The 71,696-nt window shown below is 32.9% G+C and overlaps 7 protein-coding genes, 2 non-coding genes and 1 pseudogene across 9 annotated transcripts in view; 5 read left to right on the forward strand and 5 right to left on the reverse strand.

The window, feature by feature from the left end:
• Positions 1-2,810: 2,810 nt before the first annotated feature.
• LOC114195662 (rRNA 2'-O-methyltransferase fibrillarin 2-like) lies at positions 2,811-5,946 on the reverse strand. The gene is made up of 7 exons (XM_028086209.2): positions 5,798-5,946; positions 5,023-5,336; positions 4,845-4,940; positions 4,669-4,746; positions 4,416-4,592; positions 3,436-3,504; positions 2,811-3,142 (listed from the first exon to the last, which is right to left on the reverse strand). Exons 1-7 carry the CDS (start codon positions 5,811-5,813, stop codon positions 2,963-2,965), a joined length of 930 nt encoding a protein of 309 aa, XP_027942010.1. The 5' UTR covers positions 5,814-5,946; the 3' UTR covers positions 2,811-2,962.
• On the reverse strand, positions 3,773-3,843 carry LOC114195735 (small nucleolar RNA snoR60). The gene has a single exon (XR_003606568.1). It is a non-coding gene; the product is annotated as a small nucleolar RNA snoR60 (small nucleolar RNA).
• Positions 4,061-4,131, reverse strand: LOC114195736 (small nucleolar RNA snoR60). Its single transcript, XR_003606569.2, has one exon. It is a non-coding gene; the product is annotated as a small nucleolar RNA snoR60 (small nucleolar RNA).
• A 2,915-nt stretch (positions 5,947-8,861) lies between the features above and the next one.
• LOC146884096 (uncharacterized) lies at positions 8,862-11,505 on the forward strand. The gene has a single exon (XM_085665852.1). The coding sequence runs from the start codon at positions 10,039-10,041 to the stop codon at positions 11,503-11,505; it is 1,467 nt and encodes a 488-aa protein (XP_085521978.1). The 5' UTR covers positions 8,862-10,038.
• Positions 11,506-12,839: 1,334 nt separating this feature from the next.
• Positions 12,840-13,558, forward strand: LOC146884097 (uncharacterized; annotated as a pseudogene).
• A 9,549-nt stretch (positions 13,559-23,107) lies between these two features.
• LOC114195686 (keratin-associated protein (DUF1218)) lies at positions 23,108-25,944 on the forward strand. The gene is made up of 4 exons (XM_028086231.2): positions 23,108-23,380; positions 23,473-23,569; positions 24,898-25,118; positions 25,410-25,944. The coding sequence occupies exons 2-4, from the start codon at positions 23,480-23,482 to the stop codon at positions 25,714-25,716; spliced, it is 618 nt and encodes a 205-aa protein (XP_027942032.1). The 5' UTR covers positions 23,108-23,380; positions 23,473-23,479; the 3' UTR covers positions 25,717-25,944.
• A 7,347-nt stretch (positions 25,945-33,291) lies between these two features.
• LOC114193589 (transcription factor) lies at positions 33,292-36,617 on the forward strand. The gene is made up of 4 exons (XM_028083453.2): positions 33,292-33,459; positions 35,632-35,704; positions 35,787-35,842; positions 36,232-36,617. Exons 1-4 carry the CDS (start codon positions 33,413-33,415, stop codon positions 36,344-36,346), a joined length of 291 nt encoding a protein of 96 aa, XP_027939254.1. The 5' UTR covers positions 33,292-33,412; the 3' UTR covers positions 36,347-36,617.
• A 4,733-nt stretch (positions 36,618-41,350) lies between these two features.
• Positions 41,351-45,392, reverse strand: LOC114193266 (mraW methylase family protein). Its single transcript, XM_028082994.2, has 5 exons — positions 44,923-45,392; positions 44,073-44,297; positions 43,097-43,165; positions 42,204-42,396; positions 41,351-41,949 (listed from the first exon to the last, which is right to left on the reverse strand). The coding sequence occupies exons 1-5, from the start codon at positions 45,277-45,279 to the stop codon at positions 41,537-41,539; spliced, it is 1,257 nt and encodes a 418-aa protein (XP_027938795.1). The 5' UTR covers positions 45,280-45,392; the 3' UTR covers positions 41,351-41,536.
• A 5,708-nt stretch (positions 45,393-51,100) lies between these two features.
• Positions 51,101-52,480, forward strand: LOC114193814 (guanine nucleotide-binding protein subunit gamma 1-like). The gene is made up of 4 exons (XM_028083757.2): positions 51,101-51,415; positions 51,559-51,611; positions 51,734-51,778; positions 52,265-52,480. The coding sequence occupies exons 1-4, from the start codon at positions 51,224-51,226 to the stop codon at positions 52,344-52,346; spliced, it is 372 nt and encodes a 123-aa protein (XP_027939558.1). The 5' UTR covers positions 51,101-51,223; the 3' UTR covers positions 52,347-52,480.
• Positions 52,481-63,939: 11,459 nt separating this feature from the next.
• LOC114195600 (ubiquitin carboxyl-terminal hydrolase 26-like) overlaps positions 63,940-71,696 on the reverse strand; it is a 9,210-nt gene continuing 1,453 nt past the window's right edge. Inside the window, exons 4-15 of the mRNA XM_085666026.1 lie at positions 71,408-71,696; positions 70,426-70,681; positions 69,263-69,993; positions 68,976-69,084; positions 68,223-68,401; positions 67,712-67,996; positions 67,433-67,631; positions 67,089-67,160; positions 66,633-66,872; positions 64,798-65,061; positions 64,386-64,533; positions 63,940-64,222 (exon numbers count right to left, since the gene is read on the reverse strand). The exon at positions 71,408-71,696 is cut by the window's right edge and continues 308 nt beyond it. Coding sequence (XP_085522152.1) covers positions 64,128-64,222; positions 64,386-64,533; positions 64,798-65,061; positions 66,633-66,872; positions 67,089-67,160; positions 67,433-67,631; positions 67,712-67,996; positions 68,223-68,401; positions 68,976-69,084; positions 69,263-69,993; positions 70,426-70,681; positions 71,408-71,696 — 2,867 coding nt within the window. The 3' untranslated portion in view covers positions 63,940-64,127. The remainder of the gene's footprint in view (positions 64,223-64,385; positions 64,534-64,797; positions 65,062-66,632; positions 66,873-67,088; positions 67,161-67,432; positions 67,632-67,711; positions 67,997-68,222; positions 68,402-68,975; positions 69,085-69,262; positions 69,994-70,425; positions 70,682-71,407) is intronic.

Below are 71,696 nucleotides of genomic sequence, written 5' to 3' on the forward strand. Positions count from 1 at the left end.
AAGTTTATATAGTTGGATATGGTTTTAAAATAAATATTTTTTTAAAATAAGTGATTATTTTAAAAGTGACTTATTTCATAAACATTTTTTTATTAGTTTAACCAAACTGTTCCTTTATCTTTCATTTTTTAGTTGAAGTCTAAATAGTTTTTAGATGTTACTTTGTTGTATAATAAACCACTAAGGTCTAAAAATTAAGATACTAATAAAATAGGTGGTTTATGATTTTATGGGTGGTAAAATGCTTGTGGTCCATCTTTTCGGCTTCTGCTCATAGTTTATATTATCCATTCCTTTGTTTTCTTCTAATGTCACAATCCCTTGCCACTTTTTCTGATCTTAAATAAATGAATGTTTGTTTATTTGTTTGAGAGTGTGATTTAATTGTGAAGTTATATAATTCCAATTATGTTCCCATTGATGAGGAGTAGGAGTATGGTTAGAGATTTATTTGGACTTAGATTATGAATATATGTAAACATTTGGTAAGGATAATTCATTTATTATGTGGGAGATTAGTTTTGGTCGAAAAAATTAACTGATTATATTTTAGTTGATTTAATAATATTTTTGTTGTTGTTATATTTATAATAATGATTTAACATTTTTTTCTATTTATATTTGATTTAATGTGATTTTTATATTTCTTTAAAAAAGGTCTCTTTTGTTATATTTGAGTTTTTTTTCATTTTGTTTTAGAAATTTGACAATAAACACGGAAAAAAAAAGTGGGTGATGTCGACTCATCTCCTGAAGTAACATCAAATATTGATTTAACATAGGGAACACATTAAATTTTTTAAAAATATAGATATAGAAAACACTGAATCGTTATTATAAATATAAGGACTAAAAATACTATTAATTTTTTTTAATTTTATTCAATCAATTTTTTTTTTCTTCACCCTAAAACCTTGTTTAAGAAAGCTAAGTTCACTACAACTCATACCATGTTGGAAGAATGTGAATTTTTCTTGTACTTTTTTAGTAACTTATGTGTTGTATAGTTATATTAAAATGAAAAATTGTTGGTCTAAGTGTGTAAAGCAATGTCTTTATGAAGTGAGAGGTGTGGGTAGCAACATCTATAGTTGGAATCATGATTTGGATTTTTTGAGTATATTATAAGAATGAGGGTATCATATATTATAAGGGTGCATTTAGTGCACATCAATTTTTTTAGTTGCTTTTCAAATCCTAATATATGTAGCTTGCAAGATCAAGTTTTAGGTATAGGGTGTACTATTCTAATATATGTGAAACAATGTACTTATGTTAATTTCTTTGCTTTCAATTATGAGTGTAGCTTGAAGAGTAAGTAGTTTCTTCATTTAATGATTTTTCAACATCTTATAGTTGGTCCATTCAATAAACGACCTTACTTTATTTTGATTACGTAAACTTTATTAAAATGACAATTCTAACTTATTTGACCAATGTTCTACTTTAATTTCAGAAGCTAAAAGTTAGGCTTGGAAAAATAAAGTTTTCACTAAAGAAATAAGAGATGGTTGTTTTCATTATCCACCATTTTAGTTGTAGATCGATTTCAAACAAATTACAGTTCATACGTGCAATAATAACCATTTAAATAAGAGAATTGCATTATTCTTTACCTATAAATTATATGCTTCATGTTCCCTCACAATGTTTTTTTTCTTTCAAATTTTCAAAATAAGTTTTTTTCATAATGAAATTTCTGAAATGCATGAAATACATTTTGAAACAAGCTTTTTGAAATAACATTTCGAAAATGAACTATAGAATGTATATAACAACTTCCAACGCAAAAAAACTTTCCGAAACATGAAACAGAAAAAAAGTTCTCCCTCTCTACCTCCTCTGCAGAAACAATGATAATGGAAGTGACTAGGGTGATGAAGTGCAATAGTAAAAAGTGAGTATTATGATGTGAGTACAGTTAGTAATTGTGAAGGTGCATGAAACAATAGCCTAAATTATACAGTTGATTGACTTTGCCCAAGTTGAAACTGCCACAGAATTCATAGTTAACAAGTTCTAATGCAAACTATTATGGGCATTTCTTCCTGCACCCATTTAGTCTTAGCGAAATGACCGAGATACCCTTTATTAAAAAATTATTTAAAACCATAAAATCACTACATCTTTACAACCTCATATTCATACCGCACTGCACATCTCCTTCACGCCTGCACTTTACATTGCCTCCATAGCGTGTGAGAAGCATTTGAAGAAGCATTTTTTTTCCGATTTGGGGTCAAGGATAGTGGAGACGAAATTGGTATATTTTAATATAATTTCTAAAATGTCAAAACAGTACAAACTAAAATGCATTTCCAAATCCAACTATATTTTGGATTTTCCAATCCGAAATAAATATTGTTCTACAACACATTTTGAACTATACAATCTAAAATATAATTTCAAATCCGAAATCATATGTATATTATATAATCTCGAAAGCATTTTATTTTGAAACAATATTTTCAACGGTAAAGTAGTTTTTCTTTGACTAAATAAATTCAAAAGTAACTTAATTTTATTAATTAAAATATATATATAACAACTCAGCAACTACACTCACAACAAAGCACACACCACAAGCATCCCAGCACATTAGAATTCTAGGAAGCATAAAGCCCACATTATGAGGAGTTCTGGCAACATTATTATCAAAAGTGATTCCGCTTGAGTGACATTATAATCACAAACTTTTAGCACTCCTTCATGACCAAGATTCCGCATTGGTTTTCGATGATTTCACACTCATTCCCTTCACAAGTAAATAGTTGAACACGTTATGCGATTATACTATAGCACACTAAATATTGACGGCAGAGAACTTGAATACTAATTAACTACTAAAAGTACAAAGTTTTGGTCAAAATAGAGGTGTTTGAAGACAGATTTGTAAGACAATTAACAAAAAAGTCTCATGAAATGAGATTGGTACACGCCTAGTGGCTAATGACTAAGCAATCTACGCTGCTGTGTCCTTTTTCTTCTTAGGCATTCTGTATCCACCAACAACACAAGCATGGTCCCTCTCGAATGGTTCAAGGGTCACTTGCTCGAATGGCTTGAATTGATCAGCCTTCAACTTGTTCACTTCGCTTTCAAACACTGCCTCCGCAGGAACTGTTGAGTCTATGCAGTTAGCCTAACATACAAATGAAGATGACTTTAGACACAGAAAATAACATTCAACAGTCATTTAACTACCACCGATAAAAAATTGTCCCAAGAACATTGATTAAACCTAATCATGAAAATTTATCTCGTTCCAGTATTCTAATTACAGGATGAGCCCCTTTACGCATCCTCAAGTTACTTGTGTTATGTCATATGAAAGACCCAAGTTAAAGAAACAGCATCATTAAGTGGGAACCAGAATCACCCTTTTCGACAGGTTCTACATAGACCAGGCAACACAATATAGTCAAAGAACCATACCTTGATTGAAATAACAAAATGACCTCCAGATTTGAGATAATACGAAGCATTGAGTCCCAAAATCCTTGCCTACAATGGTAAAAAGAAAATCCATAACAAGGCTGATAAAAGTCTCGTAATATAAAGTGAACTTTAATCTTCCATTTCTAGCAATGGTTAAAAATGTAAAGAATCCAGAAATTAAAATCAATGCACAAAACAGAAGAGTAAACTAAAAAATGGACACGCTGTAACACATTCATCAAAATTTTAAAATATAAAAAATAATACAACAAAATAACAGTCGAAAGTTGTTGATTAAAAAAGAAATAAAGCATATTTAAAAGACAAACTAAAGTGCATCAGAAACTCGGGTATGCATCATTCATGATGTCTTGAAGGGGAATCCGAGTAACTCGTCATGTGCACATTAATTCTTATGGACAAATGACATGACAATTGAGTAATACACAACATCAAACTCACAAAAATTAAAACTAAAATAAAAAATAAAACAAAACAAAAATCAGTACCTAATGATTAAAAACTGGTACACAAACAAGCATAATAAAATTAAAACCCATGAGACAGTAATTATGAAAAACAAAATTCTTCATACAAGAATATTAAAACACTAAAATTAATGTGCATCAGAAACCGGTATCTGCATCAACAACGATGTCTTGAAGGGGAATCCAGGTAACTTGTCATATGCACTGATAGTTCCTATTGGAAAGACTATTCAAATAAAATTTTAATACAGCAAAAAAAATAGGAAGATAAAAATTTAATATAACTTTTAACAAATGTAAAGGTGTAGAAACAAGAAAAATATATAAACTCAATACAAGTGTTTGCAAACCAAACAGAAAAGTAAATTTTGAGAGAAACAAACAATAATCACATGTCATAAGGATTGAAGTAAATCACAGTTATGCAAAACTAGTAAGGTGAAGCTGAAGCCACTATCAAGAGGTTTGATTGATATTTTTAATCCACACCTGATCAGGCTGGGCAACATCAGAAAATATGACATCAACCATACCAACTAACATCCTGTACTTAGCGGGATGTCTAGCATCTTCAATAATGGGTATAACATTAGTACGCTTCTTTGCCATATTGACCAAATCACGTCCACTTCTATGGGAAAATTCAACTGCATACACGACTCCTGTCTGTATACAAAGAATAGAATCAAACTTTATATTTTTTGCCACAAATCTAACATTGTCCAATTCAGAATATACTTACGGGGCCAACAATGTCAGAAACATGAGAAACAGTTGTGCCAGAAGCAGCTCCTAAGTAAAGGACTCTGGCACCAGGTTTCTTTACAGGGTAAAAGACAAAATATAAGAAAATTGTTAGGATAGTGAACAGAAGCAAAATAATCAAATCAGAGCAAAGGTAACTAGTAAAAATCTTACAATCCATATGTTATCAACTCCACCAAGGATGGCAGCAGCCAACTTCGAGCGGAAAGGATTCCAAATTCTGTATTCTTCTTTGGAACCATCTTCGTTCTGCAAAATCAAAATTACGTTGTAAACGTCATCTACTAGTTCAAAAAAGACAGGGTGCGGCAGATTGAGAAAGAAAATTAACCTGAACAGTAATCCTTTTCTCATTATAAACAGCTTCACCAGGAACCAGATTCTTAGTGACAAGGGCGTCTTCTTTACCCTTGGCAATAAAAATACCCTCGTGTCTATGTGGTTGAACAACGACCTTACTCCCTCCCTTCATTCCACCACGGCCACCACCTCTACCTCCTCCACGGCCACCTCCTCTGCCTCCTCCTCTCCCGCCACCTCTGGCTTTAAAGGGTGTACCCCTGTCTCCTCCTCTTCCACCACCGCCCCTTCCTCTACCTCTGTCTCCCCTACCACCCCTGAAACCTCCACCACCACCACCACGACCTGCACAGATTCAAACAAAAAGAAAGCTGTTACTACTACTACATTCTTCTATCAACAAAAGAAATCCCTAAAAACTACAAACAAAGTCAAAAGCATGCAGAGGAGTGGATGAAAATTAATCTGTCACCAAAGAACATTTCATAAAATTCTAATGTCAAGTGCCTAAACAATAATTATAATTTTCTTACCAACAACAGAAAAATTATCGCAAGCAGAAAACATTCATTGAAGAGGTAGAAAGCAGGGGAGAAAATATATCATTCAGGTAGACCGTGAAATAAAGTTCAAATGTAAAATAAATGAACAACAACCATATTTTCTCTATCAACAAATGAAAAATTATCAAACACCGAAAAAATCATCAAAGTTCCAATGTCAAGTGTATAAACTACAACGTTTGAATGCCCAGAAGAAAAAACCCCATATTGTTTGTAACAGATGCATAAAAGGTGTATTATCACCTCTGGGAGGAGCCATCTTCCACAGCAGAGGTTGCAAACGGCGACAAGACGCAACAGGTGGAAATGGAATAGGTGAAGGTTGATAATTAGGGTTTAAGAAATAGGGTTTTGAATTTATAGAGCACAAATAGGAGAGCACCACTTTAACCCTAACGGGTCACAATCACACCCAAATGATCCGGCCCATTTTCTATACGTTCCGCACATAAACCCAATCTTCTTCTATGTGATCTTTCATTTTTAGTCTGAAAATATATATTTTATATGATTTGATTTTATAATTTTTTTAGTTCATATTCTCAAATATCACCGTGACACAAATTACTAATATTTAATGATAGTGTTGATAAATGATCTAGATAAATTGTTATTTTAATATTTCTAATATGTACTTTTAAATATTTAAGAATTTTTCAAAATAGAGGACCATATTTAGGAATTTTTCAAAATAACTAAAATTCTTATAAAATTACAAAAAATCTAAGCACTAATTCATAGTTTCATTGCTTTCCACTAGAGGAGTATCATTACATGTGCTCTTCTATGTTCATTAAGTTAAGTGGTCCTTGCAAAAGAGACAAATAAAACACAAGTTAGACAATTATCTGGATACATACATTTAACATCAGATCCACTAGCGGTGTGTACCTGTGGTAATTCCCAAACCAAACTATGCAGAGGACTAAATAAGGTAAATCCCCTTCGCGCATAGGACTAAATAAGTCAGTGACTACGATCTCCTACAACTCTTAACACATAACCTATTATACTCTACTAAATTGTGAATAATTATTAGAGTACATGATACCTCCATATTGAATCCATATGTCAATGCATACATTAAAATAATCACCACACATAATTTCTCCTTAAAATTCCTTTAACAATGTCATACATGTTCATCATAGTATATTCAATTCAATTTATAATAATGAAACCATAAATTATGTCTCATATCAGTCACAGAACGTCCAAAAATAGTCAAACAGGCAAAACACACAAAACAACCCAATTTGGCAATCAACATCATTTGCCTCACAAAAGTTGGCACTTAGTGGCAAGGTTTGGCGCTTAGTTCCCTAGAGTCTTATTACTCCCCAAACCTACAGAGGAGATGACGCTCAACATCGCTTGGATGATAAGTTAGATGCACCACAACATATTGAATCACGTCCCTTTTCATCTCAGACCACCAAAATGACTCATTAAGATCTTGGTACATCTTAGTCATGCTAAAATGCATGCTAGTATTACTTTTATGGCCTTCATATAACACCAAACCACTAGTGCAGAAATATCATATTACAACAAGATATTACAACATTTACACGAAAACCGATGTAGCAGAGTGCGCGGTGGCATTTTTGAAATTTCTGCGAACTGTATTACATCGGTTGCCTCTTAAAATCGATGGAATACCCATTTTTCAAAAAAAAAAGAGAAAAAAGCTACCTATTCTGCATAGAACTCAAATACTACATCGGTTGCTCTAGAAAACCGATGTAGTACAACCCTTTTTTCCAGCTGGGGTTTCCCCTCATTTTCTCAATTTTTCTTCGCGCTTCTTTCTTCTTTCTCTCTTCTCAGCGTTTTCTTCTTCGCACTGCGTTCCAACCCACTCCACCGTCGTCCACTGCGCTCTTCCGCACGGCCACCGCAACTACTCGCCGTTCTCCGCGCAGCCGCACCTCTGCGCAGTCGTTCGCCATTCTTTGCTCCTCCGCGCAGCCGTTCGCCGTTCACCTTTCTCCGCTCCGTTCGAACTGCCACGCCGTTGTTGGGCCACCTCTTGCGAGCTTCGTCCGCCGGTAGTGGCCTCCCAAAGCCCTAGCAGTTGCGCGGGGGAGCATTAGCGTGGTGGCTTGGTGAGAGCGTCCCTTCCTCCCGTCGCTTGCCATCGCACTGCCTTCCTTCCACCGCACCGCCGCTTTTCCTTCCACTGCACTGCCGCGTTGTCGAGGGTTCTCCGACGTTGGTGGTTCCCGTTTATTGTTGGTGCCGCTGCTGCCACCGCTTCCCCCTACTGCCACCACTTCCTCCTGCTGCCACCGCTTCCCGTTGCTGCCGTCGCTGGTCCCCTCATCTCGTTTGTTGTTGCTGCCCTCTATTGGGTTATTTAGGGATCCTCTAACTGTTGCATTGTTGGTCTGAAGGTTCAAACACAGTACGCAAAAATTTTCAGCTTCTAATGGTTAGTTTTTTAAAATTTGATATAATTTTAATTTCTTATATTTATTAGAATTAAAATTAAATTTAAATTTGAATTGAATACTTAATTAATATGTATTTGTTGTTGTATGTTTACGATTATTATTGAACGTGTTGGTTGAGTTCGAAGGTGTCCGACCCTCGACAATGTTTTTAGAAATTAGTTTTAGTGGTTTCAATCAATGATTTAAAGAATCAAATGATTTAAAGATGTTTTCAATCATCAAGAAAATCATTCTTATAAACTTCAACTGTTCATTTGGACAGTTGGAAAATATTGAATGCAAGTATAAACGAGCTTTTTATGTTGTGTAGAATGGATCGGAGTTGGGTGCATGCTAGTCGAATCACTGATGTGTATGAGAATGGTGTTGAAGAGTTTCTTCAATTTGCTCAATGAAATGCAACACTCGTGAATGGAAAATATTATTGCCCTTGTGTTAATTGTTTGAATGTGAGACGACAATCAATTGAGTTGATACGAGAACATCTCCTTTGTGACGGTTTCTTAAAGAGTTATAGAACGTGGACCTGGCATGGTGAAGTTGTAAACCTCTCAAGCATACCTCAATCTCAAGAGTCGAATGTATATCATGAAGATCGCATGGAGGATATGATTGATGATATTGAAGAAGACAATTTTAAAAGCACACAAGTGTATGATTCATTGAAAGATGATTCAGAAAAATCTTTATATCCCGGTTGTACAAGATTCACGCGTTTGTCAACAATACTAAAATTATTTAACATCAAGGCAAGAAATGGGTGGACCGATAGAAGTTTCACTGAATTGCTTGAATTATTGCATGAAATGCTCCTATAGGGGAATATGTTGCCGACCCGGCACTATGAGGCAAAGAAGATACTATGTCCGATGGGTATGGAGTACCAGAAAATACATGCTTGTCCAAATGATTGTATATTATATAGAAAGGAGTTTGAAACATTGACTAAGTGTCCAAGATGCGGGGTATCACGATTCAAAGTGAAGGATGATGACATGGATGAAGATAACATGAAGAAGGGTCCTCCTGCAAAAGTGTTATGGTATCTTCCAATCATACCACGATTTAAACGTTTATTTGCCAATGTTAATGATGCAAAAAACCTTGTTTGGCATGCAAATGGAAGAAAGAGTGATGGATTGTTACGACATGCAGCTGACTCACCTCAATGGAAGAAAATTGATACTCTTTATCCACAGTTTGGGAGTGATCCAAGAAATTTGAGGCTTGGTCTTGCAACAGATGGGATGAATCCTTACGGTAATTTAAGTAGTAAGCATAGTTCGTGGCCTGTTTTGTTGATCATTTACAACTTACCTTATTGGTTGTCTATGAAGAGAAAATACATGATGTTATCAATGATGATATCAGGACCAAAGCAACCAGAAAATGATATTGATGTTTACCTATCTCCATTGATAGAAGATTTGAGATTGTTATGGGATGAAGGAGTGAAGGTGTTTGATGCACATGGAAATGACAATTTCAATCTGCGAGCTTTGTTATTTTGCACAATTAATGACTTTCCGGCATATGGAAACTTAAGCGGTTATAGTGTGAAGGGACATTATGCTTGTCCGATATGTGAAGAAAACACAAGTTATCATCAACTAAAACATGGCAGGAAGACATGTTACATTGGTCATCGAAAATTTCTAAGACGTAATCACTCATATCGTAGGTTGAAAAAGGCTTTCAATGGATGCCAAGAGGATAAAATTGCACATCCACCTTTAACTGGAGAAGAAGTTTATGAGCGAGTGTGTCAAGTCAATGTCACATTTGGAAAAATACTCAAGAAACCTATCATGAAAAACATATGGAAGAAAAACTCAATATTCTTTCAACTTCCATATTGGGCCAAATTAGATGTCAGGCATTGTATTGATGTAATGCATGTGGAAAAGAATGTTTGTGATAGTATAATTGGGACATTGCTTAACATTAAAGGGAAAACAAAGGATGATGTAAATTCTCATAAAGATCTAGTTGAGATGGGTCTTCGCTTGGAGTTACAACCACAAGCTTATGGTAAAAGGACTTATTTGCCTCCAGCATGTCATACTTTGTCAAAAGTCGAGAAGTTTTTGTGCATGCCTCCGCAAAATGAAAGTACCACAAGGATACTCTTCAAATATTAAGAGTCTTGTCTCAATGAAAGATTTGAAACTTGTTGCCTTGAAATCTCATGATTGCCATGTTCTCATGCAACAGCTTCTCCCAGTGGCTATTCGTGGCATCTTACCTAAGAATGTAAGACAAGTCATCACTCGTCTTTGCATATTTTTTAATAGTATTTGTCAGAAAGTAATTGAGCCAAACACATTAAATGATTTGGAAAATGAAGCTGTCATTATCTTATGTCAACTAGAAATGTATTTTCCTCCTTCATTTTTTGACATCATAGTCCACTTAATAGTCCATCTAGTAAGGGAGATTAAAATATGTGGCCCTGTGTTTTTAAGATGGATGTACCCAGTTGAGCGATATATGAAGATATTGAAAGGGTATGTGAAGAATCCTTATCGACCAGAAGCATCTATTATTGAGAGATATATTGCCGAGGAAGCAATTGAGTTTTGTACAGAATATTTGTCAGATGTCGAAGTCATTGGCATTCCTAAGTCAAGACATGAAGGAAGAAATGAAGGTAAAGGCACACAGGGTGTAAAGGTTGTTCGAAAAGATCAACATGAAGTCCTCCAGGCACATTTCTATATATTGAATAATATTGATGATGTTATCCCTTACATTGACTCACATAAAAGCTTGTTGAAGTCAACAAATCCTCGGGCAAATGAAAAGTGGTTGTTGATTGAACATAAAAAGACTTTTATGAAATGGTTTAAAGAAAAAATTAGTCAAGAAGATTGTGATGTTGAGCATTTAAAATGGTTAGCTAGAGGACCGAACTTTGATGTTATAACATGGACCGGATATGACATTAATATGTTGTCTTTTTATACAAAGGTGGAAGATGACAAAAGTACTATGCAAAATAGTGGTGTGACCCTTGAAGCAAAATCAATGCACTTTTCTAGTTCAAAAGACAATAATCCTATTATGGCTTCTATAAGTTACTATGGTGTCATTGAAGAAATCTGGGAAGTGGATTATATCAAATTTAGAGTACCTGTATTTAAGTGCAAATGGGTTGACATCAATACAAGAGTACATGTTGATGAGTTGGGATTTACTCTAGTTGATCTTAAGAAGGTTTCTTATAAGGAAGATCCTTTTATTATGGCATACCAAGCAAAACAAGTTTTTTACGTTAATGATCCTTCAAATAAGAGATGGTCAATTGTTCTTCAAGGAAAAGTTAAGCATGATGGTCATGATCATGATGAGTCAACACTGAATCTCATAGATACTCCTTCATTGTTAAGGCGAATACCTCCAACGAATGATGAAGTTGATAATGATGAAGTTCATGCTACACGTAATGATCATAATGAAGGAATATGGGAGAACATTCTAACTCTTCCACAATAGAAATAGGTTAGGTTTTGAGGTTTATATATTAAAGTTTGTTGTATTTTTTATAGTTAACAATTTTTTTTAATACAATGTTTAAAATTAATAGTTCCATTTTGCAGTTGACATGGCTGAGTCATCCAAGAAGAGTCGAGAAGCTACACGTATGAAACATCTAGCTCTTAAACGATTGACTAAGGGTAAAGTTCATGTTGAAATAGACCCTCGCACAGGAAGAGCTAAAGGACCCAATCGAAATGATTTTGTTAGTTATTTGGGTGTCTTAGCTCGATCAAAGGTGTCCATTTTAGAACGTAGCTGGGATCATGTGACAGAAGCAGATAAAACATGATTTGGCAGGATATTTGTGTAAGTTACTTGTTCAACTTATATATATATATATATATATATATATATATATATATATATATTAACTCATTAATTATGATTTTGAATATTAATTACTTATGACCAATCTCTTATTTTGTAGTCAAACTTTGAGTTTGAAACTTCTAATTCCATAAGGAGTAATATAATGTCATCAGTAGCCTCAAAATGGAGACAATTCAAGACTAATTTGACTAGCTTTTACGTCTTTGGAAAATATAAAGACAAAAGCCCTTGTGAAATGTATGGCATAGATGAGGAAACATGGCAATTGTTTGTTCGGACTCGATTGGATTCTTCTTGGCAGGTATATTTTTTGTTGATGTTACACTTTGATAAAGTCATAGTGCCATCCACTATCTATGAATATTGTCTATTTAACAGGAAAAGAGAAAGAAAGCTCAAGCTATCCAAAAAAAAAAATGTTACTCCTCACATACTTTCTCGAGGAGGATATGACTTATTAGAAAAGAGAATGATGGAAGAGAAGTTAAAGAAACAAATGGACATAGTTGTTGCTGAAGAAGTTCCTTCTCCTCCATCTCCTCCTAGCCGACATGAGAAATGGAAGATGGCTCGTACAAAAGCATGAGGACAAATAACATTTGAGAAATCAATGATGATTGTTAAAAGAATTGTAAGTTACAATGATGATGTAGCAATTATTTATTGTAATTTGTATTATAAGTGACAATGTATTCTTTTTTACAGGATGAACTTGTACAACAAAGTTCACAAGGTAATTTTGTCTCTCAGGATCGTCGTGACATATTGACCACTGCTATTGGCATTGAAGAACACCTTGGTCGTGTGCGTACTACTGGTTTTGGTGTGGGTGTGAGACAATATTTTGGATCATGTCCTTGACCCAACACTTTTGCGACAACTAAGACTCAAGAGATGATGAAGCAATTTTCTCAGCAAATAAGGAGACAAGTTACTGAAGATTTAAGGTGTGAGTGGGAGCAACGATGGGAGTCCATGTCCACCAACCATAATGTGATGAATCCAAATGAAGATGAGGACATAGAGACTGATATCTCCTATCGTTGTAAGTTGTTTGTTGAAGGTGTCCCTCATTTTGTGGCCATTGGGAGAGTCTATCCAGGTGGGTCCACCATGCACACTGTGCCAATGCTAGATGATTTGGTTAGAGTGGTGGTTGAAGACATTAGAGATGCCACTGCTCCAGTACCAGTGCCCACATGAGAGGTGCAAGTAGTAGGAGACGCAATTGGAACATTTATCTCATGGCCAAAAGAATTAATCAAGTCAATTTCAACAAAAAAGGTATGTGTTTCTACATTGGTACATAACTTTTAACACACCTCATATTTAAGTTTGTTAGTATGTTTTACAGGACCCTAGGATTAGACAAAAGTCCCCAATTGTATCTCATGCAAGTCTTGAGCCCGATTTTGAGCCCGAGGATGAGCCTAAGCCCGAGGATGAGCCTGAGCTCGAGCCCAGGCCCCTATCTCACCACAATGGTAATCCAATTCAGGGGTTGATTGTGGCTTCTTCTGATTTGTATCAAGAACCTTTTCCCATTCCTTGGGATGCAACAATATTTGGCGTTGACAATGGCAATATACCTTTGTATGTGAACATGTCAGATTTGTGGGAAATAATACAGGGTAATCAGATGTTGAACATTGCAATCATTCAACTTTGGATTATGTGAGTGCACTCTAAATTTAGATTTTGCATTTATCTTTTGTTTTTTGTGAAATCAACCTTAGCCTTCTGAATTTGTATGAATGTAGGTATCTAAATGAATTAATTGTCAATGCGGGGCATAATGATATTTATGGTTTCCTTGAGCCTCAAATTATACAAAAGTCTGGGAATAGATCAATGCACACTCAAAGATATATTCAACAATGGATTCATGAATCCAAGAAAAGAATTTACATCGCACCTTATATTAAAGGGTAAGTTGGACTCTTACTTTAGTTATTATCTAACTAATTTCATATCACTAACTAAAATTCTTATTTACCAAATGTTATTGGCAATTGATTATTATTTGCCCCATAGACCGTATTGTCGTATGGTTTTGTTCATTGCACAAGAAGCCAAGCAAAGAAATGAAAACTTTAATACAAAGGTATGTGTTCATTACAAATGTAATGTGTTTTATCATGATTATATTGTAAATTACTAATGCCTTTAATTTTAGTGCTATTAATGTAAGTGGTGTCTTGGATGGTAAATCCACTACATCTTCATCTCATCTTGATTGGATTTATCCTAAGGTATGTACTTTGCATTGAATTTATATATTATCAACTAAAATGTCTTAGTTCTTCATATATTAATTGCATAAATTTCATATATTAGTGCAATAGGCAACGTGGAAGCTTTGAGTGTGGATACTACGTTATGCATTGGATGTGGACTATAGTTCGTGCTACCATTGTTGATTCATGGGCCGATGTAAGAGTTAATTCAATTATTGATGTTTAACTTTGCTTCCTATGATACACCATAATTAATATATTCCATATTTTAGGTTTTTGATGGAGTCGAGCCACTGGGTAAAGATAAAGTTGAAGAAATTCGCAAGGAATGGGCAAGTTATTTTTTGAGGCTAAAACATTAGTTTTGATAGCCATTATAAATGTTTTATTTTGGATATTTTAGGTATTTTGTGGCCTTAACATTTAGCCTAAAGTTTTGATAGGCTTTAGTAAATGATTGTATCTTAGGTATTTTGTGGCCTTCACATTTAGCCTAATAGTTTTGATAAGCTTTAGTAAATGGTTGTATCTTAGGAAACTAAAATTTGAATTTTCTGGAATCTGGATATTTTGTCGCTTTTGCAGGTTATTGGATAGTTCCCAAAACAGACCAACTTTTCAAAAAAAAAAAACACGTACATATTACATCGGTTGTGACCTTAACCGATGTAATAGGACCCATATTACAACGGTTTTTGCAATAACCGATGTAATAGCTATTCAGACTCTGTTTTCTTTTTTTTCAAGGCTTACAACGGTTACTGTGACCGAGGTTGTATGTTGTAGATATTACATCGGGTCCTTGGACCGATGTAATATCTGAAACACTTATTACATCGGGTACTACTACATCGGTCATTAGACCGATGTAATAAGCCCAAAATAACCGATGTAATAGGTCTTTTTTGCACTAGTGACCTCTTTAACTCCCTATCATCAGGTATACACATTATGCCTTTGAATCTCATAACATTGTCTAATCCATCACAAAGTCTCTCGTTCGCTCGGCCCCTATTAAAGTCATTGTTCGCTTCAAACTCGAATCCAACAATTGTCTTTTTTGGACACGCTTAAGAAAATCACAAGATATAGTTAAACGACTAGAACTAATGTTGATCACCACAAACTCCATATTTAAGCTTAAGTCCCTGAATTGTTCCACCAACTCCAACTCCTTGATCATGATTGAGAACATTTGCACTATTTTTTTGCTTAAACCATCTGCAACCACATTTGCTTTTCCTGGGTGGTATAACAGCTTAAAGTCATAATCCTTTAAAAACTCTATACATCGCCTCTATCTCATAGTTATGTCCTTCTGATCAAACGAGTATTTTAAACTTTTATTATCATTGAACACTTGGAATAGTGTACCATACTTATAATGCTTCCATGTCTTCAAGGTAAACACCATTGCAATTGATACGTATCTAGTATTAGTTAAATTACACATCATTTAGACACTTATATTGCATTAAATCAATGTAAAAATCATTAGAATTGTCCTAATTGCATATAAATAAAGAAAGTGGTGATGAGAAATCATAAAAAGTGGAATTTAATATAATTGTGTTATTTTTACAAGTAAAATGAAGAAAATTACGAACTTAGTGCTAAGTCCCAAAAGTTACAGCTCAAGCAAAAAAGATTAAATCAGAAAAGTAAAATTGAATCCTACAAGTGAGCAACAATATTGGCACTAAGCCACATTTTAAGAAACATTCACTGCAAGGAAACATCAAGTTCCATATTTGAAGCTGAGTATCAAGAGAAAACCTCCATGGTATGGAAACCTCCATTGTTGAACACGAAGGTGGTTGCCCAAGCTTGGAAGAAAACTCACTCATGAAGGAAACCTCCATGGCTAATCTTCAATAATAGAAGCTATAACAACACTTGATTTTCTATTAATACAGGGCATGTTCTTGGGACTCATACGTTTATTTTGTATGTTAGTTTTAAATAGAGAAACTCCCTAATTAGTTTTAGTTCTTATTGTACATCTCTTTGTAAAGTTATGGAAGGAGGAAAGCTACTCCAAGTTCTTATTGTATTCATCATCATGAGCAGCTAAATCCTTCCTTGTTTAGATTGAATGTAACTTCTAAACTTTGTATTGCACTTGATTATATATTTGTTGTGTTCTTCTTTTACATGTTGGTTACTTGATTTGTGTTGAACTCTTTGGTGACTTGGCCAATCATTATACCTCATCAAAACTAGATGCAAAGACATCTGATCTAGTGTTTAGATCCAATCAAGTATCATAATGCTTGACATATAACATACATGGATATGCAACTTTAGTTGGTTTAAAAAATCTTGTTCTCAATGCAAGAGTTCCTCTACCTGGATGGGGACATCCTGCATTTGACACCCTTAGGTTCTAACTCTCATACATGAGGTTAGATCTATAAGTGAAGCGTACTTCCAGGAACACTAAAATAAAGAACATAATTTATAGATAATTAAGAGCAATATAGTGGAGTTAAGAAGCCAAGTTCAATCCCAACACCTTAATCATCATCACCTCTCTCAAACTTAGTTTTAATCTATTTTAACAATACCAAACCAAACCATTCGTTCTTGTTTTATTGCCAAACTCAAGTTAGATTATAAATTACTATTTTAGTTACCAAATCCCTATGGATACGATCTTGTTGTTCTACAACTGACCCTATGCACTTGTTAGATATAAGTTATACCCCCAATGGGGTAGCAACAATAACCAACTCCAAGTCATGAATAAGATAATTCGTCTCACTAGTCTTTAGTTTCCTTGAAGCATATGTCATTACTCTCTTTTTTCTTGCATCAACACACAATTCAATCCCAATGAGAAGCGTGACAATAAACTTTAAAAGGTTTACTTGTATCAGGAATTTAAAAAACCAGAGCATTTGTCAACATTTCATTGAATTTTTGGAAACTCTACTCACACCTATTTGTCCATACAAAAGGTTGATCTTTGTAGGTTAATTGTGTTAAAGTTGTTACTATCTTAGAGAATCTTTCTGTGAATCTTCTATAGTAATCAACTAAGCTCACAAAACTTATGATCTCAAACACATTCTTAGGATGCTCCTACTGAAGCATTGACTCCACCTTGACATGATCTATTGATATCTCTTGAGTTGATATTACATGTCCTTATAATTATACTTCCTTCATCCAAAATTGCACTTTAACAGTTTGACATAACTCTGATTCTCGCTTAAAATGTTAAGCGTTGTCTTGATATGTTTAACATGCTTCTTTTGAGTTTTTGAGTATATAAGAATGTCATCTATAAAGACTATGACAAAGTTATCCAAAAAAGGTATAACCTTGTTCATGTAGTCCATAAATAAGGTTAGAGTATTTGTAAGACCCGTGAAAATTAATTAATTAAATAATTAATTAATTAATAAATGCGGGTAGTGAGAGCCTTTATGACATTAAATTCTGATATGTATAATGTGAAAAAGTACTAGCTCAAATGGTTGAGAGTACTTAATTGTGTGAGAGGACTTGGGTTTGAGTCCTATGTATGCCATTGTGTGTTATTTAATTTATTATTATTAATGTTAATAATATGCTAGATTGTGATGAATGATAATTTAATCCTATACTTATAGGAATTATCATGAAACATAAATTGGTTGAGTGGTTGTGCATTGAGTTGTCATTGACATGGTTAAGGGTTTAAACCTTGGTAGAACCAAATTAAGATTTCTTTTTGCCAATTTTACATTTGGCATGAATGTTAAAGGTTAGAGAAAACCCTAGTTGAATGGGCAGCCAAGGGAGGCTGAAAAAACAGCCATAATGGTCCTTGAATGGTAATTACAAGCATCATTAAACCAAATTTGCGTTTTTGGTCATTAACCTAGCATTAGGGCACCATTAAAAGGCCAATTTTAGGTTAGAAGAAAGGTTTGCAGTGTTGTCATTGTTACATAGTAAGAGGAGAGCGAAATTGAGAGTGTGCTAAGAGAATTGAAAGCCTGTTTGGAGCTAAATTGTGGGAGCACTAAGGGAAGCTATTTTTTTGGGCCAAGAAGAACCATCACACATTCAAATTAAGCAAGGAAACCGGGTTAGGGGAACTGGACTATGCTAATTTTACATGTTTTAATTAAATGCATGATGTATGTATTGAATATATGTATGATTCCCCTCTGCCTTGATCAATTTTTGTGTTTCTAGAAAATCCCAAAAACTGCCTGGTGGGCTACTCGTACCCGCCAGGCGATGCATCCCAGTTTCAGTGTTTTCTAATTTCCTTTGAGGAACTGCTTGGCGGTGAAGCCCTGTACCGCCAGGCGACACAAACCTGTAACCCAGTTTCTGGGTTTCTTGATGAACTTCCTGGCGGTGATGAACACTCACTAGGCGACGGGAGTCAAATTGACTCGATTTTGATGTTTTGTGCGTTCTGGGGTGATTTTGATCGGGGGAAAAGGAAGTCCTATGTAATTATTAATGATGTGATGTGTTACATTGTCGAATTACGTATGGTTAGAGGTTCAATTCGATAAAATTGCTATGAACACCCTTTTTAGGGTTGAATATTAGGCGGTTTTGTGATTCAAGAATGAATATTGTAGATTGGTATTGGAACTGTGTTGGATATAGTTAAGTTGGAATATATGGGTCTCATTTACCATGCTTAATTACGAAACAACAAAGATAGGCAAGGAAAAGTATCAGAAAATGGTAGAAAGGGGGTCACAGGTGCAAGAATTCTAGAAAATTGCCAGAAGCGCATGCACCGCCTGGCGGCACGGGGCCTGCCGCCAGGCGCCATCGCAGAAACAACCCTTTTGAGTAGCTGCGAGAAGTTTGGGAAAATTAGGTTATTGCTAATTGTGGAGTCAGAGATAATAATTGAGTAAAAGCCTTGGTGATGTCTTATGCAAGTTAGAAGTAAGAATTACCTCATTCATTCGTGAAGTGGGGATTATTATAATGCAGTGAATGCAGTAGAAGTTGGGGTGATGTTTAGTGCACGAGAAATTGAAGTAATGAGCTACTGGTGATATGATACAAAGGATTCATTGTAATTTGATCGTGATGTGAGAGGTAAAAGTTTGTAGGAATATATATATATATATATATATATATATATATATATATATATATATATATATATATATATATATATATATATATATATATATAACAGATTGAATGGATCCACTTAAAATTGTTAGCCATGGGATAGATCAAAGCCGTAATAAGTCTGATTATATTATGAACTGAGTTGGTACCAGTAGTGTCATGAATTAATTGTGAGGTTGGTGTACATCACTATTATAATGCATGGAATTAATCTAAGTTTATGTGTGGCTAAGGATTTTAATGAGATGAACTTGGTTTGAGAAATTATGGATGTAGTAATTATGATAGTGGTAAGGTAGTGGACATTATTACTAATATAAGATATGTTAATTAGACATGTCAAGTGAATATGTGAGTAAGGGAGTGAAATACAATACCTAAAATTAAAACAAAACCAGTACTGCGCGAGTACTGGTGTGGTGCCTGGCGGCAGTATGAGACCCGCCAGGCGAAATTTACCAAACAGAGGAGAATTGGAACGTGAGGCGCTTGGCGGCAAGCAGTGTTCCGCCAGGCGAAACCTGTAGGCAGAGTGGTACCAGAGGCGTGTGGTGCCTGGCGATACGTGTCCTCCGCCAAGCGGCCTGGAAGTATGATGTGCCTGACACCTCGTGATTTGTGTCATGCTATGGTGTTGCAACAGATGTGTGTTGCGCTTGCTTTGTTGTGCATGGTCTACAAGGCTTCTGTGATACCTTAAAGGTCGGCTTGCTGGTGTTCTTTGAATTGTGGCTCGGAACGTATACCTTGAGTTGTGGCTCGAAACGTATCCCTTGAGTTGTGGCTCGGGATAGGGGTTAAGCACGTGGTATTCCTTGAGTTATGGTTCAAAATAACATCTTTTGAGTTGTGGCTCGGGATGGCGGATGAACACGAGAAACTCTTGAGTTGTGGCTCGGGTTGGCGAGTGTTGCCGGTGTGAGTGTGCTGGTTGTGGCCAATATGGATGGGTCCAGATAGATTACCCTCCTCAGTAATTAACTTACGAGTTTGGTAGTCTTGGGACGTCATGAACCAGATTCGTATTGGGACTCCACCTGGCGTTACAGTGTGTGATCCGTAGCATGGTTTCCCGCACGGGCTTTATTGGTTGTGACCGATAGGTATGGCAGCAAGACATCTTGAGGTACTCACTAGAAGACGTAGAACACGGTTAACATGGTGATGGCCATGTATTTATTGAATCAAAGGATGGAATTCCTTGTTATGTTGTATGTATATATGTATATTCTATATATATATATATATATATATATATATGTGTGTGTGTGTGTGTGTGTGTGTGTGTGTGTTTATTCTATTAAGCTCACCCTATCTACTTGTGTTTGGCAATAATCGTGTATGCGGTACACGTGAGCAGAGGATGTTGCAGGTGGATCTGGTGAGGCATAAAGACGAAGCATGGGCTAGTTGGGAGATTTTTATAGAGTTGTTTTATTATGCTTTATGTAGATTGTAATCATTGTTTATGAACATGGTTTTGTTTTATAAATGAGTTATATGTATTTGAGATACTTTTAATTGAAATAAAGTTTTAAATTTGTGGGAAATGAGGTTTTAATAAATGAAGATGATGTAATAATTCTATATTTTATTATTTAAATTCGTAATATCCGGTCAGGATGTTACAATATTCGTCACTCCAAAGAGCATCATCACACATTCATAGGACACATACTTATATATAAAGGTTGTTTTCTGCACACCTTAAGACTTCACTAGAATTTGGTGGTAGTCAAACCTCAAGTCTATCTTAGACAACACCACAACCCCACACAGTTGGTGCATCAAGTCATCTATCCTTGACAAAGGATATTTGTTTTTTATGATGAGTTTGTTCAGTTGTCTACCATCCACACACAACCTATAATTGTCATCCTTCATTTTTACTAGCACTATTGGTGCCCCAATGGTGATAGACTAGGACTGATGAACTTCTTCTCTAACAACTTGTTTATCTACTTTTTCAGTTCAACTCTACAAGAGCCATTTTGTACTGATCATGCCCCTAGCACTAGGTCAATAAGAAACTATATTTCCTTTTGTGGAGGCAACCTAAGTGTTTATTTAAAAAAAAAACACCCACAAACTCTTCAACCACCTGTATTTAACCCTGCACATTCTTCTGCCCAACCTCCATATGTTTCAAAATCACATGACATGTTGTTTTATCCTTCAACTTGCCCAAAACTTGATGAGCAGACAACAACTCCAACTCCTTAGAGTTTGTGAACAACATAGTCTTTAATCACAATTTATAAGGACACGATTGGTATATATAACATTTATGTTTCTACTCTATATTGGTATTATTGTTTTGTTCTTAATGCTTGATTCTATCTGATCAATATATTCCTGATTGTGATTTTTAGATCTGTCTGGAAAGTGTTTCTAAAAATCTGATTTGAACAATGACACTTGATGTATTGTGATGTTAGGAATAGATTTCAATATATCAATTGCTTATAACATTTGAGCATGATGCTGGACAAATCTGTTGAATATGAGAGGAATCAATATTTAGGGGATTAATCTTATGAACTCTGTATTGAGAAATCAATATAAATATTTTTTGGGTGTTGCATCAACATTGGTATTTTCAAATGTTATATATTTATATTTATATTCATTCAAATTACAGACAAGTGAGATAGATGAAATTCAATCCCAGTTTCTTACTGAACCTTTTCTAAACTTTCTGCTTTTAATGTATTACTTTTTTGCATATTTAGTGCTATAATCAATGACTAATCAAATGGATGTCTTTGTATATACACAAATTGAGATAATAATTTATTTTAATTGAATATATTCTTCATGAGATCGACACTCTTACTTTAAAGTCATTATATTGTAGTTGACTTTTAGTACGTTTGCCAAGAGACCAACTAGAGTCATCAAGAACAACCTTGAGTTCCATGCATGACTCTATAGCCACATGCAACTCTAGGACTCAAAGCTTAAAAAGAGGACAAAAACTTGACTTACTCTATTGGACTCTTTAGTTGAGTGCTTGCCTATAACTCATCACAAAGATCACAACTGCAACTCTTGATCGTCAAAAAAATGAAGAACGAATAAGATAAGGTAAAGAGAAGTCAAAGAGAGTTTAAAGAGTTTGATGGTAGAATAATGGTGGTTTTAGAAGAATGAAATTTAGTTATTAAACCTTTTATATAAATTAACCTTTTAATATTAAAATATTATAGTGTTATAATTTTAATAAAACCACCAATACTCTTATATCGTTATATCGTTTTATAGGACATCAAAAAATATGTAGAGAAAAAAATAGTTACTTTAACTGATATAAATAAATGTTGAAAAAATATTATGGAACACCCGTGTGTGTACTTTTTTCTGTGATTTCGAAAAGTAATAAAATTATTATTATTATTATTATTATTAAAAATCAAAATAAATTAAACTTATAAAATTAAAATAAATTATAATTATAAAATTAAATATAAATACTTTTTACTACTTATTATAGACAAATGTTTTACTATTAAAAAATATTAAACTAAAAAGAAATGATCAAATGAAACATATCAATTTAGAAAAACAAACACTTAAAAAATAAAATTAACAAAATAATTACTTTAATTTAAAAGAAATACTTAAAAGATAAGAACGAGAAACAAATTGAATCTTTTATATAATATAATAGTATAAATAGTATAGATACAGAAGGTACTTGTTTTTTTAATTATATTTTTATTTCTTATTATCATAGCATAAAATCAATAGTTATGCCATGTGTAGTATGAATATATAATTAATAATTTCCAGAGGATCAAATTAAAACGGAGGGATTCACAGTATTAAATAATTAAATAATTTCCACATTTAAGTTATTTTTGTTTTGGTGAAAACAAAAAGAGAGTAAAACAATGCATGATTCCTAATCAACAACAGCTGTAATAAGTTGCTACCATTCTTGTTGTTGATAGAATTGAAAGAGAAAGGAAGAAAGAGAAGATGAATTTGCCCAAAATTGTGATCCAAATTCCATAATATTCCAAGGCTAGTTGACTTCTGTTTGTAACTGAAAGTTTGACTCTGTTTATATCTTCCCATTTATACGCGTTTTCTCGCAACCAAACCCGGAAGGCCAGAGGGAATCGTCGAGGTTCGACTCGTTGAAGATTTGCGAAAAGGCACGACCTTTTGAATACCCTTTCTTCAATTGTTTATTCATAGATTCATCTTTTTGTGTTTCTCTGAATTATTTTGAATTGGGTCCTCGCAGGGTCACGATGGCTGCCACCATGAAACAGATGTCTCTGATCGTGTCTTTTTTGGGCGTGGTGTCCTTCGTTTTGGGAGTTATTGCTGAAAACAAGAAGGTAACAATTCAAACATTCTGAATCTTAAATGGGAATGATATATAGAGAATATATTGAAGCATACAAAGATGACTTCATGGTTCCTATTATTATAATATAATTTGTCAAATGATTGTTTTAGTGGTTGAAGTATTATTTTTCTAAGTGTGATTCTGGAGACTTTCAGGACCTTAATATTGCAGAAAATTGATCTGGTCCTAATTGCGGGTTGGGGCACTTACAAAACCTTATTTTTTCATCCACAATTACAGTTACATGCCAGAATTTGAGAAAGCTTCTCCAATTTGATGTAGAGAAATTATTAAGATAAAATTCAGATTTAGTTGTTTAGTTGCATTTGGTGTTGATCTCCAAGCAGAATTGCATTTTCACCCTTAGCATTTATGTTTCATTCCAATAACCTGGGAAGCATAGATTTGCTTTGAAGGTCAACATGGTTTACTTGGATAAACTTCAACTTTGATGGGGGAATAACATCCCGAGTGCATCATGTGGAATTGTGTCAGTTTACTTTGAGTATTTTTTTATTTTATTTTTCAAAGAAAGTGGAAAATGAATCTGAAAATATCTTTGATTAAGAATTATGAGTGATTTTATTAGAAAATCTTTTCGTAGAAAAAGTAAAAATTTGAAAATGAATGATGTTTTTTATTTTTTATTTGAATTCATTATGTGTTATTATCATGAACAATGGAGTCTAACCAGTTCATATTGGTTTGCATCGCTGACCTCGTAACCGTCGGCAATGGCTTCGGATAAAAGTTGAAAATGAAAAAAAGTAGTAAAAATCAAGCAAGTTCTCTAAATCTTAGCAAATTGAAAATGAAAAGTATTTTCAGATAATAAAAACGAGAAATAAAGATAGAAAATGTGGTTAAAAACCAAACAACTCCTAAATTTCTTTGCAAATTTTACCACCTAGTTCTAAAACTATTGATGTTTAAGGTTAATAATATAATACACTCATTACAAAACATTTATTAGATAAAGAAATCGACAAGATTTGAAATCTGTGAAACACATGTTTTAGAAAGGGGCTAAACATATTTTTGGAACTGAGCACAACACTGTGGAGATTCTTTTTCATTATTAAGAATCATTATATAGTTTTGACTTCTCAAGTGCATTTCATATAAGAGAGATAATCAAATGGATTTATAACACATGATGCACATCTATGAGCTTATTGTGTCCCTTGTGTAAGCGTAATTGTTCTTTGCAGGTTCAATGTGATTTCTTTCTGAAGCTTGTTGTTGATTCAGCTGCTATTTTCTTCTGTATTGACCAGTGATACTGATTCCAGTGATATTTTTGTTATTTCATTACAGCCTCCTGCTGGAATACCTGTGACTGGTTTGAATGGTGCCTCTGTGACCTGCAAGTACCCGGCCGATCGAACTGTTGTGTTGGGATATCTTTCTGTAGCATTTCTTGTTGCATCCACAGTGGTGGGGTATCTGTCTTTGTTTTACCCTTACAAAGGAAAGTCAATTCCACAAGGAGTTCTGTTTAAACACACCACTTTCACAGTTTTCTTCAACATTTCTTTGTAAGTACTGCTTCCTGATCTTTGCTTATCAATTCTCATGATTCAATATGTTGTGAATGTAGAATGGTAATGGATGAACCAAGAGTAGTAAACCACCATTGTAAAATATAAGCAAAAGATTGTTTTGTTGATCATAATGACATTAGCTGCACTGCACTTGATATTGGGAATACCATGCATTCTATGAATGAACAAGTCATCACAGGAAATATTGGAGCCTACCAATGTGTGGATTCTGTTCTCATGTTTTCATAAATGACTTTTCTTGTATGCAATGGTGTATCTACATAGGTTCACTGCTGGATTAGCTGCAGCATTGCTGTTATGGCCAACAATCACCGAACAACTTCACCTGACACACAATGTACACCATGATGTGAACTATGAATGCCCTACAGCCAAAACTGGTCTCCTTGGAGGTGGTGCCTTTCTGTCCCTTGATTCATCTCTCTTGTGGTTGATTGCCCTTATGTTAGCAGGAAATGCTCGTGAGGACTTCTTCGATGAAGAAGGCAATGGTGTTGACAAGGGTGAATATGGCACAGCCTCCTCTGATAATTATTATGATGCTGATTCAGGATTGAAAGGGAGTTCCTGAACTGCACTTCTAAGAGTAGAAATAAATGTTGTTGCACTGTTACTTCTGTGGTTTCCTTTTAATATATCATTCTGAACCATTCACATCAAATATTGAAATGTACATACTTTAAATGTTTGTTCTCTGCAAAAGTTTGTAGTGATTAAGCATTACTGCAGAAACACATAGTTGTTTATAATTTGGATTTGGATTCCTTCTCTATAAATCTATCTTCTTTTAGTCCTTGAATTTCCCACAGTTTTATATCAGAGCTACCTTGTTATAGATGGATCTTTTTGTTTCCTTTTGAAATGTTTATGGTCTTTAAGCCAACTGGGGTTATCTGTGATGTAACAATTGTATCATTTATTTGTTGTGAAATGTATTGAAGTTGTCCTATAATAATACTGCAGAGAACTTTGTAAATACATACTGTAGGATACTTTTCGCAATATCATGATGTGATAGTTTTTATTTATCTGTTATCTTCAACAACTTATTTGAAAAAAAAGAAATATATCTTTCTTAAGCTAATACATATTTAATAACATGCAATGCAATCCTAACAATACATGAGTATCGAGCACGAGAATTGAGAAAAATTCAATAGTAAATAATACAATTATTAAATTTGTTTCTTAACCATACATATGAACGGTTTAAAAACAATATGAAGAATCATTATATCATTTAATATTTTAAATTGTTTTAAATTATGTTAAAAGAAATAAAAGTTCAATTAATAATTGTAAATTATTTAGTATTACTAAAAAATTTAAAAAGTACAATTAATAATAATAAATAAAGATTAAGCACTATGGGTCTTATCCTAATTCTGCAAGAATATATTCAACTTTTGACCACATGACACCACCGATTATGATTGACATACATCATTTGTTTGATCAATCTATGGAGAACGGATATTGATATTTTTTTTTTAGGAAAAGGTCAAAAAAATTATTAGTTAAAAATTGAGTAACATTTACTAAAATTAGGTGGACTTTTGCAGAAAATCCGATCCCCTATTATAATGATTTAATAGTTTCGACCCATAGTTAAATGCAATCCTTTACATAGGAGATTTCCATGTTGAAGCAGATAAATAGTGTGGAACATACCAACGTATGCACTGAAAGCCTTGCCCGTAGGATTATTCGTCTTTGAAGACCAACTACTACTACAAAAAAAAAAAAAAAGTTGTCCTCATCGTGTTACCGGATACCACTATGAAACTAGGATATAATATGACAATTATGTGTTTAAATTTAAACTTCTTATTTAATCAAAATTTTAATAATTAAATATCTCTCTAAACTAATTATACTATTTGATATAATCCTTAAGATTTCTTTCTTTTTAATCTAATTTTTATATTTAGATTGTTTCGGGTATACAAGATTTAACTTCTACTTAAACATTTTGTCTAATCTTGTAGTCTTCACTTCGTTTGGTTCCTCAGTCCTTTGTTTGTATGATTATCTTCGCCGCCTATCGGTGTACATGCTAAAGAGACTTCAATGTTTAAATCAGTAATAGTTCGATTGGTATTATCAATTAATATTGTAATAAATGCCACCCAGCAATCTTATGTTGACTTATATTTACAATCTTCTTCATTGGTTTCTTATTAGAGTTGGTTTAATCGGGCTCAATTGTTTTTAAAACCTAATTACTATATGTTTAACTTATTTACAGTTACAAAAGTACTTATTTATCTTTGCCACAGTTTAGCGTAGCCTATCGTATGACGCCATTAAGGTGGTTGACCGATTGGTGATACACATATTTTCATATGTTCAATATTGCAATCTGAACAATATGCTGATCGATCGCTGGTGCACAAATCTTCATAATCTCCAGAGTGAGCAATTGAAAAAAAGACTGCTCTTGCGAAAAAATACGGCTTGACGATCAGCTGGTCACCCAATAGTGTAGTAGATAAATCTAGGTGCAGTGTTTTATAGCTTCTACAATATTATACACCATAATTATTTTAGAGCAGTCAACCTCAATAGAGACTTTTGGTTAGTTGGCTGATCCACGACCAATCCCTAGAACTGGATCTATTCTATAAGCTCATACCTTTGTTCAGTGGGTGAGGCGACCTGATGATTGCCAATCGACGAGACATGATCACACCATCAAACATGGACTCCAACTAATTATATAAATTATTTTGAGATAATATCGACCAATTAACGTTTGGCACGCCAATTGGTCCATACAATATATATATTATTATTTTTCTATCACCTAAATATTAAAAACTTCGTAGTTATTTTTAATTTAAATTATGCTTACACTTTTAATGTTTGTAATTTAAATATATGGGAATATCGTTTAAAATTAAATTTTGTTATGAATTTTACAATTGCATTTATTACTAATAAATTTATTACTAATAAATTTAATAGTCGATATAAATTATTAAAGTAATGATTTTTTAATAGGTAATATAAATTATATTATTATTAGATAATGTTTAAGTAAATATTAATTATACTTTAACATATTTTTAATAAAACTAAAAAATTTTAAATCAATATTTATAATTATTAATTGTAACTTTAATTTTGTTTTAATATAACTTTTAAATATTTATAAATATTATTATTAGTTATAATATATATATATATATATACACATTTAATATCATTCATAAATTGATAAATCTAAAACTTTTTCAATCATTAAAAATAGTTTTATATTTTTTTACATGTTCTTTTATATTATGAAAAATATATTATATATAATTGTTATCAATATTTTTGTATTATTCTATTATAAATAATTTATTAATTAAATATACATATTTATAATTTTATTTCTATTATTTACTTACTTAATTAAATATTTAAATATAAAAAAATACCTGTATTTGTAAGGCCCAGTTTTCTGTCCTAAAGTTTTAAGGGCTGCCTTTAAGTTATTGGGCCTAAGGGCTGGCCCAAAGGATAAAACCACCTCAAAGTCTGTCCTAATTCACTCATTTTACACTTTCAGAATCTGCTCCCTTGGTGCTTAGAGTCGCAGCCGTCACTTCGTTAGGGTTTCAATGTTTAACCAGATTCAAGCCTAGCTCAACCTCGTTCTACTCACGTAAGTATTCCCCAACGCATAGCTTCCAATCTTTGGTCCTATTGTGTAGCCAATGTTAATGTTCCCGTAACGTACCCACTGTTGTTCTTTTTCTAGCTCCATAATCCTCTCCTATAGCTATGGTGTTCCTCCATTCAGCGTCAAAGTCTTGTGCTAGATTATTCCCAGGTACGGGAAGCTAGAACCTCGTTGTTTAATGCGATTGCAGGTTGTTTTGCTTGTATTTTTATGATTCTTGAACTGTTGCAGGTACGGACAGTGGTGGCGATTGATAATCTCGCCCAAGTGAGCTTGTCTCGCCTAGGCGAGGTGAGCATAGGCTCGCCCAGGCCTTCTCGCGCGAATGGTCACCTAGGCAACCCACTCAGTTTTGAGCAAGCGAGCGTCTCGCCTAAGCGAGAACGTGCATAAGCCACTGTTCCAGATTCATGAGCTCTCACCTAGGCGAAGGGAGCTCGCCTGAGCGAGAGTCTCTCTTGCCTGGGCGAGGCCCTTCAGCTTGAGCGAGGAGTTGGGCGAGGATACGTTCTGAGTTGGTTTTCTCTCTGTTATTGGATGGTTAGCATGCGATTGACTGGGTTATTGTATAACGACATGATGAGGGTGATTATGCATGATTAAGAGAGGGTTACGTGTGGTGAATTGTGAGTTTGGCATGATCTCTTTATGAATTATACATGAGAGGTTGGATATATATATATATATATATATATATATATATATATATATATATATATGTGTGTGTGTGTGTGTGTGTGTGTGTGTGTGTGTGTGTGTGTGTGTGTGTGTGTGTGTGGTCACGAATTTTACATGAGCAACGATGGACATTGATGGTTAGTAATCCAGTGGCATGGTATTGGTATGAGAGGAAGCACTTTACTCATGGTTGGGAATAACGAGTTGGTAATGATTCAATATATGATAAATGAGGATTGGTTACAGATGCTGGTGTGAGGTTCCTATGCATGATATATGTATTTGTTACTTGGATATTTGTATATGTTTGGTATTTGGTCAGTACGTAATTCCTTGAAGTCTTTAGGTGAGACTTCAGGGTCGTGCTTCAGTGGTCGGGACGTAATTCCATGGCCCCTGTTAGTGGGTGTCCATGGTGGTGCCCTATCTATATAACTTGGTAAAGATTCAAGGTAAGGATTGCATCCTGACACTTTAAGGAGTCAGTTAGACTCATTTAGAGTGGATTGACTCCTGTGGTGAGAGTAGCAGGAGGCCTGAAACTCATTAAGGTCTAACCTTGTGTGTGAGGGAATTGATTCATTGTAACACTTATAACACTTGTAACACATAACTCGGGGGTGAGCAGAGGTATCCACCACAAGTGCAAGCATCTGCTGAATCCGACCAGGTTATATGTATCCGGATGAGTCGAGTCTAGTCGTAGTGTATTAATTTAGAAGGTTATAATATGCTTGGGTGATGTACGTATATTGGATTGCGAAAGTATATCTGAATGCATTGATGAAATCTTTACGGCTCTAGCTTATCTTGTTTGTTTGTCTGGTTGTCTTATATGTGGCTCTTCTCTCTTTTGCGATGATCATCAATTTATTGATGGGAGCAGATGCGAGAGGTCTTCGTGGTCAACAAGGGAACGATGACTTTGCTGCTTAGCCATTTGGGCTGGATTTTCTACTCTGGGCTTTCTTTTAGGGCCACGGCCCATGTATTGGCTGTCCTTTAAACTTCCATTTCATTTCAGTTAAATTTTTGTATCTGGTTTAGTTTGGCATCGTTGTAAGTCTTGGTTCATTGTAAGGCGTTATGTGGAAACTCTAAGACTGCGCCACTATACTATTTCGTTGTGACATTTCCTTTAATTACGATTATTAATTAAATGAGGTGTTACATTAATGGTATCAGAGCAGTTCGTCCTTAGAATGACCTGAGGTTGTGGGTTTGTCATGCCTTGTAGGCGTAATTTGTCAAGTCTAGTCGAGTTTGTCAGTGAAATTAAAAGTTTTAAGAACAGAAAACGTCTTGATAAAGTGATGAGGGTGCACACTCATGACTAGATCAAAGATTGTTTTTCCTTTCTTAATTCTAATGGTTTGGGGAAGGAAGGGTGACAGACAGAAGGTTTGGTTGTCTGTAGATGATGGAGTGTTGCCTTGTATGTCGTAGTTTGTCCTGTTACGCCTCTGTGTTTTGTGTCTCGTGTCTGTAGCGATGAGGGAATGCAGATTCAAGCTCAACTTGACCTACTCACCCTTACCAGGATTGGTGGGGCCTAGGAGGAAGTCTCTTGTCTCAAAGGTGCGAAGATGTAGAAGATTGTATATTGATAGATGATGAAAGTTGAGTCTTGGTTTAGAGTGCTGAGAGATGATGTTAAAATTTAAGAAGCAATGCTTTAAGTTGAGAGAGATACAAGATCAAGTTCTAAGATCGTATACCACAAGTTTTACCAGAAGAGTTGAGTTCAGAGATTAGTGTATGAGAAAATATCAGTGTGTGTTCATGCGGCAAGGTTTGAGAAATCAACTTGGTTTTACATCTTGACAATGTCTAAGATTCAAAGTGGAACAATGTGGGAGGTTTAAGGTTAAGGGTGGAGGCCATGAAGTGTATAGGGAAAGCAGACGTGTAGTTGGAAGCTTATGGGAGGCAGAGCTTTGAAGATCAATTAAGTATGATGATATGATAGGAGAAGGAAGTATATTAGGAGCATATGCGAGAGGTCTTCGCGGTCAACAGGGGAACGGTGACTCCACTGCTTAGCCATCTGGGCTGGATTTTCTACTCTGGGCTTTCTTTTAAGGCCACGACCCATGTATTGGCTGTCCTTTAAACTTCCATTTCATTTCAATTAAATTTCTGTATCTGGTTTAGTTTGGCATCATTGTAAGTCTTGGTTCATTGTAAGGCGTTATATGGAAACTCTAAGACTGCGCCACTATACTATTTCGTTGTGACATTTCCTTTAATTACGATTATTAATTAAATGGGGTATTACAGTATTGCAATCTACTCCCAAAAAATCGTTTTACAAATGGAGAGATGTCAAAATTTATATAATTTGTAGTTTAGGAATCGATTACATAAAACACGATTTCTGTGTACAGTGACCAGTTCTACTTTAGAAAATAATTATTTGCTTAAATAATTTCGGATTTCTCTATTTTTGTAACGAAATTTTAAGTAGATTTACTTCTTTTTATTTAACTTAATTGAGTTCTTAAGTTAGAAAATTCGTTAGAATTAAGTTATTTTTGTCAGTAGTACGCTAACAAGGTTAACACATGATTTCTTCTTTTTTTTAAAGTTTTTTTATAATTTTGTTAAAAATGAAATTGTCACGTGTCAATTTAATATTGTGCCACGTGGTAAATACGGTGTGACGTGGCAATCATAGTTCACGTGTCACTATTGAATGTGAAAAGTTTCAATATAGTATTTGTTATTTTGTAACAATTTGGTCCCAATTTTTTTTTAAAACTGAATTAATTTCATTCCCATACCAAATTTAATTTTTATATAAATTTTACAATGATATTTCTATTATAATTGATATTTTTAATAAAATTAATTTTATTTAAATGTATATTTTGCATTTTTTATTTAAATTTTGTTTTAAATATTTACATATCTATAATTTATAGATAAATGTTAGAGTTGTTTATAAAATAAAAAAACTTTATAAATTCAAATATAAAATTTTAAAATAATTTTATAACAATTTAAAATAAATATATTTATTTAAAATTTTACAATTCAATTTATAAAGTTGTTATTTTTAAATAAACTCTAATATTTGTCTATAAATTATTGATATATAAATATTTGAAACAATATTCAAATAAAGTTCAATGTAAAATAAAAACTTAATCTTGTTAGAAATATCATAGTAACATTTATATAAAGGTAAAATTTTATCTCAATTTGAATAAAGATCGAAATTGATTCAATTTAAAAAATTTGGAACCAAATTAAGACAAAATAACAAACACAATAACTACATCGAGACTTCTCACATCCAATAATGACACGTGGTACATGGCAGTGACACGTGGCACATGACAGTGACACTACTATATCATACTATCTCTGTCATGTGGCACAATGTCAGATTGACACGTGACAATCTTATTTTTTTAAAAGAATTATAAAAAAGATTAAAAAAGAAAAAAATTAAAAAGTAAAGAAAATCACATGCTGACACATGTCACATAGTTGACCACGTTAGTGTACTACTAACACTAACAAAAATTATTTAATTGCAACGAATTTTTCAGAATATGGTCCCAATTGAGTCAAACAATTGAGTCAAATATAAAGAAGGAGACCTCCGGTATGATTTAACCTAATCATTTCAAAGTATAAGTTAGATAATTATTTTAGAAAAAAGTATATAATGTTTTAGTAATTATTATTTTTATTTGGATTTATTTTAGGAAAAATATATAATGTTTTAGTAATTATTTTTTATTTGGGTTTATTTTAGGAAAAAAATCGTTTTTCTTTTCCCTCGTTATGCTTTGTAAAGAAACCCTATTTCAGACTCTTGTTCCCTCCATCACTTACATACCCTGACTTGCACCACTCTGTTTCCCGTTCCTCTGCCGTCAGAGCCACTTCACGCTTTCAAGGTTCACACATGGCTTCCACCGCACCACATGACCAACCGCAATGGGAATTCTCATGGTTTCTCTCTATCTAAACTTTTCAACCAATTTTGTAATTAGCCAGCGTTTTCCATTCTACAAATGGTGATGTGGCATGTGTACATTTACTTTCTTCATGTTCCTTCTCTTTTTCATGTTTTTCGTTATTCTTCTTTTTCTGTGTTGAGAATTCGGAAGTGAATTGTATTTCTTGTTGATGATATTTGTTAAAGTTTTGAATTTGGTTTCTATGTTGCGGTATGTTGCTTTGATACCCTTCTGTGGGGAGAAAAGCTAGAAACCCAATTTTACTATTGGTATATCACAACTTTTTGTGGTTCGTATCTTTAATTCAATTATTTTCTCTTTATTTTATGACTTTCAATCAATTTTGACCAATAATATTACTCTATGTGTTGCTAGCATGTCTTGTCTTGTATGTCATCGATATAATCCCTGTTCAATTTAGGAAATACAAAAGCTATACTGGAGAAGGCACTTGTAAGAGAAGAAAGAAATGGAAAAAAAAGTTAAAATTAGCTTTTTCATAAGTTAAAAACCAACTTTTAAATAAGTAATATGAGAGAACTTCAACAATATAGCTTATATAAGTTTTTTTTTTCTTTCTTATTTTCATATCTCACAGACGATAATTACTTCTTAGAAACATTTTTATTTCATGCTTTGACACATTGCCATTGCAAACTTATGGCTGAAAATCTTGATCTGGGAAAGTAAAAGGACAACTTAGTTTATATGTATACCTCTAATTCTGCCAGCAGGATATTTAGACGCTATAGTAATAGAATAGAGTTTATTGAAGTTATAGAAATGTGTTTGCAATGTTTATCTTCTTAGGTGACAAGTACATTGTGAGGATGTGGAATTAGAAACCTTGATGTATCACATGATGGCAATGGTTCCCAAATCAGACGTTATATTGCTGCCCAAATATATTTCCTGCATAAAAGAAATTTAGTCTAGATGATGTGTATGGATTAACTGTTATATTGAGTTTTATTGCATGTTTTGCGTGAGGACATATATTGATTAATAGGAATTATGATATTGATTTAGTAAGAAGATAAAAGTTGGAGAGGACCTAGGACAGAAGATTGTAGTAACAAGGAACTATGTAGAAAACAACACTTGAAATTCCTCTTGCCTTCTAACTGTAAAAGTATGAGTGCATGATGAAACCAAGTTATGTGGATAGGTTTTTAGAGGATAAATTTATGGCTGATTCATAATATTAGGAAAAGAAAATATTTAAAAATTGGAAAGTCTTCCTACCCCACAAAACTTTAAATTCTCAACTAACATATTGAGAAAGATGTGATTCATTGTTGACAAAAGGTTTGTTAATATTAGACTTAAAATTTTTGAGTTTTTGTGCAGTCATGTCTGGACATTTTAGATTGGCATTTCGTAGCTGTTGCATTTGACTTCATTGTGTATCCTCTTTGTTATTGGGCTACTAATGAAATTAAAGTTAGGACTGGAAATGACCAGGAACAAGAACTAGTGTGAGTTTTATTCAATTTCAGAAGGGCAATAAGTCGAAATTCTAACAAAAGGCAACCAGAGCCCTAGGCTTCTCAGAGAAAACTACTGTCAGCAAATTGATTTTAGTCGATCATGCCTGTGAGGCACTCATCCGTACATTCATGTTACCTTCCTAACCAATCTGTGTAGTCAGCATAAGAAGTTTCCTTTACTTATTTCTTTTTCCTGCCTTTTGGAGTGAATTACCCAAATCATAAAGCTTTCTTGTGCTTTGCACTGCCTGAATAAAATAGTTGGCCCAAGTTCTGTTTTTAGGCCAGAACTTATTATTAGTAAGCCAGATACAATCAAAATCTCAAGTTTATGAACTAATCAGTTAAATATTTATGGTAAAATGTTTTTGTTTTTAAGAATCATCTGATCTAGTGAATATATGTACATTAATTGTGTATAAATTTCTTGAACTTAGTAAGCCAAATGCAATCAAAATCTCAAGTTTATGACCTAATCAGTTAAATATTTATGTAAACATTTTTTTGTTTTTAACAATGTTCTGATCTAGTAAATATATGTACATTAATTGTGTGTAAATTTCTTCAACATAAAAGATTCACTGCCACGAGAAAAACTTGCTTAGAAAATTCTGAGATTTCCCTTGTGTACTGAAATATTGACAAACATGTAATTAACGGAATGACAATTACAGTGACATGGAAATGGATTTTGGATCTGAAGAGAACGCTTCCATTGTGTATGCTACCTTAGCAGTTGATAAAGAGGTAATTGTCTGGGCACATGATCTATCCAATGTTTTACCAATTATTTTCACCTAGTTTTTATATAATTATGCGCCTTTTGCAGTTGCAACCTGATAAAGTAAAACGAGGCATGTCAGTGTCAGATGGAAAGCTGTCAGTGTGAGTATCCTCTTGAGTATTAATAGTTGACTGTTTATTGTCAGTTTAGTGAAGCTTCATTTGCTGGTTAAAGCAATTAATGTTATTAGGTTATTAAGAGTGAATGAGATATAAAATACGTAGTTTTGGTAACTCAAGTGAAGTTTGCAATTAAGTTTTAGCCATCAAATTTGGGTATGAAATGTTAGGTATAGATGCCTATCTATTTGCATCATGTTTGGGTTAATTGCAATTTTCTCATGAAGATATTTTGACTTAACTACAATTTTAAATATCATCTGCAATATGTTAGGCGTTAATGTTGGTCTCTTTTACCTAAAAGGATTCATTTACTACTTTCATTAGTTAATTTAGCTTAAAGGGCATGCTGAATGTGTAATCTTATTCAGGCACTTTGAGGCAACAGAAGCCAGATTTCTGCGGGCATCATTTAGTGCTTTTGTAGATGTCCTGACGCTAGCCACAAAAACTATTGAACAATTTGGCCAAGAAATGAAGTTGTGACATCTCATTATCTATTGAATATTTGGTTGTTGAAGTGTACTATTAACTTCTACCGTCTAAATGTAACTGTATTTGTTTCTTTCAAGTTGGAAAAGTGTTCACATTGAGTTTTGAATTTTTATAGATGATGTTTAAAGTGTTTAGTACATAATATGCTCGGTAACTCCAGTAATGTACTTGTATTTACTTTCAATTCCTGGACGATAGTTGGTGGCACAGGTGAAAATTGTTTCCTGAAATTTAGAAAGTTGTTGCTATAGTGCGTATAGAAGGAGGTCTCATAATGTGTAGATTGACATATTTATAGGATGTAATGTTCATATACCTGTCTACAACATTTTTACATAGTAATTTAATAACAATTAACTCTTGGTATGATTTCTAATATAAAAAAATCACTCTTCGTGCTGGTATCATTTCCTAGATATTATTGTAAAAGTCGACAAACGTATTGCAGTAGTTTGTCATTTTGTATTATTATTAATGCACATAATTTTATTTCAATCTTAATGCAAAATTTAATGATATTAAAAAATATTTTCATTTCGGTTTCAATTATTTTACATACTATAGTAATGGATCGGTTTGTTTTCTTGTGATTTTAGCAAATGGACAGGTTTATGTTTATTTTAAAGATGATTAGTTTTCTGTTTCTCTAAATCAAACTTTACTTGGTTTTTAAATGTGATTTTTCCGGGAGTTATTTATGCTAAATATATGAAAACTAGTGTTGTTTTCTTTTGTATACATTTAGTGTGCTTTAGGAAGCAATGATTAGAGTGTATTAATTGTGTTCGTTTGGGTATGAGAGGAGGAGTTTGGGAGCAATGAACAGTGGGATTGTTCCTAAATCTCATCTCGTAATATTTGTGGTGATTTGAGAGTGACCAACGATCATTTACTGAATTATCTTTCTATCAATTCACATTTTATGCACATGCTACCACATGTGTCGTGGTGTGTTGAGTTTGTGGAAATGGAGAAGAGGTCATCGTTCATGGTGAAGAACCCGTATCAATAATGGAGGAATGATGGTTGGTTTTGTGTAGGTCCATGGTAACAAAAATGAAGAAGACGAAGCATTGGAATCAAATATGGAACATGTTGGAACGATTCTCAAATATTGTAGAAGGAGACGAATTGTTATGGAGAGAGATGGAACTGGTTCTTTATTCTAGTTTGGTTATGTTGGGAATGATTCCTTTCATCATGGATCGATGCCATGCTTGTGGCATGTGGTTATAAATGATTTCCTCCATCATGGATCTCATTCCATGTTTTTACCATGGGCTTTGGAACGATTCCCTTTGTTCAAATTCGATTCCATGCAATTTTTTTTACTTCTACTTTTGTTTCTCAAGAAGTGGAGTGGCCTTGGAGGATTATTTTCATACCAAATACATTGTAAATAAATTATTTGTCACCAAAACATTCAATATGTAAATATTTAATTTATTGTCGTATGAAATATATTGTTTTTTTTTTAAAAAAATTATATATTTTTTTAAAATTTCATTGATTCAATAAAATTTTAAAAAATAATTATAGCCTATTTAGATATTAATTTATATTAACTTTTAACATCAAGGACAATTTGATAATCTTACTTTTATATTTATTAACTTTTTTTAATCTATCACAACACTACAATTAGACATGTCAAATTGACCCATTTCTCATGATTTGGCCCTGGCCCACATGGGTTGGGGTTAGAAAAGCTTACAGGGCCAAAAAGCCCCTTATGGGAAAAGTCCACAAGACCCAAAAGTCCACAAAAGTCCTGTGATATAGGACCAGCCCATGGGCCTTTTTTTTTTAAGAAAAAAATATTCATTATGAATACAAAAAAATAGAAATAACTGAAAAAAAAAACCACAACAAAACAACATATGCATCTTCCCTATTTTGCATCTATATGCACTGTAAACAACATGACACTCATTGCACCGTAAACAACAAAAAATATTCCAACATTGACATTGTAAAGTGCACAAAAGCACGAGAAAATTGACTAAAAGGTAGCATCACCAACCATCCACATTTATATTGTTAACACATTCTTGTGACATTTTCTGAACTACCATGCCACAATTTGTAACCTCGCCACAGTGGATTTTAGCATCAGTTAGTCTACTTCAACACCCATAGATTTGGCACAGTTCTGAAAAGCAGTAAAAAAATGCATGAGGAGACCAACGCATAAAATAATTTATCCACTGCTTCCAATTTAGTTTCACTGTTTTTCTTAGAAGTCTTTATGAGAAAATTCCATCCAAACATACCCTTATTAAATGTCCTATTTTTTTTTTAAACAAACAATTAAAACTTGTCTTTAAGAAGCATGTGAAATAATAACTAAATAGTCTTTGATTAGTACAACAACTAAATAGAAAAAGTTAGCAATTATAACCTAACTCTAAATTTTGTTAAATATATATTTTACTTCCTTAAAATTTGAAACATTAATATTTTAATCAATGATGGTAAAGCTAGAAACATGTTGATATATTAATTCAAAAATTATAATCAAATAATAACAAAAGTTCCTACGATCTATGACTTAATTTACAAGATCACAGAAAATATACAGAGCAAACAAACATGAACAACAATCTAGCATCATGGTTTTCTTTTAGAAATCTGGCATCAATTATTTACAACAATATAGAATATGGCCAGACTCATAGATCTTATGGAACTACTCTTCCATTGTAAAACTCCAATTGCTTCATGCACCCACCTAATCAATGCTTCACAGACCATCATAATAACCACCAACACTTATATGAGCTCTGCTCATAGGAACACCTCTTGCTGCAGAAATTACATTGTTTAACTTTGTTGCATTACTAGAAATTAGAAAGCTTAAGTTCAATGCATTACTAGACAAATCTATTGTCTTAAGTCTAGAAAGGCTTCTTATTTCATTTGGGGTAGGTCATCTAAGTTGGTTATGACTGAGAGAAATCTCAATGAGTTCACTCAAGTTTTCCAAAGAAGCAGACTTTGGAGTTATAATCTAGGATGAAATTTTGGAGCCGAAATACGTAGCTCCTCAAGCTACCACCCCATGAGTTATAAAAGACCTTGAGAGATTGTTGTGTTGAAGAGATAATTCTTACCCGGATTAACTACCTCTATCGAAATGTTCTTACCCGGATTAATTACCATGCATTTATCCCTTTTGTTCACAATTCTAAGACCTAGTATTTTTCACTTATTATTGGGCTGTGAAGAGAAATCATGTTTTTCTTCTCTCATTAAGATATAGCCAAAAGCAAAATGACCTAGTCCATATTAAGAACGAAATACAAAATTGGCAAAACAAAAAACCTTCCAAATTTAATATTATGGTGGTTTTTCTACAAGACTACTCTAAAGCCTAGCTCTGCATTGTGACACCAAGATAACATGTGAAATTTATTTTAAAGATAGCAGAAACAAAACATGTTATAGACTTGGTGTGATGCCAGGATCTCACCTTAATTTCGATAGCAATGACAGTTTTTAGTTGAACAAGTTCACTTAATTTGAAGCCAAACTCCTTAGTATGAGAAAGCACAAGTTCACCGTGTTTAATATCTCTAACAAACATAAAGGGTCCACTGCCCACTCCTTCATGAAGCCAAACTTAGTAGATGCTTCGTCAACCATCGTGGGCTACTATCAGAGGCTACAAGCACAACCTGCATAACGTACACAACACAAATAATGTAATGTATATCATAATTGCAGTCCCCTAAATTCAAGAAAAAATGCAAAAAGGATAACGCAAATAATGTACTCTATATTAGAATTGGAATCCCCAAAATTGAAGAAAAAATGCAAAAAGGGATTTGTAGTCAAATTTCAAAGAGGTATTAGTCACACACAAAAGGATTACCTCTGATATCACTTTTTCGTTGTATGCTGGCGTCAAGCTCCGCCGTAGATGATGGCAGTTTGGGAAGATATTGTCTTGAGCTTGGGCGAAAGAAATTTAAGAAGAAGAATAGTTTTGAACGAAGATGTATTTCCCTTGTTTTTTGAACAAAGAGTTATCTGAGGGGCTGACCTGGTCCTATCTTGTCCCAACCCACCGACTTGAGGGCTTTGGAGGCAAGAGACTTTGAAAAAGCCCCCTCATAAATGGGCCACCAAAATGGGGCCTAGCTCTATAGGGGGCCAGGGTCAGCCCAGGGGCTGAAATAAAAGATGGCAGCTCTAACTACAATCACTCATAAACTTCACTCCTAAATTTATCCATCACCACCTTTAAATCCCTTAAAATAAACAATACCAATTTTACTCTCAAATCCACATAATTCCTTCCTCTCCCTCTCTTCCCTCAAATCAATCCTTAACGTTGTGTTTGAATGCGCAAATTTACTATTACTAAGAGTTAGCGACGATGCATAAACGATTGAATTTTGCGTTCACATGTAAGGATTTGCAGGAGGGAGAAAGAGCTAATTTGCATGATGAGCTCAATATTCCATCTCATTGATAGGAAGAGATTTGAGGGAAGAAAGAGCTTTACAAAATTAGTCCCATTGAATCTGATTTGTGAATAATGAGTGAAAGCAAAGACCAAAGGAAATCGATTTTAATAAGTATAAAATCAATCCATACACATATATTTTGATATATCGATTCCAAAAAATAAGGAATCGATTCCATGCTAGAATGGAAAGTAAATATTACTTGTTATTTAATTTTTATAAAATAAAATTTCTCTAATTATTATTTCTTTTAATAACAAAATAATAATAATATTAATATTAAATAAGTATATTATATTATTAATAATAAATAATAATAATGAAATTAATAATAATTATTATTATATTAATAACAATAATAACAATAAATAATAATATATTAATTTTATCTGTAAGGGCAATTTCGTCTATAAAAGATTGAAGAACCGACTACTATCATAAGTATTTGGATAATTTCCTTGAAATTTTTTCACTGTAAGTTTAGGTTATTTTGTCACAGAATTTCTTAACATGTAGAACTAAATGCTAGAATGACACATTTTTACAATTTTATGTAACTCCTATTTGTGAGACACAATGTGACAAAATTTAAATGTATGTAAATCAATCCTTACAAAATTCATCTAAACCAAAGAATAACACAATTTCTTAATCTTAATTTCTTCTAGTTCTACTTCTACACCAGACAACAGTTTGTCATATTTTATATTCAGTGCTTCTGAATAACCCTGAGCTTTGCACTTCTACTTCTGCGGTTCAATTTTTCTTCTTCTCCAGATGGTGTGATTGGTCTTTTTGTGAGAATTGTTCCATTTGAACCATGTATTACTTGCTTTATCCATGCTTCTTTTTCTTTGATTTCATCACTAGTCTTCCTCAAATCACTGTTCAGGCTCTCCCTTTCTTCCATATCTTCGCCTCCTTTGACTATATTAAGAAATGTCTGCTTCACAATTCTGTCTTCAAGACTGTGAAAAGATATGACAGCAAGTCTACCCCTTGGTGCAAGGCAATCAAAACAAGAATAGAGGGAATCCTCAAGTGTCTTCAGTTCATCATTAACAGCAATTCTCAGAGCTTGAAAAACCCGTGTTGCTGTTTTTATCCAACCTTGTCTTCCACCTATTACAGTGAAATTGAAGTTTGAACATGGACAATTAATTACAGTTCACACCTTCTGATGAAACAAAAGGTAAGAGTGAAAAAAATGTTATAACTCTCTTTGAAAGTTAGCATACATGAATATCAGGAATGACATAGTTGAGAACATAACAGAAACATATGTGATGATCGATTAATGGCATGCACGAGAAGTGATGTTTATAAGTTAAAGAGAACACAGAACTGCAAAAAAAGAAGCCTGGAGAAGGAACTACCTTTCATTGGAGGAGTCACACGCTTGATAAGATCTAGCAAATCAGTGGTAGAGTGAAATCCACCGTGTAATCGGGCATTGACAATTTTCTTTTGCAGGGTTCGCCAATTACTTTCTTCTCCATATTCTCTTAGGATACGACCCACTTCAGAATCTGGCCAGGAATTTAATATGTCCTCTGCTTTAAGACTTGCCTGTCATAGGCCTGTGCATCAGTTCAATAGCAAAGAAAAAGTATGTATTACTCATCAGCAAGCGGTCAACTGGGTATAATTACACGAGAAACTAGTTCGCCTTGATTACCGAAAACAACAACCATAGTGTGGTAAAAGAGGAAATAGGCACATTTTGACAACAAGAAGGATTAAAGAAAGCCATCAAACGAGTTTGCAGCATTGATTACACAGATAACTTGGTACTACAGATCATATATCTAAACTTCTAGAGAAGGTATTTTAGAAATAAATTTTACTCCTTTAAAGAAAGAGGGACACTTTAGAGAGAGAATTTTAACAACTCTATGATTTGGTGCATATGTATGCAGCGGAACTTTGTTACAATCGCTGCCATTAATTGAATAATCAATTGGCTATAACTCCATATTTGGAACATATGCATCACTTTCTTTAGAGAAACCAAACCGTTTAGAAATAGCAACTTGGATTGAACCATCTTAACTTTGCGAGGAGACAACAAAAAAAATGGGCAGACAACATTAAACAACATATATTTGATGCCATCCCGGCAATTTTGAACCTTGCAATTATTATGTCAGCAACAACATTACATGTAATGCAATACAAAAACAAACAGCTTCCACCATATCTACTGATCCCATTCTTTATCAAAAGAGCTTAAATTTCACAGAGATACAAAATGCCTGAGAAACTATACCTGAGGATCCATCCGCATATCAAGGGGTCCATCACTGAGCACACTGAATCCTCTTGCAGGATTGTCTACCTAAAACCAAAAATACATAAGAAAAATCAACACTAGTGCATTTGGAATATAGCTTATTTAAATTTTCTTTGGAATGATGACATAAGCACCCCTGTAAGTGCTTTAGGAGTGTTTATAAAAACAGTTTATATTTTCATAAGTTAAATTTAGCCTATTTCAACAAAATCTCTTGGATAACTTCAAAACAATTAAACCTTATTTCCTCTTTGCTCAAAGAAATAAAATAAAACAATCCTAAAATGATAAACATTTATTCTTTAAAAGCTTAATTAAGTTGTTTATCCAAATGCACCCCGAAGTCTGAGATCCAAAATACTCAAGCACTTATCCATGTACTGTCTTAGCAATTGCAATAGCGGCCAATTGTAATTTCAACAAGTGAGCAGCAATTTGAAACCACAATAGCTGAAACACAAGTGTGCAGGTAAATTAATGAAGGGTATGATGATCCTCTTTGAATAAACTTCTCAACAGACACTGTAGAAAATATGTGAATTAAGCTTCTTGTATAAACTAAAAATTAGTGTATACGTAAGTTACAATAACGTTTTTGGAGAAACTAAGGGTATGTTTTGGATAAACTTATCCACAAACACTTACAATGAAATAAATTTCTCATGTGTTAAAAGTAGTCTATGCATAACCTAAAACTAAGTTTTTAAAGATAATTTTAGCTTATAGAAAAACTTATTTCATCTTTCATTCCCATTTTCTTCTTCTGTAAGTATTTTTTAGAAAAGTTTATCCAAACATATCCCAAATAAGAGAACTGATATGAATTAACTTATACATAAACTGATTTGAATTTATAGGAAAATTTTTATTTCATTTTAACTTCTCATTTTTTGACGTGCTTATCAACAAGTAAATCAAATATGTCCTATGCATATTTGGTTGTAGAACAAACCTGCATAGATGACATTCCCAAGTCCATTAAGATCCCATCAACACCCATGTGTAAGTCTGAGATTTCTCTAAGCACAGACTTCACATCCCTAAAATTCCTCAAAACTGTAAAAGCTTTGACATCACCACTTAAGACGGCATCAAGGCGTGGTTGGGCAATGTCGTGTGCAGCAGAATCCACATCCATCCCCACGAAAAACTTCATCTCAGGATGACCCTTGATCACCTGTTTCAATTCATTTTATTCCATTTCTCAGCCCTTCAACAACACCCAATGAAAATTCCACAAATTTCAAAAAGGTGAAACATTCCAGTTAGTTCCTATAACGAATTATTACTTCACTCACTAAAACCAATCTCAATTTACACTAAAAAACTTATTAAAGCTGTCCATATACATTCACATTTGTAAACCTATTACTGATTTGATTCTTCCCACCATCACCCCTAATACACATTAATTTGAAGGAACCCCTAATAGATTATTAATTTGAGTGTGCATACTTAAGATGGTTTCTATCCAAGTGACACATTTGTAATTTGATCCTTGAATTATAGGAGCCAAATTGAGAATGCCCTACACTTGTAGGGGTCAAATTAAGAATACTACTACATGTATAGTTATTAGTGACCAAACTAGAAATAGCTTTACACGTACAAGAACACGATTAAATTGAGAAGGCTCACCGATCTTTGGATAACTTCTTCTAGAAACACTTTAACAAAAAGAAATCAGAAAAACAAAAGAAAAAAGTTTCTCCATGAACTAAAATCAGTTTATTTACAAATTAAAAATCCGATCTTTGGCGAAACTGATAAAATAACAAATAAAGAAGAATAAAAATACTAACGGCGGTGGAGTGACCGGCAGCGCCGAGGGTGCAATCGACGAAGGAGGTTAAGGAAGCGGCGGAGAAGACGTCCATGACTTCGCCCAGCATGACCGGAATGTGCGAGAACTTGGTGGCGGTGTCGATGTCGGAGTGGTTAACGTTGCAATGGTGAATTATGGCGTCTGGGTTGAAGTGTTTGTCGGAGCGTGTTCTGCGCTTTTCTTTGGCCAAGCCTGCTTTTGCATTCTGTATCTTGTGGTTTGAGGTGGTGGCGGTTGAACGAGAAAGCAGAAAGGCATTGGTGCGGTAGATGAGTTTCGGTTTGAGGGATAGTGAAAGGAAGAGTGAGGATGATATTTTGCAAAGCTTCGCCATTTTTGTGATTTGGGAACACACCACAACGATCCCACTATTCACTCATTCCTCAACTTCCTTGCTTCTTCAGACCTAAACTCCGCCTTGTGCCAAAAGCTGTCTTATCGTCTTAAAAGGTTGTAACTAAAATAACAAAAAATAAAAATAATATATTTATCTCTTAAGTTTCCAAACTTATATGAATTTTTAAAGACTTTATTTAATAATTTCTCAAGTGATACAAGAGTGAGTGATTTTTGTATTTATTTCAACTCATATGTATCGATTTGAGAGTAACGATAGATAGATAGTCATCTTCGAGCAGAGGAGATTAGCATGGAAAGATAGGTGATCTTATGTGCAATTATGCAAGTGTCTCTGCTTTTTTAACTCGTTTTTATGGCACATATGCAGCATAGAGTTTTGGCTATTCACGTCCCTTTGCTTTGTTAACCATGGAGGTATGTTCATTATTGAATAAGCCACTAAAAACCTAAGAATGGAATGGTCGGATCTCATAATTAATTTACGAATTAATTATATTATATTATTTATTTAAAATATTATAATAGGATAAATATGTTTTAATAAAATTATAAAGATCTATAAATTATTGTGAAAAGTTTTAATAAAATAAAACAAAATAAAAATAAAATAAAGTCTGGTCTTATTTTGATAGACGTTGGTTTATAAAAAGGATTAAGATTCTATCTCTCACCATAATGTTCTTTCACAATAAATCATTAAGAAGTAAAAAAAAAAAGAGTGAGAAAAGAAAGGAGGACGTAAGATAAAGAGATAAATTGAAAAAGAAAGTTAACGAACAGAGATTGAAGAGCTATTCTCAATAAATCTCTCATGGATAATATCTATTATCTATTATGATTTATGTACATGAATGTGTGAGACTCATGAATATTAAGATTTAGAGTAGTCTTCTAGAATGAATTATTATTTCATGAAAACTACTAACTAATATGCACGTGGTATCAGAGCATGTATTATTAGATCTATAATTCTCCTATATGGTTTTTTTCAAATTATGTTTTGTTTTTTTCAAATTATGATAAACCCTAACTATGAATTTAGGAATTTTTATGAAATTATTATGAACCCTAATTTATGTTCTTGTCCAATTTTCAAGAACCTAAGTATTAGGTTTTAGGATTTTAATTTTCTTCCGCTACTGGTTGATTTCAAATTTTGAAATCGCTTTATATGTATGATGAAATTATGATGATTTTTATGAAATTATTATGAAACTTAATTTATGTTTTTTGTCCAATTTTTAAGAATCTAATTATTATATTTTGGGATTTTAATTTTCTTCCGCTGCTAATTGATTTCAAATTAAAATTGTGTTATGTGTATAATGAAATTATAATTGAATCACTACCTTGTTAATTGATTGAATTGTTGATTGAATTGTGATAATTGCAAATTGGATGGTTTGATTGGAATAATTAACCAACATAATCGTGAATGATTTGAATTCAAGTTCAATCAATGTTATCGGTTTATGTCATCAATAAATAATGAATGTTGATTTATTTTTATATGAATAATATATTTTAATTTGCAATAATGTATATGTTTTGTTATTGTTAAATTAAAATAAATGAGAATGCTATCCATGGTTTATAGTAATTAAATGTATTTATTTGAAATCAGCATGATAAATTTTTTTAGTCACAAAGTGACCAAAATTTTAAAGTTATTTGATTTCAAACTATTTTTTTTTTAATTTTAATTACATATAGTATGGATGCTAAATTATGAATAATTGATTTATGAGTTAATTGAAGTTCATTGGTATATGATAATTCAAGATCGTCCAAAAGTTGATTAATTATTCTTATAATTAGTGATCATGATAGTAGATAATTTTGTATGTGTCACTAGTTTTATTTATATACCCAAAGATTAGTAAGGGATTCCAGTTGATGCATATTTTAATTATCATTAATGTTATATAATATGATTAACATCATTGTGTTTGTGTATTAGTGGATCTAGAACATTAGTATACATTGAATGATCATTTATGATTGAATCTGTATTTATGTTTAGTTTTACAACTTAAATCATTAATGTTAGGCATGTGATAATTGAAGTTTTTGTTCTGATATCTTTACAGTCACTCGCTACGTCTGTTCCCGTCTTCAATTGGTTAAATTTTCCTGACTGGAGCGAACAAGTCCAATTTCACTTAGGTGTGTTGGATCTTGATTTAGTTTTTCAAATTCAAAAGCCGACTGTTATGACGGATGCAAGTAGCCATGAAGAGAAAACTCATTACAAAGCTTGGAAAACATCAAACATACTTAGTTTAATGTTTATGAGAATGAACATAACAAGCAACATTAAGTCAACTCTTCCCAAAATTGACAACGTGAGAGAATTTATGAAATTTGTGGAAGAATGCTCTCAAACTGCTGACAAGTCCCTCACTAGGACATTGATGAGTACGTTGACCACCATGAAGTTTGACGATTCGCGTACTATGCACGACCATGTGATCAAGATGACAAATATTGCAACAAGACTTAAGTCTCTAGAAATGGCAGTTGATGAAGGTTTTCTCGTGATTCTTTCCTAGAGACTTAAGTCTTACTGTTATTCTAGAGACTCAAGTCTTGTTGCGATATTTGTCATCTCGATCTCATGCTCGTACATCGATCGCGAACCGTCAAACTTCATGGTGGTCAAGGTACTCATCAATGTCCCAGTGACGGACTTGTCAGTAAGTTGAGAGCGTTCTTCCACAAATTTCATAAATTCTTTCGCGTTGTCAGTTTTGGGAAGAGTTGACTTAATGTTGCTTGCTATGCTCCTTCTCATAAACATTAAACTAAGTATGTTTGACCTTTTCCAAGCTTTGTAATGGGCTTTCTCTTCATGACTACTTGCATCCACGATAACAGTCGGCTTTTCAACTTGAAAAGCTAAATCAAGAACCAACACACCTAAATGAAATTGGACTTGTTCGCTCTAGTCAGGAAAATTCAACCCATTGAAGATGTGAACAAACGTAGCAAGTGAATATAAAGATATCGAAATAAAGACTTCAATTATCACATGTCTAACATTAATGATTTAAGTTGTAAAACTAAACATAAATTCAGATTCAATCATAAATGATCATTCGATGTATATTAATGTTCTCCTTTCGAGAGATGCACCGATACACAAACATAATGATTATGATAATCATATTATATAACATTAATGATAATTAAAATATGCATCAACTAGAATCACCTACGACCTTTGATTTCAAATTTATCATACTTAATTTATCCTATGGTGACAAACAAAATTTATCATACTTAATTTCAAATAAATAAATTCATTTAATTGCTATGAACCATATGTAGCATTCTCATTAATTTTAATTTCAAAATAATAAAACATATACATTATTACAAATTAAAATATATTATTTATATAAAAATAAATCAAAATTAATTTTTTATTGATGACATAAACCAATAACATTATACTTGAATGAAAATCATTCACAATTCCATCGGTTACATTTTCCAATCAAACCATCCAATTTGGAATCACTTTAATTACAATTGCAATTGACTCACGTGGAAAGTTATAATTCAATCATTTAACAATGTGTAGCTATTCAATCATAATTTCATCATACAAATAACATAATTTCAATCTAAAATCCATTAGCAGCCAAAAAAATTAAAATCTAATAATTAAGACTATTGAAAATTGGACAAAAACATAAATTAGGGTTCATACTAATTTCATAAAAGTCATTAAATTTATAATTAGAGTTCATAATTTAGAAAATCCCTCACTTCATAACTAGGTTTCACAATTTCAAAAAATTCCTAAAATCATAATTAGGATTTATAATATCATAAAATCCCTAACTTCATAATTAGGGTTTATCATAATTTGGGAAAAACAAAACATAATTTGAAAAAAAAAATCATAATAGGAAAATCATAAATCTAACAACATGTTCTAATACCACGTGTAAATCAGTTTGTAGTTTTCAAGAGATAATAATTCATTATAGAAAACTACTTTGTGATCTTAAAATTTATGAGTCAGTTTCACACCTTTATGTACATAAATCATGATAGAATACTAACTTTGATCCATGAGAGAGATCCAATGAGAATGTATTATTTGTTCTTCAATATTTGCTCTTCAACCTCTTTCTCTCAATCTATCTCTTTGCCTTACTTTCTCCTCTCACACCCCCACCCCTCTTTTTCTTAATGGTGAAAGAACCTTGTGATTAGAGACATAACCCTACTCCCTTATATAGACCAACGATCATCAATTTGGGCTGGGCTTTATTTTATCTTTATTATTTTATTTTATTATAACTTCCCACAATAATCAATTGGTCCTTATATTTTATTAAATCATATTTGGGTCTATCATAATAGTTTAGATGAGTTATAAAGTTATAAATAGAATTAATTTGTTAATTAATTATAACATGATGCTTTTTTGAATGAAAAATGTTTTTATAGTTTTTTATGATATTAAATTTGACATTAAAATTAAAGGTGTGTGCTTAACACTTAAAGATAGACTATGCAGAATATTTGCTATTGTTTGTTTGGTAATTACGTTTATAGCTCAAAAATGGTGGCTGATCCATCAATTGGATGTCAAAACTGAATTTTTACATTGAAAATTATTGAAGACGTTTTTGTAGAACAACCTGTGATTATATTCAAAAGGAGAGGAGTGAAAATTTTACAAGTTAAAGAAAGAAAATTTATTGGCTCAAACAAGCACCAGATGCCCTCTATAATCTTATAGAATCCTATTTTACAGAAAGGATTTCATGAGTGTAATTATGAGGAAAAACATCATTCTAGTGTATTTTTTTTTTAAATATTAATAAATTGGATAAATTTTAAAAAAATTATGAAGACACAACTTCATCACAATGACATAATTTTAGTGTAGAATTTTTTTAAAGTTGAAATCATGTCAATATAATATGATTTTAATTTAAAATATTTTAAATTAAAATCGTATCAAAAATAACTTTAATTTAGTTTATGTAAAAATTGTATTAAGATAACACGACATCAGTTTAAAACACTTTAAACTAAAATCGTTTCATCACTTTATAACTTGAACTTTAAAAATCTTTTGATCTAAAATTATACTAACTTAACACAATTTCTTTATAGTTTATTTTTTTTCAAATTTGTAACTTTGAAAATTGTCAAATTCGTCTCATTAAGGAAAGCAACATGGTGAATATAGTGTTTACTATAAGAAGGAAGTAAGTGACAGAGTTATTGGGTGCATAAAGTAGTACATGAAATCATCTAAATAATAGCATGTTCATCCACTGCTGAGGTCAAATTTATTGTTACATCATCATAAGCTATTTTTGGTAGCTATATTTATAACACTCCATCAAACTAAAAATGACTCAATTACTATTCATAATCATCATAATAGTCTTGCAATTAAAGCCTCAAAAGAAAGTATATAAATATTGCTTTTTATTTTCTACCAGAAATCAATCAAATAACAATTAAAATTAAAGGAGTTTTGGAGAAAATGGAGGAAGATAAGGCAGTGTTGGTGTGTGAGGTTTTTCTCTTTCCACACATGGCATTGCTTGCAGTGGTGTCCACTGTCCCAATCTCAGAATTAAAAATAATTTATATACTCCTCATTATTTTCCTCACTAACCCACCAATCTAGTATGAACAGAGGCACCACTTTTTCTGACAACAATTAATTAAACCTAATTCTGAGAATCCAAATATGACCTGTCATGAGACCCACCCCCTTTTGCATCTATCATTTGGATATTTAATATCCCTTTGGTCCAACCCTCATTTTCAACTCATCTTCCACCCTCCCTCCTTATTTGACCCACAAAATAAAAATCCTTTCTTTTTTCTTCCTTCTCATACCCTTTTTCTTTCTCTCTTTCTGAACTGGTTTGAGTTATATGGCCATGGATGAACACCAATCATCACAGGTTTTGGCATCAGAAAATGGAAGACAATTCTCAGAGGATTACAGAGAAAACACCACTCATCACCCTCAATCTCAGTCTCAATCTTTCCCTGGTGGCTTCATTGGGAAACATAGGTTGCAAGCAGCCCTAACACATCTCAATAACCAAATTACCATTCTTCAGGTCAAATCAAATCAACCCTTTTTATCTGTTCTTACTTTTTTTTTTCTGTCAATTTCATCATCCATTTTGTTCTGTTCAACAATCTGCATAAAGTTTTGGAAGAACTTGTTTGTTACTGAACTATGATGATTGTGATGATGCAGGAAGAATTGGAAAAGGTTGAAACAATTGGTGAATCCTCCACCGTTTGCAAGGAGTAAGCAAAACCATATTATATTATGTTATATTACATATTACATATCAGAAACAATATAGTGTTTGTTTGATTGTTTGTTTGTTTTAATCATTGACCCTCTTTCATCCACTGTGGTATAACAGTTTAATTTCAAGCGTTGAATCTACACCAGATCCTCTCCTTCCATGGTAAGAAATTGTTCATCTTGATGCTGTTCATCACAGTACCTTTAACCTTCACAAATGGTTTCTTATTCTGTGATGAAAGTTTTAGTCTTTTTTTTATGTGACAGAAGGTTGTATTATAGAATGAAGAATGCTAATAACGCATACACTTTTTTTAAGCGAGGTATATGATTAAATGAAACTTATTGATAGTAATGAATTTAAGAAAGAATCATTATGAAATGCAGCAAAGTTTGTGAAATTTTCATAAAATTGAACCAGTAATAACAAGTGTATGTAAAATAGTGTTCTCATACATAACTGTAATGAAGAAAATAACAAGAACAGTGGTTATGGTATGTATCTGATGTAGGATATTTCTTGTTTTTAAGGATCCAATGTTGCGTTGTTTGTGTATTTTAATGCAAAAAAGAAAGCTTATGTTATAATATTATTAACCAAAAGGTGAAAGGAAAGGGTATGAACTGATGAGATGTAAAATTTTTGCAGCACGAAAGGATCAGTTGATGCTGCTTGGGATCGATGGTTCGGATCCACCCACCATTTTCGAAATCACAAACGTTGGATTTAGATATTTGTTTCCTATTTATATATACATGTTTTTTTTTTTACATGAACACAATTTAATATTTTTTTCCTGCTATTGATGAGGAGATTGTAATGTTCTACACTCATGAATGAATCACATCTTCTTTAAGCTGTTAAGGCTTTGTTTTGTTTTGTTTTTTTCAGAAAAAGAAGATCATAATGATATAAGTGAATGGAAATTCTCTTTTTGGTGTTTTGTCTTTTATTTCATACTAGTTCTGCTTTTGCTTTGGAACATTTTTGCTTCTTATTTATGTCATATTTTTATTTGTTAAGCTTTATATAATTTTTTGTCTGAAGTTGGACGATGTAATTTAATATAGTAATTTGTTTATTTAGTGAATTTAAATATTTTCAAAATAAAATAAAATATTTGAGAAAAAAATTGAAAAGAAATTGTTTGAAAATAAGAATGTTATGAGATATTTCAAATAAATATAAAACAGGGACATTTGAAATTTATTTAAAAGAAAAGAAAAAAATTGAAATTTCATAATTAATTATATATATATATATATATATATGTATATGTATGTATATATATATATTAAAAAACTAAATTGTTAAATATTATTTAAATTTGGTTAATACTTGTTTGTAAAGTTTAATTTCAAGAGAAAAAATATATTTTTGAAGAAAATTCAATTAATTTATCTTAAAAATTAAAAAATATATATTACTTTATCTACGTAAAATATTTTAAAAAAACATTGAGAGAATTCAATTTCAAACAATTTGAATATTTCACATTTCAATTAAATGACTATTGTTTAAGGATGTCAAAAAATTCTATACTTGTAATATCCGCGGATAAAATCCGCAACGGGTAGGAAATGAATATTATAAATAGATACATGTGGTAACGAGTACGAGTATTTTTTATATCCAGATATTAACGGGACGGATACGGGTATCATAGTGTCCGTACCCTCGAATACTTGTACCTGTTATATTCAAATTTAAATTAAAAAAATTAAAAAAATTATTAAAACATTAACCCATTGATTTTGAAGGGGTTATTTTTTTATCAATTAGTTTTAAAACATTTCCATTTGTTTGTATTTGAAAGAGTTGTTTACACAGTGTTTGAAATTTATAAATGTTATCCATTGTACTTTTATTTGAATTTACAGTTAAAATATCCTATTAAATATTCAAAATTTATTTTTGTAAATATTTGTGATTACTCGTGAATATTCGTAAATATTAAAAAAAATATGCGGATACCTGCACAAATATGGATATGAGTACAAGACAAAGATCTATCCAACAGATAAGGTACACGAGAGATACGATTCTTACCGTACTCGCATTCCTACTCTTGTAATTATGCTTCTAACAAAAATTTAATTGTCTATTTAGTCGTTTAATTTCATAAAGTTAAGTAACTTTGATTAACTGTATGTCATGTAGTTGTTAATATGTTATTTAATTGTTAATAGAGAATGCCATCAATGATAACCACATTAAAAAAATATAAAACTGGGCCAGTCAAAATGCACCAATTTAATATTTAACGGCTGAACGGAATCAATGCAATATTATTAAAATTATTATAGATAGTTAAAATACATATAAAAATTTAAATAAAATTCATCGGATTAATACCAATTTTGCATCACAATTAATATAGGCAGGGACCAATTCCTAGTTGAACCGATCAAACCACGTAGTTGGAAAAGTTGTTTGCAATGTGGTTATCATTGATGGCATTCTCTATTTTTAAACGTAATGCATTCTATTTTTATTTGAATTTTTGGTTAAAATAAGTTATTAGATATTAAAAATTCTTTATTTATAAATACTTGAAGATATATGTGAATATTTATAAATATTACAAAAATATGCAGGTACTTGCATAATGAATATTTGTTATAACATCCCATCTAATTTAATAAACGAAATTAAAGGAAGCATTACACTAAATAATATTTTAACGCAGTCTCAGAGTTTAAACACCACTCTTCACAACCCAAGGCACATTACGATGCCAAAAAAGAAACAAGTTATAAAGTTTAATAAAATCATATAGAAATCTAAAAGACAGACTAGTACATGGGCCATAGCCCTAAAGAAAAGCCCAATAAGAACATGAAGTCCAACCCAAGTAGACTATGCAGCGGAATCATCTTTCCCCTGTTGACCACGAGTACCTCTCGCATCTGTTCCCATCAATAAATTGATGATCATCGCAAGAGTAGAAGAACAACATACAGAGCAATCAAACAAGCAAAGGGTAAGTTAGAGCCAAAAAGATTTTATCATGCAATCAGATATACTTTCACAGTCCAATATACATATATCATCCAAGCATGTTATGACCTTCCAATCAATACACTAAGACTCGACTCGACTCATCCGGATACATATAATCTGGTTGGATTCAGCGGATGCTTGCACTTGTGGTGGATTACCTTGCTCACCCCCGAGCTATGTGTTACAAGTGTTACAATGATTCAATTCCCCACACACAAGGTTAGCCCTTAATGAGTTTCAGGCCTCCTGCTACTCTCACCACAAGAGTCAGTCAGTCCGCTCTAAGTGAGACTAACTGACTCCTTAGAGTGTCAGGATGCAACCTTACATTGAATCCTTACCAAATTATATAGATGGGGCACCACCATGAGCACCCACTAACAGGGGCCATGGAATTACGTCCCGAACACTAAAGCACTACCTTGAAATCTCACCTAAAGATTTCTAGGAATTATGCACTGACACGGACCAATCATTCTCAATCAATCAGGTAATATTTATCATACAAATAACCTCATGCCAACCCTTTTCAATCAATCCTCATTCATATCCAAGTATTGAATCCATACCAACTCAACCTTTGTATTTCATATCAATGCCATGCCTCTTTGATACCAACCGCCTCATTTAATTTACATGCCAAGTTCATACCAAACCCATCATTCACCATCCACGAATCATATCACTCATACATAGTCGTTCATCACATATTTTTCATCACAACAATTATACCCAAGCAAGTGCCAACCATCCAAGAACAATAAACAACCAAACACCACACTGCCATCGCCCAACTCCTCGCTCAGAAAGAATGTGGGTCGCCTAAGCAACTACTCGCGTGAAGTAGCTTGGGCGAGCCTCTATTAATCTCGCCTAGGCGAGACATGCTCGTTTGGGCGAGAAAACCAGTGCTCACCACTGTTCTCTCCTGCACAAACACACAACAGATCACCAATAGTTCAATAATACCATTCACAGGTTCGCATTAACACACCAAGCATATTATAATGATAAAACAGTAGTACAAGCAGAACAAACACGATAAAAGGGTGAACCCTAGCTTCCCGTACCTGGAAAAGAACAGGATGAAACGAAGCTACCCAGAACGACCTTAGTTGGGACTCGAAACAACAATGCTAAACAAGAGAGGTATGGGATGGGAGGCAACTTACATGGAACGGAATTGGCTCGAACAAGTGCGACGGAGGCCAAAGACTGAACCCTAGCGGAGAGGGGGGACGGCTGCAGCTCTAAGGTTTTCTGAAAGAATAGAATGAGTGAGTTAGGACAGACTTAGGGTTGGATTTTATCCTTTGGGCCAGCCCTAGGCCCATCTGATTAGGAAATGCCCTTTAAAATAAGGCATAAATATAAGTGGGCCTTACATTCTCTCCAACAAGAAAATTTTCGATCTCAAAAATGAAAACTTATCTGGTAAACAGATGTGGATGTGATTTCCTCATATCCTCCTCCAACTCCCAAGTAGAGTCACTTGTCCTCCGATCCCAGATGAATTTGACTAGGCTGACTGGTTTTCCCCTACGTTCCTCAACTTTACTATCCTCTAGCGCAACTCGACTTCCAACACATGAGCCGGATCAAACACATACTTCCTCAATTGCGACACATGGAACACTAGATGAAGATTCGCCAACTGAGGGGGTAAAGCTATCTCATAAGCCAGCGGCCCGATTCTTCTCGTGATCTGATAGGGGTCAAGGAACTTAAGAGAGAGTTTCCTTAAGCGGAGAGCCCTTCCCACACCGGTGGTTCGGGTCACCCTCAAGAACACGTGGTCTCCTGCCACGAACTCCAAGGGTCTCCTCCCGCGGTCCGCATAGGCCTTCTGCCTACTTTGAGAAGCCTGTATTTTGTCCCTCACCATCCTTACCTTCTCAGTAGTCTGCTCCAACAACTCTGGTCTGACAAGCACTGCTTCCCCATCCTGATACCAACATAGGGGAGTTCTACACTTCCTGTCGTATGGAGCCTCATATGGTGCCATGCCAATGCTCGCGTGAAAACTGTTGTTGTAGGTGAACTCAATCAACGGTAACACTTCATCCCAAGCACCCAAGTGATCCAGTATGCATGTCCGTAACAAGTCCTCAAGTGACTGAATCGTCCTCTCAGACTGACCATCGGTCTAGGGGTGGTAGGCTGAGCTCATCGTCAACTTGCTTCCCAAAGCATCTTGTAAGGTTTGCCAAAACCGTGATGTAAACTGTGGATCTCTGTCGGAAACTATGCTCGAGGGTACTCCATGCAGCCTTACTATCTCCTTAATGTACAACTGGGCCAACTTGGCCATTGACATCCTCAAGTTCATTGCCAAGAAATGAGCACTCTTGGTCAGTCGATCCACTATAACCCAGATGGTGTCATGATCCCTAATAGTTTGTGGCAAATGGGTCACAAAATCCATCGAGATGCTGTCCCATTTCCACACTGGTATCTCCAAGGGCTGTAGGATAAAAGGGTGAACCCTAGCTTCCCGTACCTGGAAAAGGGCTAGCAGCTGGGTTCTTGGGTACGAACAGAGAAGCACAGTAGCTCCTAGAGCAGTTTAGCGAGTTGGAAACATAAAGAATAGTATGAAACGAAGCTACCCAGAACGAACTTAGTTGGGACTCGAAGCAACAGTGCTAAACAAGAGAGGTATGGGATGGGAGGCAACTTATGTGGAACGGAACTGGCTCGAACAAGTGCGACGGAGGCCAAGACTGAACCCTAGCGAAGAGGGGGGACGACTGCAACTCTAAGATTTTCTGAAAGAGTAGAATAAATGAGTTAGGGCAGACTTAGAGTTGTGTTTTATCCTTTGGGCCAGCCCTAGGCCCATCTGATTAGGAAATGTCTTTTAAAATAAGGCATAAATATAAGTAGGCCTTACATTTGCACGAATATGAATATGAGTATGAAAGATATATTTATTTAGCAGGTAGGGTACAGGAGAACTACTATTCGTACCTCTACCTGACTCGTTGACATCCATACTCTTATAATTATGATTCTAATAAAATTTTAATTGTATATTTAGTCGTTTAATCTCATAAAATTAAGTAATTTTGATTAACTGTACGTCATCTGATTGTTAATATGTTATTTAATTGTTAATAGAGAATGCCATCAACGATAACCACATTAAAAAAAATAAAACTGGACCAGTAAAAAATGCACCAATTTAATATTTAACGGCTGAACGGAATCAATGCAATATTATTAAAATTATTATAGATAGTTAAAATACATATAAAAATTTAAATAAAATTCATCCGTTAAATACCAATTGATATAGGCAGGGACCAGTTCCTAGTTGAACCGATCAAACCAAGTAGTCCACTGATAATTACAACCACGATGATAAAAATATATGTAACATTTTGTATTTTGGATGGAATTATTTAAATTTTAAAATAACAATATAAAAAGTATATTAAATGTTTGAAAATTTGATATTAAATAACCTTTAGAGATTTTTTTATTTCATTTTAAGTGTTTTCCAATTTATAGTTGTATAAATGTATTTTCATCACAAAATTTAACTATTTATAAAATTCCTCCAATTCAAAGTATTGAGTAAAACTGACAATAAGATGAAAATACATATAATTACAATCCATAATACATACGGTTTTTTTAAAAGAAATCAAATATTTACATCAAGTGAATTACGATAGAAGATTTGAATTACATTATACATATTAGCGTAAATACATGTGTTGTTACACATGTATGTACACATTTTTTAAATATGCATGATATTATATTAGTAGGTGATGATATTGTAATATAATTAAGTTAATATACAGAATAAATTTATATTTATTAAAAATGAAATGAAATGAATAGAGAAAAGTAACTATTAATTTTTATAGAGAATATAGACAGTTTTATAGAAAATATGTAAAAATAATTGTTAATTTTTAGAAATTTAACAAATAATTATATTGTAAAGGGTAAAATTGAAATTATGAAATGTGAACACAAGAGATTGATCCTTATTTTTCATTAAAGACTAATTCTATTATCATTTTATTTTTCCTTCTACATCTAGAAGTCTATTTTTAAGGGTTTCACACAAAATGATTTGTTTATACTTTATATAATTTATAAACTATTTCCTAATTAATTTTTACTAATTATAATTTATTCTAATATTTATTTATAATTTTGAATTTATTCACTAACTAATTTTTAATATTAACAATTAATTTTTTTATTAATTAATTTAGATATAATTTAATTATTTGATTTTGGTATAAATTTTATTAATTTATTTAAATATACAAATTAATTAAATTTTCTTGGACAATCAGAATTATATTATTTTTAACAGTGATTTAAATGTCATATCCTATAAATTTAATTATTATGTGAGAAAATATATTAATAAATATTTTTAATTTAGTTTTCTAATATTTTGCTATCATTAATAATTTTAGTATAATTAATTAATTTTATTACAACTTAAGTATAATTTTACTTCACTCTAAAAGTTTTTCAATATTGAATTTCGTTACTAAAATCCATCACTAATGTGGTAATAATTTTTTTTATTTAAATTTTAAAAAATTAAAAAATAAAGATAAAACATGAATTATTCTATAAAAATACATGGTAGAATAAATAAAAAATCACTTCAAATTTTATTGAATTTTAAGTGAATTTTACTTTAAGTGTTAAGTGTCTCTCATTTAAGAAGACAATCAAAGTAATCGTTAATGTAGATTATAGATTTAAAAATAATAGGTTAGCTCTAGAAGGAAATTAAATAGATCTTAAAAATGTTTTTGAAGATATTTACAAGATGATGGTCAATAGAAGGTATAGAGATATCGTCTTCTAGTTAAAAAGGATTTATAAAATTATTTTCAATAACATCTTGTAAAAGATATATAAGACTATTTTATGATTGTAATAGATGAAACAATGAGACATTTGATTTTTATACTACTTCACTCTAATACTAAGTTATGTAAACCAATTCCTTTTTACAAATTGTAAAGGGTTCCCTTAATATTTTACTACTGTTACTCTTGACTTTAATAAATGAAGTTGTTTATAAATGTAAGAATAAATCTCAAACAAGAGGATATAAACACTATTTGTTTAGATGCATCTTTAGAACGAATATGGTGTGCTTTCTCTATTATTTATAAGAGGATTTATGATGATATACATTAATAACTTCAAGCAGCAACACATTAAAAATATGTTTATAATCTATATAAGATTATTAGTTTTTTCTCTACTTTGCAAGGCTTCTGTATGGTATAAGGCTGAGTACTACTCAATCATGTTGTTTGTTGGAGGCTTGGAAGGCATAGAAGGCCAAGTGCAGGGTGTAGAGCCAAGTAGTACTTGACCGTGTTGTTTGTTGGAGGCTTGGAAGGCCTAGAAGGCCAAGTGCACGGTGTAGGGTCAAGTAGTACTCGACCATGTTGTTTGTTGGAGGCTTGGAAGGCCTAGAAGGCCAAGTGCAGGGTCAAGTAGTACTTGGCCATGTTGTTTGCTGGAGGCTTGGAAGGCTTATGAGGCCAAGTGCAGGGTGCATAGCTGAGTAGTACTTGGCCATTTTGTGCATTAGGAGCCTGGAGGGCCTATATGGCCAAGTATATGGTATAGGGTTGATTAGTACTCGACCATGTAGGACATCAATGATGGAGTTAGAGGTTTTTCAGTCAGAATGGTTGGAGGAAAGATTTGGTAGGCAATGCATTTACTATCAATTAATCCACTTAATCTAAAGGTAATTAATGAAAGGTTAGCACAAAATGGTAATAGAGACTCAGGTAAAGGACATCTTGATCTCTCTGTTATAACAAAAGAACTTATATACTTCTTGACCACTAACTTGAGCCTTGAAGTACTCTCAAGTACTCGCTCCCTCTCTCTCTGGACCAAGTGAGGACGCTCTTATAGAAGTCGGACACCCTTCAACTATAACGATAAGGGCAAGATCATACCTTGCAAGACACATCGGTTCCATACAAGAACAACTTCAATTTATAGGTGTCTTGAATGTAAGTGGTTTGAGACCTAATAATAGACATTTTAGGTTCTTCCTATTAGTTTTCTTAATTACATGTTTTCTTTTGTGTATACATGTTACATGGATATCTCGATTTTCCACATAGGTTACATGTGATTCATTTTGAAACTAACAAGGAATGTATGCGATTTATATGATCTAATCTCGCACCAAACTTAACCTTAAGATGTTGAGATTTGTTGAAAAACCTGTTATGATCCTCAAAGCTCTCATAAAATCTCCCAAAATAACTTTTTTAAACAAATCATTTCTTTTTTCAGATTATTTATTTCAAATAGATAAATTGTCTATGATTGATTCGGGGAATGTTTTACTCTTTTCAAAATTAGTTTATCCTTTTAAGCTTTTCATTTTCAACAAAAAACATATTTAAATTTTTGTTTAAGCTTTATGTATTTTTTCGAGAGAGTATAATAATTGTGACAAAGTTTCATATAAATTTCTTCCTCTTTCTAAAAGGATAACTTAAATTTTTCAAAAAGAAATTATGGTTGAAAGATTACATCAATGTGTGCTTCTATGTCTACCATAAATCATTGATTGACTTGCTCTTTGTTTAACCCATTTATGCTTTCCTCAAAGTTTGAAACTTATCACATGATCACTATACTCTTTTACTTATGGTAAGGTTTTCACTCCTAATCTTGCAACATTCACCTCTCATATGTCAAAGCTTAATGCACTCATAATAATCATTTGTCTTATCCTTCTTTTTGTACTTGTAGTGTTTAAAAACTTGATTGGTTTTATATTTTTAAGATTTAGAAAACATGGATATTACGAATGCTCACCTTTGGACATGAATTCAATCCAATAGGATTATATAAGTGTGAAAATTTGTATGCAAGAGAAAGAGATAAACATGATCATATAATAACAAGAACAAACATGAACAAGAAAGAAGATAAGACAAAGTGTATTCCATAATATTAAAAGAAAATAAAGAGAGAAAATGGAAAGAAAAACTTATAAAGTTGATACAAGATATTCTAACACTTGGAGGAGTTCCAAGATAATTGTTGATGAAGTCATCACTTGATCCAATAATGTAGATAAGACTCTTTCTATAAGAGAACTTTAAGAAACTTTTTCAATTCATTTAGTATTCCAAAGTCCTTTACAAAGAGAAGTGTTAATTGTTTATAGCCTTTGGATATGAAATTTCTAAGCTAAATGAAATTGCCTTGGAATCAAATACAAATTTTAGATCTAGCATCCTATTTGTTGACCAAAATTTGTCTAATCAAAAGAGGGTGAAATTAAAATTTCAAAATTGAAAACCTAGATCTACATCAGTAGTTAAGATAAGATACATGTTTATCATGCTTGACTCAAACTTTCCATGCTTAATTCACACTTAACATACTTAAACTTCTCCTTGACACTTTACTCCTTGATTGGGTATTATGCTGGGCTTCCTTAAGCATGCATGTTTTCAATATAGTTTTTGCTTCTTAGCCATCCAATGTTCCTAAGAACTTTTGTTAAGGTTAAATATTCAAATACAAAATTACTATTTGCACTAGTTAAACAAAAAAAAAAATTCTAATTCTAAAAATTAAAAGTGATGTAATTTCTATCCTACAAAAAGTATTTTATTTATGATTTAAATATATTAGTCTCTAAACTTTGATATGAAAATGAAATTCGTCTGTATTCCAAACTTTGATACAATTTGATTCCCAAACTTTAAAAATGAATAAATATAGTCATCCTAACCGAATTGAATTGATTTTTTTGGATGTGTCAAACGGTGTTTCAGGCTGACGTTTAGGCGGTTTACAATGTTTGACATAGAATTAATGTCGTTAGGTTAAAAAGACTATATTTATTCATTTTTAAAATTTAGGGACCAAAATATATCAACATTTATTTATTTAAAACTTATTAAAATCATCCTATCCATGCATCTTAAGTGTGTTTAAGAGCTTCTAGACCATTTAGAAGAACTTGCATTATCCCAATTTCGTCCTCTTGAAACTTTCACATTGTCTAGATAAAGGAGTAACTTCCTTAATTGAACATTTTCATTTTCTTTATAATTTATTTTTAAGGAGTCTCATATTTTCTTCGATGTCTTCATGTTAAGATAAAACATAAATAAGAATATACCTTGATTTGTACGATATTTAAGTCATCCTTTATCGAATGTTCTTCTAGTATCTTAAGTTCTCGTTCTGTAATAATATTCCAAAGTTTAATATTGTGTGAACTTGATGTTGATGGTCTTGTGAAGAAGAAGAATGCTGCATCAAGTTGTCTTTGTTTTTCATGTTAGAATTTTTTTTTTCTTCTGGACAAAATCAAGTGTTGAATAGTTAGAGGTTGGCCTTTGATACCAAATGAGAAAAAGAAACAAGAATGATTATTGAATTGTGGTTTTAGAAGATTTTTTAAATAATCTCATGTGAATAAATATTTTTATAATCTGCCTAGTCTGCAAAATGGTTAAAATATCATATTCAATTTTAAGGATCATATAACGATTTTAAGAAACTTTTCATTTGTCCAAAAGCTAAAAACATTGTTTAAGGTTAGCTCAACAAATATAGCAAACTAAACCAAGAGAAGGGATAAGAGACAAACAGAAACAATTGAAACACGTCAAACATACTCTAAACTTCTAAGATAAGCTACATTGAAAAAAATATACAAAAAATTACTTAAATAACTTACAAAAATAGCTATATAGTTTAGTGCGAGTTTAAGGATTGACGTATTAACCAACTATATATAGTGAACCAATTACTTTTACCAGTTATAACAAGTTACTTTTTGTAAATAATTGAAAAAAAAAAGTAAAGCACAATGGAATGAAACTAATTGATACTAAGTTGAAAATCTGAAAAAAAACCAGCATTCAACAACGAAAACCAACAAATACACATTAGCATACACAAAATTTCACTTCAGAGCGTCATTCCTCTATGTCTAAAATATATATTTTTATTTTATATTTTACAATATACAATTTTTTATATTTCAAAAAATATTTATATGGCAAATTATACCATTCAAAATATATTTGTATTTCATATTATGCAATCCAGAATGCATTTAAAATCTGAAATACAAAAGGAGTAGAAAGGTGACAACTTTTAATTTCGTTCAAACTAAAACTAATTTACTTTTAAACCCTAAATAACAACTATTTTTAAAATTTTAACTTCAAAAAGGAAAAGTTATGCCAAACATATGAAGATGTTAGCCTCAGGTTTGATATCGAATTAACTAGAAAGGATTGATGTACTCTGCACAATGTAAGTGACAGTGCCTTCAACCTTTGAGCATTTGCTCTCTCACGCACACAAAATTTGCATTCAACGCTGTGTAAGGTCCAGATGAATTTACATGGTTGTATCTTAGTACACTCCTTTTTCTCACTCAAAATTTTCCATTCAGAACTTATATATATATATATACAGCAATAAATGTTAACTAAAAGTTTGTTTCCTAAACCACCTGAGATGAAAAATTTGACGTCAAGAGTGTTCCACGAAATCCTGTCTCGGTACGCTGCGTTTCCATTACCTCATCACAAAGCTCTTCTGCAAAATACAAATATGACAATGTTTATACGTTAAGAACTCAAAATCACTGAAATAACAAAAACATACAGAATGACAAAACGAAAGAAGAAGATAAAAGTATCGAGGCTATAAGAGTATATGAAAGTAAAAGCTAATCAAGAAGCAGTATCAAATAACATGCCTGCAATATCTCGATTTTCATGGATCTGAGAGTCTCTCACAATAATCTGATCTCCAGCAAGTATATTAACATCTGCAAGCGTCATATGTTCGTTATCAACATCAATTCTCCTATCGCCTTTTTGTAGTATCTGGTTTTCCTTGACAACCTGCAAGGACAATTACCACATGTAGAAAAAACAAATTATACATTATGAAGCACTACATTGATTGCAGCAACATATACATGGAAATTTATTCAAAGTGGTTTTTCTCATCCCATTCTATTTTCAGTTTAGTACGCTATGCTAATTTCTATTAAACATCCATGTCAGTTTCAGTTCACCTTGATGTGCAATGCTTTTAAATAAACAAAAAACTCATAACATATATGATGAGTGTAATGATAAACATATAAAACAAATTTGACTTGCCCCAAAGGATTCCCATATCATCATTTTCAGTTGGTAAATTGATGTTGAAGCAGAAACTTTAAGGCTAATTGAACTCTCATTTTTCATCTTCCGAGAACGTTTAGAAACCCTCCTATCTGTTTCAACAAAGCGCTTTGCAGCATCCAAGACAGATTTTGGGACCTCCTTTCCATGGACAAGAATTACACTAATGTCCTTATCGCTATAGTTAAGTTTCTGCAATAACTCAAAACTTTCCTTTTCTCCAATGCAACTTTCACAAACCTGCATATTAAGAGAAGGAGGATTATAGTTCAAATTAAAACAAAACAGAGAAGTTTCTACTTTCAACATATGTAGGTTAAAGTTATCTGCTCAGCGGGAGCAAATATGGACTGGAAGTGACATAGACCATGCCAAATAAAATAGAACTAGACAATTATTAACTAAAGTACAACATATTTTCAGAAGTAACACAAACACATCTGAAAGTTGCTTATTGAAGATACGATGGTCTTCATTCAGAAACATGCACTACATACAAAAACCAAAGGGTTATAGTGGTATGCATTTGCTGAAAATATCTAACAGGAAAACTAGTAAAAACAAGGACGTCTTTCAAGTCAAGGTGAACTAAACACCATTTCCACCATATTAGATTATTTGATAAATTTGTTCAACTTGTTCCCACCATTTCCTGTGCAGATGTTTTTTAAAAAAAAGGTAAAATACACTTGCACCCGTTTTTAAACAGTTGTACCCGATAAACCTCCATTTTTTTTGCGTCACACTGCCACCTCTTAATGAAACGGCATCAAGTTATGATTTAAATTTTTTTGTCAAATGAGAATATGGTTTTCTTCTTTCTGTGAAAACTAAAAAGTATTGCTCTCACTAAACCACAAGCCCAAAACCCACATCTTTGAAAAGTTTGCACAACAGGAAGCTTCCACTCCCTAAATAGAATGATGCCACCTCAGTGCCCAGCCATCACACTCCCTCATTGAGGCCTTCCCTGCTGCCAGTGTCAGCCTCATGACCATTCTCGGTTGAGTACTCCTATAGAAATTTTCATTAATTTGAATTGAAACTCAGTTACGTCCAAACACAACTTACAATTTTCATCTCGTGTTTGGGCAAAGGAATTTATTTGGCAGGGAATATTGCAGTTCTTTGTTTACTATTCCATAATAATACATGCTCCATTTGTTCGGTGGATCCTATTGGTTGATTGGGTTTTATTTTGTTTATTATCGACTCTTATCTAGTGGTTTGTTTATTTAATGATAAGGTTCCTAAAATTGATAAAAGGGTTTAACATAATGATGAAGATGGGTTACATAGTACCAAAGCAAGTTATTTTTTGGCTCCTACTACGACTACAACTTTTTCCTTTGATCCAAAATAGTAAATGAGTATTTAGGCAACAGCAGAAGCATTAAGGCAGAAGGGCCAAAGATAAAGGATCCCTAGGGAAAGCGGAAGAAGGGCCAAAGATGAGACAGTCCTCATTTACGGGTTGGAAATGCAGAAGAGAAGGAGAACATTGGAGTCTTTGTAGAAGATGAAGTGGACATTTTAGGAACAATTCAGTAAAATTCACGTGCACAATATAATAGTGTTAAACACTTGAGGGGTTTTCTATGTGTCAAAAAAAGAGATATCATGCACAATCTGGAAAAATATACATAAGATGGAAATCTACGTTACTCTCTAAAATTAGGAACAAAATGAACACCGTGAGGTTGTTAGAATCCTTTAGATAGTAGCTTATGATAATTAGCGTCAATTGATAAATATTAGGAGCAGAGGCAGAATAGCACATACAACAGATCGTGGCAGAGATTTTGGATTACCTCAGGACTAGTCTTAATCACAAGTTGTCTATTCACTCCCTTCCCACTTCCATTATTCACTTTATCCCAAGGATCAAGTTGATCCTCACATATAGGCATCTCTTTGCAGGATCCGTTCAAAGCATCTTCCAAATCATTAACATTCTCAATTCTTGCGGATATTCCTTTGGTCTCAATACCACTCCATTCTTCACAGAAGCACTTCCAATCATTCTCAGATATGATGGTTAAGCCATCTACCTAGAATCAACAAAGTGAATAATTATAAAACTGAGAGACGGAAAACACACTTAAGTAACATAGTGAAAATGGAGAGAGCAAAACAGGATTTAAAGCATACTTAAAATACTGAATTTAATTTCAGCTAACTAAACAATGAGATAAAACTGCAAGCTTGCATGTGCACGTCACTTGACTGACTATATTGTAAAAATTCCTTTAATAATTCTAACTTACAGAAGATTCTCTTGAGATTATAACACCACGTCTATAAATCAGTTCAGGAGGCCTTTCTACGAGCTGTGAGTGCTGAAGACACAAAAAAGGGGAAACAAAATTCATCATGAAATTGCTATGGATTAAAGATGGCATATACATGACAACAAATCACAGTAAAATAAAAAGAGTAAGAGATACACAACTAAATCCCTAACATGTATGACATGACAATTTTTCAAAGTTACTATTCTCAAAATAATTGCACACCTAAAAAGAAAACTCAAATTTAACAAAGCGCTAGTAAGTAGTATAATAAACTGAGACAAAAAGACAGATGCACATAGCATAACAACAGAAGATACCTTTACACACATCAGTGAATCAATTACCCCATCCAAAGTTTCAGGTGTATCAGAATTCTTGACGGCCAAATTAATGTAATTTCTCCATTTCGAAATCCACGATGAAGGAACTAAGAAATACTTGCAATGTAATGAAAGTGGCATACTTTTACCAACAAATAACTTCTCATGATTTTGTCGTTGCATTTGTTTTACTAATCTGCGTCATGAAAATAAATTCACTTCAAAATTTGCTATGCCACTTTCTACACTAATAGAAAATGTACAGAAAACAATCACCTCATAGAGTCCTCAAAGCAAGCCTCTTTAGATATTTCATCACGGCATTGCAAACATTCACTTGAGCCTACAGGAAAAGCACGGCAACCGAGAGGATCATCTGTTTTTACAGTAATGGCATCTTTATATAAGAAAAACCAGAAACCCTCAGGAACAAGCAACCGCTTGGCCCCAACAGCTTGATCAGGCCTAAGTTGTCCATGTGGACAACAAATAGATGTTGTTGGTCCAGCATCAGCTTCAGATGGAGCATCACCAACTTTTCTTTTCAACCACTGCTGCAACCTAAAAATTTAAACTCATCAGAATAAAAGTTTTAATATTTTTTGAAATATCTTAACAGACAAGGAAAGATAATGCAAGGATATTAAAACTGAGCAAACAGGTGACAGGTTTCTCTAAGACTAGGCAAATTTTACTATTTCATAATGAAACAGAGCACTTATCCACACCACCTCTTACCCCTTTCTAAAGAAGCAGAACTGGCAGGAAAAAAGAATTTCAGTCTTACCATGGTCTAGACACATAGTACATTCCATCTTCATAATTTCCATTGAGAATATCCCGTGCAAATTGCTTCAATGATTCTCTTTGATCCCGATAGGAGTCAGCTGACACCACATTCTGTGCCCCTTCGATCAGACAATCCCAACAGCAGTCATTGTGAGAAAGAGTTGGCCCCCCACCATACTGAATTTCACCAGCCAATAAATGAATATGTAAATAATTATTTTGCAACAATGGAAAAATATGAGGTGATACATATGAATAAACCATAAATTATGACAAAAAATCAACAGTAACTAAATCTCTCAACAGATGCTTAAACTTCGTTTCATTTTTAGTACAATGTAATGCCCAGTTCACAAAAATTATCATTTATTTAAATGTTACTCCTCGAGTCCTCCTTCAGACACACATATGACAACAATTTTCTTGCTAAAGTCCAATAAGAACAAGGTAAACTTGGCATTTCATAATGAAAACAGCCTGCTAATGCTGCAAATTAACTCGCTTATGGGATACTAGTTTTCTACTATTAATTCTCCCTCTGATAAATCCTTTTATATAACTCCTAGTAGTATTAGCTATCACAGTGTGTAAAAGAGAAACACAAACAATTACGATCCAATGTATTCTTTACCATGCTAAATTACCATTCTTTTTCATATTGATTTCAAGAGTGACAGAATCAATGTAGGATATGATAACACAAGGAGACTAAAAAAAGAAGGAATCATGTACTTAAGATATGCCAGGTTACCTTAGTCAATAATTTATCCCAAGCTTTAGAAGATAATCGCTTCATTGAGGTAACCTTAGACACTGGAACTTTCCCATGTGAACATTGGATAGGTGTATTGTCAAGAGCACTGTTAACATTAAGATGTAAGTAACCTATTCGTTAAGTGAAATAATCCTACCTACAATAATTGGTAGAAGGAACACTAGATCTAAAGACATGAAAAATTGACCTTTGATACAAATAATAAACAAAATAAAACCTCTAATGTTTAATGTAAAAAAATGCAATAGAAAATGTGCACTAACGTCACAACAATAGAGTCAGCCCACTGGCGAAGCCATTCACTACAGATCCAAAAAGACGGTTGCTCTAGTGGTTGGGTGGGAGATTCAGCTAAAATAGATCGAACTTCCTGTCTCCTCTCATCGATACAACTTAGTTCTAATGCTTTCCTGTGTTTGTACTGGTTGCAAGAATCAAGATATGTGGCATTAAAATTTTGAATCTCGTCACAAAGATGAGAAGGGATACAAGCACTGTCTTGTGCAGTAACTGCATTGTGATCTGCTTCTTTAAAGTTAGCACCATAAACCATGTCCCCCTTTTCATCAACATTTTTTCTATGCCTAAGATGGTACATCAACATGTATGCCTCATCAGATGTAAATATCTCCACAAGTGAAGATTGTGAATGAGGAGCATCTATACCATTACCGTCAGCTAGCATTGCTTCAGAGCAATTAGAATGAAGTGCGTCCATCTTAACAGATTTAGAAGTAAAAGATGAAGCTCCTTCTCCAAATGGATGACAACCCAAGTTAGTAACCTTCTCATCATCAAATTCCCACCATTGCCCAGTGTTTTCATCCTTGATATGGGCAATGTAATGACCACTATTAACAGCAGTGCCTTTGTGAATCAGTACAGCTGACAAGTCATATATCAACTCAAACTGAGATGGCTCAGACAATCTAGCGTGCATATCAAGTTCAGCTGGAAATGAAAATGCAGAAGTAACTTTCTTCTTCATTGTATTCTGCAATGAAATCGAAAAATACAGGACAAAAAATATCAGAAAGAAATTGTGTTACAGAAAATAAGATTTACTCCACAGGCATAAAGAAGATAAAAAGTTACACAGGGTGGAATAATAAAATAAGAAACCACTGTTACATGTAAATACCCAAAGAAAGAAAAGCCATGTAATCATTAAAACAGTCTCTATCTTGGGAAAACTACTCTTCCAAGATCACTACCCAAAAAAATAATTTCAAAATACATCCTGCAAGGTTTTCCTAAGTAAATCAATTTCATTTGTTTTTTAAATTCTGTAATGGAATATTTATTCTTTTAGTAAGTTCCCTCATTGTCAACCTAATACAATAAAGAATATGTAAACCATCAAAAAATGCAGACAGCATTTTGTTCTGTAGTGCTCTCAATAATAATTCATGTTTTTTCCTAATACCTGTGGAAGGAAGACATAACGTTTAAGTTGAAAATTAAGTACATCAGGTAATGTACAGAGCTTGATGCTGCGTGTAGCATCGACTCTTGTTTTACATGACCCACAAAAATATTGATTATCTCCATGGAGCTCTTCAATGGCGAGGTAATCATCTAGGCTTTCATCTAAATCTTTCAATCCCTTGATATTCAACTCTAACCCATAGAAGTCTTCCATTTTGGAAGAAGCTTCAGATTCTCTTCCACATTGCGAACACCTACAAATCAAAGATAAAATTAAGAAATGTGTAACAGTCATAAATACAACTACCAAAGGCCACGTGCATATATAATATGAATGTAGAAGTATAAAAAACTTATTTGGTAACATTTGATCACGATATACCAGATTCACAAGTGACATATAAAGCATTGACACTTCAAGAAAGGCAGCATTGGAAACGTGCCAAACACTTCATGTTACACGGAACACAATAAGATACTACAAAAATTACATGGACAGATCAAATTTTGTTGTGCTGCTGTGTATGCATCACTGTCATGGCCTCTGTCCAAATCAGTGCCAATTCATATTAGCTTTTGACCAACAACGAGAAAAGGATTATGAAGAACCAGTACCAACGGTGCTCAAAGAAAAATGTGACAGCCAATTTAGTAAGAAAAATATAATCAGAAGCGTGGTTTAGTAACATCAAATACATTGTCAGGGAAAACAAATGCAATTTGCATCTTGCAGAAGGAGTCAACAGAAACTAAACACAAATGTATTTTACATGTAAGCAACAGAAACTAAATAGTTTTTTGGGCATTTTCCTGTATGTTTAAGGAGTGGGAAAGGGATGGATTAAAAATATAAGAAAAAAAAATCAAATTTTTTGACAAATCTATAATACTTCATCAGGGCCACCCCGTCAAAATTAAAATTAGTAGGAAAAAAGTATTGCATATAGTTCAATAAGTTACCCATAAGCACTGATTCTTACGTTGTCACATGAGACACAGTCCCTCGGAAAAGATCTTGAACAATTGTTCTTGCTTTAGCAATTTTGGAATGGCTCAAACAACGCTCAAGTAGTGACAAAAGCAATGTCAGGAATTCATGGCTATCCTGCTGCACTCCATTGTCTAACTCCAGTGTTTTAACAAATGGGGAAGAATCTACGAAAGACTTTTTACTAGCATGCAATTGTACAAAAAGCCGAGTCAATTGATCTAACACTGGTTGTTGCTTTAAAAGATCAGGTTCTACAGAAAATATGCCTTGACGAAAAT

Source organism: Vigna unguiculata, chromosome 8, assembly GCF_037176805.1.
Source record: "Vigna unguiculata cultivar grain cowpea cultivar isolate G323 ecotype 2 chromosome 8, ASM3717680v1, whole genome shotgun sequence".
NCBI classification, from domain to species: Eukaryota; Viridiplantae; Streptophyta; class Magnoliopsida; order Fabales; family Fabaceae; genus Vigna; species Vigna unguiculata.

Bases quoted from the DNA above. Each gene is read 5' to 3' on its own strand.
- LOC114195686 (XM_028086231.2), top strand. From the start codon at position 23,480: ATGGCTGCCACCATGAAACAGATGTCTCTGATCGTGTCTTTTTTGGGC. The intron at 23,570-24,897 runs GTAACAATTCAA...ATTTCATTACAG, and splicing joins TTATTGCTGAAAACAAGAAG to CCTCCTGCTGGAATACCTGT. The intron at 25,119-25,409 runs GTAAGTACTGCT...GTATCTACATAG, and splicing joins GTTTTCTTCAACATTTCTTT to GTTCACTGCTGGATTAGCTG.
- LOC114193814 (XM_028083757.2), top strand. From the start codon at position 51,224: ATGGCCATGGATGAACACCAATCATCACAGGTTTTGGCATCAGAAAAT. The intron at 51,416-51,558 runs GTCAAATCAAAT...GTGATGATGCAG, and splicing joins ACCAAATTACCATTCTTCAG to GAAGAATTGGAAAAGGTTGA. The intron at 51,779-52,264 runs GTAAGAAATTGT...AAATTTTTGCAG, and splicing joins CCAGATCCTCTCCTTCCATG to CACGAAAGGATCAGTTGATG.
- LOC114193589 (XM_028083453.2), top strand. From the start codon at position 33,413: ATGGCTTCCACCGCACCACATGACCAACCGCAATGGGAATTCTCATG. The intron at 35,705-35,786 runs GTAATTGTCTGG...CGCCTTTTGCAG, and splicing joins CCTTAGCAGTTGATAAAGAG to TTGCAACCTGATAAAGTAAA. The intron at 35,843-36,231 runs GTGAGTATCCTC...AATCTTATTCAG, and splicing joins TCAGATGGAAAGCTGTCAGT to GCACTTTGAGGCAACAGAAG.
- LOC146884096 (XM_085665852.1), top strand. From the start codon at position 10,039: ATGGTAAAAGGACTTATTTGCCTCCAGCATGTCATACTTTGTCAAAAG.
- LOC114193266 (XM_028082994.2), bottom strand. From the start codon at position 45,279: ATGGCGAAGCTTTGCAAAATATCATCCTCACTCTTCCTTTCACTATCC. The intron at 44,298-44,922 runs GTTAGTATTTTT...GAATTGAAACAG, and splicing joins CTGCCGGTCACTCCACCGCC to GTGATCAAGGGTCATCCTGA. The intron at 42,397-43,096 runs GTATAGTTTCTC...GGCCTATGACAG, and splicing joins ATATGCGGATGGATCCTCAG to GCAAGTCTTAAAGCAGAGGA.
- LOC114195662 (XM_028086209.2), bottom strand. The intron at 4,941-5,022 runs GTTAATTTTCTT...TTGATTTTGCAG, and splicing joins AGAAAAGGATTACTGTTCAG to AACGAAGATGGTTCCAAAGA. The intron at 4,747-4,844 runs GTAAGATTTTTA...TACCCTGTAAAG, and splicing joins GAGTTGATAACATATGGATT to AAACCTGGTGCCAGAGTCCT.